The 72,089-nt window shown below is 46.5% G+C and overlaps 1 non-coding gene and 1 pseudogene across 1 annotated transcript; both read right to left on the reverse strand.

The window, feature by feature from the left end:
- Positions 1–28,815: 28,815 nt before the first annotated feature.
- On the reverse strand, positions 28,816–28,940 carry LOC113602402 (uncharacterized; annotated as a pseudogene).
- Positions 28,941–67,365: 38,425 nt separating this feature from the next.
- Positions 67,366–67,450, reverse strand: TRNAR-UCG (transfer RNA arginine (anticodon UCG)). The gene has a single exon. It is a non-coding gene; the product is annotated as a tRNA-Arg (tRNA).
- Positions 67,451–72,089: the final 4,639 nt, after the last annotated feature.

Below are 72,089 nucleotides of genomic sequence, written 5' to 3' on the forward strand. Positions count from 1 at the left end.
CCGGTGAGATCGTGACCTGAGCCGAAGTCAGATGCTTAACTGACTGAGCCACCCAGATGCCCCGCAAGCACGCCTTTTAAGGATAGGTCCGCACAGGTCTGCTATGTTCTTTGTTGCATACGTATTGAGAATTTTTCCAGCACAATTGCCTTTTATTTTTAGCCCTTTTATTGTGGAATATTTCAATTTGGGGAGAAATAATTGATAGCCTATCAAATACAGCATAAAAGCTCCATCACTGCGGGCATTATTGCAGGAAAAAAGACATTTATTACTGTTACTTAGAAACATTTTGGGTGAAAAAACATGCATTGCAACGTATTTTTATAACTTGTCTTGAGATCGCCAAATATCTTAGAAAAAGACCATTAGCCTTAGAGAAGAATGTACCATAATGATGAGCAACTAGGAAGTCCATTTCAAAATGTTCCTTTGCACTGTTTCTGAATTGGTTCGTGAGACTCCTTCTTAACGTCAGAATGTCTATGTATCATTTTAAAGCAAAGGCTTGGATCCCACAGCATTTTATTCTTCTTCTTTATTTTTTTAGTTTTTATTTGTGAGAAAGGGGGGAGAGAGAGAGAGAGAGAGAGAGAGAGAGAGAGAGAGAATTCCAAGCAGGCTCCACGTTCAATGAAGTGCCAACATGGAGCTTGAGCCCATGACTCTGGGATCATGACCTGAGCGGAAATCGGATGCTCAACAGACTGAGCCACGCAGGTGCCTTCCTTCCCATGGCATTTGAACCTTTTACCAGGATTTCCGAGAACCGAGCAGGCATCCTTACGCATTTCATTTTTGCTTTTTACTGAAATATCACGTCGCCAAAAAGTACATCAGTGTACAGATGGATTTTCGGGAATGGACCCTCCCTGTGTAATCAGAACCCAGATGGCGGGAAAGAGGGTTGCTTACGACGGCGATGCCCTTGTCCCCACGCTCCCCACTCAGTTCCGGCCCCGGGAGGGCCCACTGTGCAAGCTGCGAGATGAACCTTTGCTGTCTTGTCCTTCATGTAAACGCAACCACAGCCCATGGGCTTTTTCATGTCTGGCTTCTTTCGTTCAACATTATTTCTGTGAGTTTCGTCTGTGTTGTTGCATTTTTAGTGGCTGTGTAGAATTTCAAGCGGAATAACCACATTTATTTCTTCATTCTGTTGGGAGCAGGCATTTGGGCAATTATAGGTCCAGTGTTACCACAAACTGTGAACATTTCTGTACGTGACTCTGGTTACCACGTGCGGGCACCTCCACGGACACGTACCTAGGAGTGCAACGCCGGGCCATGGCATGTGCGTGAGCTCGATGCTGCACGCGGCTCACACAGGTTTGCAAAGTGGTCGCCTCCATGGAAGCTTTCAGCGGAGCGTGAGTCTCCCCGGTCTCCATATACTCACCTGTGCTCAGGGTTCCTTGGCTTTCTCATTTGGCCACTCTCAGGGGCTGATCGTGGCGTTGCTTTTTGGATTTAATGTATGTTTCCCTGTGACTAATGAAGCTGAATACCTTTCCATATTCTTGCCGACCACCTGTTGTAGTATTTTTTGAAGTCACTTCGGTATTTTTGTCATTTTCCTCCCTTCCTTCCTCCCTCCATCCCTCTTTCTTTCTTTCTTTCTTTCTTTCTTTCTTTCTTTCTTGTTCATTGTGTGTGTGTCTGAGAGACAGAGACAGAGACAGAGAGAGAGAGGGAGAGAGGGAGGGAGAGAGAAGGAGAGCATGAGCAGGGGAGGGGCAGAGAGAGAGGTGCTGTCAGCACAGAGTCCCAGGTGGGGCTCGAACTCACAAATGAACCGTGAGATCATGACCTGAGCCAATATCAAGAGTTGGATGCCCAACCAACTGAGCCACCCAGGAGCCCCCTTTTGCCATCTTTTAAAAAAGTTGTTTCTCCCCCTCCCCTCATTCAGTTAAGGGGTAATGTTGGGGATGCGAGTCCTTCCTGGGATGCACATATTACAGTTATACTCTGTCCACACTTGGTTGCTTCACTACTTACCTTTTTGTGTTTTTGTTACTGTTAACTGAATACAAGTTCTTAACGTTAAGGGTCCAACTTAGCAACCTTCTGAGAAAGTAGCACTTTTTCTACCTTGTTTAAGAAAACTTTACCTCCTTCACGAAGGGAAAGAAGGCATGTTCCCATTTTTTTCTTTTGAAAGAGTTTCTTCTTTACTTTTCACACTGAGATCTTTAATCTACCTGGAAGGAATGCTTGTGTATGGTGTGAGGTAGGGGTCAGCGTACAGTTTTGTTTTCACGCCGAGAGGCAATCATGCCATTTCCAGTCGCTGAACTGATGTGTTTCTTGCAGGTGGACGTTATCTCCTCGGTTATAAATCTGATGGCGTGTGTGCAGTACTATTTCTGACCTCTTTTTGTTTAGCTGGCAACATTGCCTGCGTTTTTACCAACATCCTACTCTGTCAATTACTCTAGCTTCCTGATAAGTCTTGAAATCCCATTTATGGAATTGAGCAAGATTTTTTCTGAGCTATATACACAAGAGTGGGAATGCTAGACATGAGGTGTATGCATGCATAATGTCGCTAAGAATGTCCTGCCGCATCTCAGAATAGCTCTGAGATGCCCGCATCCTCAATATATCCCTCCAGGAATGAGAATCTTCTTCTATTTTATGAACAGCTTCCCTACCAGGCAGTGGGTCCCGGAGGTCCACCAAAACTCAGAAGACGAAAGGAAGACAGACCAGCGTGGAAGGATTGTGCACCATGGGTGCAGATCGACGCATTCTCTGTCCCTCTTCTCTCTTCACCTCTCTCCCCTGAGTCGCTGACAATTTTACCCTTCCTGTTTCCCAAAAGACCAGAAGCATTATATCTGATGTCATTCCTGCTAGAGGGTGCTGGAGATGATGCCTTTTGGTTTGAAACAAGTAACAGCAGTGACCCACAGGAAGCCAACTATGCTTTCCCCCATTCGTTCATTCATTAATTCACCTGTTACTTCAGCAAATGTTTACTCAACACCCACAGCTGCAAATACATCAGGGAACAAAACAGACAACATCTCTGCCCTCCCTGAAGCTTGGAGCCAGGCAATAAAACATAAAATAATTGAATATGTTTTTTGAAGGGAAGCTTAACATAGCATTTGAGGAAAGAAAGGATACAGAACTTGAGGAAAAGAGGAATCGAGAGTGGGTGTGAGATTATTGGCCTGAAGATACAGTTGTCAGTTACTTATATGAGGGAAATCATAGGAAACATTTGGGTTTGCAGGTGTTCACAGAGATGTTCGTCTCACATATCAGATGAATATGTAGGGCTGAGCCCAGTGGAGAGGTCTGGGGAGGAGAGTCATGGGTGTGAGCCGTCAGTCTGCAGGGGTATTTAGACCCATGGGATGGGATGCTACTGACAAGGGGGTGAGGGCTTTGGGAGACGATAAGCCAAACATGTGTCCTGGGGAATCTGGAGAGCTAAAGAAAACCCAGCAACGATAATTGAGAACCGGGAGCCAGTGAGGTAAGAGAAGAACAAGGGGACTGTTCTGTTCAGGAAATGCGGTGAAGAGGTGTTTCCACCAGCTGCTGGGGGTGATCAGTTCCATCAAAGCCACTGACCGGCGAAGCGACCGGGCAACTGGTGAGTGCCGGATTCAGAAGGGTCGCTGTACGTGCTATGCAGGCAGTGCGAGGGGGCCCAGGAAACGCTGGCCTGACTGCTTCTGGGGACAAGTACGGAGCGGCACGTTGGCAGCCGCGGGGGGTGCAGGGTTCCCAAGGCCTGTGAAGGCTGCTGTGTTGGCACTGTTCCAGGGGTAGTTATTTGTCACGACTTGAAACACGCCTAGACCACCCAAAAGTATATGTGTAGTTTCCCAAGCCCCCCCACCTTTGGGGGAGACAGGACTGGACTAGGGATGCCTCCAGTGCCCTGACCCTGGAGCATCTGTACCTCAGCGCCACCCTGCCACACGGGATTTGGGGTGCAGGCAGGATCTCTGTGGCTGAGAGCCCCCATGGCCTCTGCCCTGTCGTGCGCCCTGGTGTCCTTGCTGTCGCTGCTGCTGCCCTGCCTCAGGTCGGCTCTCCAGCACATTCTGTGGGCTGCGCTGTCTCCCTCCTGGCCCCGAAGCAGAGTGGCCTGCGGAGGGGTGGCAGATAGCACCTGTTTCCCGTCTCGTCTTGAACATGACTTAGACGCGTCTCAAGCAGTAGCTTCTGCATCTCAGTTCTTAACTTTCTCAAAATCTATTTTCACGTTGACTTGCAAATCTGGACCCAGGAGTAAATTCACTGGACTGGATCAGAGTCCGGTTTGAGTGACAGCCTCACATTGTGCCCAGGGCCACGTCTTCCAGCTGGCAGCTCCCGAAAGGGCCAACAGGGCAGAGAGAAGCGTCCCTCTCTCCCCTATACACCGCCCACACTTTGTGGCCTCGTCAGGTGGACCTTGTGGGGCCAGCCTGCTGGGCCACCACCTACAGCCTCGAGCGCACGTCTAAGCCCCACCATGCAGACTGCTGCGATGATCTTGTGGGGTCCCCTGAGCTTCCGTGTCTGAGCCCCGGGGGTGATACGTGTGGGCACAGACTGATTTCCCCACCATCATTGTGTTCTTCCAGGAGGCTGGCCGTCAAAACCGGAGCGTGAATCTGAGTCTACGTTGCCCATTATATATGCCCTGAGTGTGGAGAATGTCAGTTACAGGATGAGTAGCAAAGGGTTGGGAAGCAGGGGCTCAGTGGGATTTGTCCTAAGTCACGGTGACTGAATTATACAAAGCGAGTGCGGGGTATGAAATGACTGACAAGTTTCAATAAAGCCCCAAATTCTGGTTCCTCAGTGTTTCCCCTATTGTCTTTAAGGTTACAATAGGAGTCTGGGATTTCACCTTTATGAATAAACGTAATCTTATATTCATGTTCATGCAGGGATTCTAGAACATTTGGTACATGGCACTCACTTTGAAAATTTTCTTAAGAAAAAATAGAAAATTTTCTTGAGAAAATGTTCAATAATAGTAATTACTTGGATTTGTAACGTTTAATCTCCAAATCATAGGGACTATAATACAGAAACAGAAGGTAACCAGAAACTAAATCAGAAAACCCGAGCACTGTATTGAATTCAGTTTGTGGGCAAGTATCTAGATGATCCATTTTCTCTATTATAATAATTTGTAATGATCTATAAATTTTGCCTTCACTAGACTTTTCTCTCTATTGGGTTTTTGATAATGGCCATTATTTAACTCATAAAACGTGCGACGTGACTGGCTTTTTAGAAGGCTGCATAATAGCTTATGTAACACCAGAATTAGTTTTTTTTTTTTTTAAACTTTAACATTTATTCATTTTTGAGAGAGAGAGAGAGAGAGGAGGAGGAGGAGGAGGAGGGGCGGAGAGAGAGGAAGACACAGAATCTGAAACAGGCACCAGGCTCTGAGCTATCACCCTACGCAGGGCTCGAACTCATGGACCCCGAGATCATGACCTGAGCTGAAGTGGGCCGCTTAACTGACTGAGCCACCCAGGAGTCCCGAGAATTAGTCTTTCTTAAAGTCATGATTGTATTCATGAATCAGCATATTGGATTCAGTCTTCTAACGCTTTTGGTAACTTTTTCATAACTTTGTCAATTTCTTCTTATGTTAATATTCTTTTCAACTGATTTATTTTTATATTTTATAACTTTAAGTGATTCAGTTCTTTTCAAGTTAATTTTATATTTTCTGGTTCTTAATGATTCGATTCTTTTCAAATAGTTTTTTAAAATTTTTAAAGTTTTTTAATTTTATTTTTGAGAGAGACAGAGACAGAGTGCGAGCTGGGGAGCAGCAGAGAGAGAGGGAGACACAGAATCTGAAGCAGGCTCCAGGTTCCCAGCTGTCAGCACAGAGCCCGACGCAGGGCTCGAACCCACGAACCATGAGATCATGATCTGAGCTGAAGTCTGCCTCTTAACCAACTGAGCTACACAGGCGCCCCATATGCATTAACCATTATTACACCTTTGCAACTGCTTATTCAAATCCTTAGATGTTTCAAAGCTTGATAACGGTTGAGCTTTCTTACGGAAGCTGTATTAAAAAGAAAATAATCACGGGGAAGCCTGGTTGGCTCAGTCAGTTAAGCAATCGACTCGATTTTGGCTCAGATCTTGGTCTCATGGTTCACGAGATGGAGACCTGCTTGGGTCTCTCTCTCTCCCCCCAGCTTGTGCACTCTCTATGTCTCTCTTTCTCGAAAATAAATGAATAAGCTTTTAAAAAAAGAAAAAAAATCACAAAACATAAGTTAATTGTAGAGTTTGAAGAATCTTTCTCAGGCATACACAAGAAAACTCAGGTTTGTGTACCTTTGCAAACATCACACTTACTTAACTAATTTTGATTAGAAAAAGTCTTCTGACTGTACATTTTACACGGCCCAGTTTTCTAAAGAATATTTTACTAAATATAACATTTTTTGTATAAGGTTTTCTTTCTGTGTCAATTGTGGGAGGTTTTATAAAGGTAATTTTTATGATCTGTTTATTTCGCTTTCTTTTTGTGATTTGAATATTTAACATTTTTAATTTTTATTTATCTATTTATCTGGACTATTCTCTCCCTGTAGTTTTGTTATATCTCTGATTATACTACGGACCCCTAAGGCTTTACACTGGACTCTGTTGATATTTCACCATTTCGTGTAGGACGTGGAACGTTTGTGGCCATGTGGGATTCATCATTATTCTCCCCGCTGTCCCCTGTGGCACGTCTGCATCCACTGAAGCTTCCACTCTCTCCAATGTTATATTTTCGATTCAACTTTTAAACATATTTTAGAGAACTTTTGAAGAGAAATGTCCCCTATACACATACCTGTGCGTTTATTATTTCTCCTGCTCATCCCCAATTTCCCTTTGGGGTCATTCCGCATCTGACTGAAGAGTCCCAGATAGCACGGACGTGGGAGCAGGTCTGCTGGTGACTGTCCTCTGCTCTCCTTCATCCCGGAATGCCTTTATCTAGCCGTAATCTGGAGACTGTGTTTTGTGGACGTGGAATTGTGGGTGGCTGTCCTGTTCTCCTCTGACCTTGCTGATGGGAAATCCGCAGGCCTCGGGACCCTTCCCCCCACACACAATGTGTGGTTCCCCTGTGCTGATTTCTACTTGCATTTTTAAACTTTTACCTCTCACAATTGTGTGCTTCTGTCCGGGCATGTTTCTCTCGGGGCTTATTTTGCTTGTGTTTTGCTTATCTTGCATCTGGAAAATTTATATTTTTCACCAAAATCATTGGCCACTGTTTTTCCACATAGATTTTTTCTGTCCCAATCTCTTTCTTCTCTCTCAGGGATTTCGGTGACATAACTGTTAGAACTTTGCACATTGTCCTACCTGAGGCTCTGCTCATTTTCCTCTTTGTCGTTCAGGTTGTATAATTTCTATTGTTCTCTTCTGGGTCACTCTGTTTTTCTATTCAGCCCATCTACTGAGTTATTCATTTTTGAGGTATTGTATTTCTCGGTTCTGAACTTTGCAGAAGTTTGTTTGTTCTTTCTTGAATTTCTATTTATCTGTTGGGATTTTCCACTTCCCTACTGAGAATTCCTATATTTCCATTCACTTCAAGTGTGTTCGCTTTTACATCGTGGAAGGTGGTTGCGGAAGCTTCTGGAAACCCTCCGTCACCCTGACATCCGTGCCATCTCAGCCTGGCGTGTTCTGAGATCTCTTCCTCTGAGAACTGCTCAGCGTGTCGTGGCCCTTGGCATGTCGAGTCATTTTGGATTGTGACTCAGGCATCTCACGTCTAACACCGTGAGGCTCGTGAGTTCTGTTAAAATCTGGAGAACGTTCACTTCAACCCACTGCTTAAGACGGCAGGTGGTGAATGGCTTTTCAACATCAGTTTTGTCTTCGAGCCTGGGCAAGTCACTTGGGTTTGCCCTTGACAGCAACACGGGGGGTTAGTATGGTAGGAAATGAGAGGATAAAATAGGCAGACAGGGAAAGATTAGTATCTGAGGTCCCTGGCTGGGGAAAAAAACACATATTTTGGAACCGTGCTGGGAGCATCTGACCAGAACAAACCCCCTCGTGTGTAAGGTTCCTCTCAAGAATGTGACAGACCGCACCTACTCCCCCTCAGGTTTCCCTCAGGAATTTGACAAAAGAACTAACTAAAAATAAATCGTAGACCATAAAATACCTGATCCACAAGGAATGATATGGCCATAGACCACCCCTCATGCAATGGAATCCAGCCAGTTGGGAATGGACAACTCAACACCTAGAGCTCTCCAGCCAATAAGGGTAGCACCTGAGAAGGGACAAGGGGGGAAGGCTAGAGGAGGGGCGACCAAAACCTTGTAAAACGAGGATCCTCGCCTGTAGTCCATGTGTATTCACTTTCGAATGTCCCCTCTCTGTAAAGAGAGCCTTCCTACCACCCTTACTTTCTGATCTGATACCCTAATAAACTTTTGCCTGCTGCTCGTTTTGTGTCCACCTCTTCATTCTTAGAAGCAGTGAGACAATGAATTCCAGTTACTGGAGTAACTTTTCCTGCAACGTTAGTTGTGATGCGGGAGGTGGTTTCCACGGAAGTTCAGTGGGTAGAAACTTCGCGGTGCTTCTTCGGTGCGTTCCAGACACGTGCAGCTTGGACGTCTAGACCCTTTATCACCTCCCACCTGGAATTAGGGGTCCCCTGACCCTTCTGGCTCCTTTGGGAGGTTTTCCCACGCTTTCTGAATTCCAGGGAACTCCCTCCTGGTCCCAGGGCTGGAAACATTTTCTAAGTTGTAGCCACGGTCATGTCACAAGGTTCTGGGTGACGCCTTCAGCGCGGAGCAGGGAGAGAAAGTAGCAGTTTTACCTCCATGGCCTTCACACAACTCGAGCTTCCTTCCAGGGCTCCCTTCTCTACGGGGTGGGTCTTGGCTCACTTTCTGGCGGCAGCTGTGCAACCATTGGTGGCCTCGTGGCGCATCTGGAGGGAGAGGAGAAGGACTGGCCCCACGTGCTGTGGCGGCTCAGGGAGGCCCACTCTCTCAATTTTCTGTCCAGAAAGACAGTCCGTTTTGTCATCCAGCCTGGCTGTGTGGCTCCGTGATGTCGCCAGCCCACACTTGGGTCAAAGCCGGACGGGGAAGGATAAAAGACGCCAAAGGCAAACCAAGCTGCTGTATGGGTGGTTCTGCAACCTCTACTCACCTTCCGAGTCTGCCCGCGGCCATAGGTTTGCTCGCCACCCAGGGTCTTGAGTTGCAGTTTGAGGTAGCGGCAGTCTACGCGGGCTTCCTCTGAGCCAGGTCCGCCAGGAGACTGAGACCTTTATTTTAAAGCTATTATTTAGTAATTTAGGATTATTTCACAAATCTGGATGGATAAACCCTTCAGTATGGTTTCTGACTCTTTAACGCTATTTCACCGCTAAGGACAACTCATCAAACGTATAAATCGTAGGTGGAGAGGAGTTTTGTTTTCAGTTTTTATAGCGACATAATGCAGTAATTTGCCAACCAACCAACCAACCAAGAACAACAGAATTTTTTTTTTTTTTTACATTTGGAGTTGTTTCTATGATTACAAAGAACAATGATACATAAACACTTATGAGCTAAGTAATTAATGCGCGTGGAGGGGTGAACAAGAAGGAGCCCACTGAGTGTGTGGCTACGATTCGCACAGGTACTTCAGGTTCCGTGTACATGGATCATGTGCTTTGTACTTTAACAAGTAGATCACAAAAGCAACATCAATGAGCGTAGCCCTCCAGAACGATGCAAAACATGTATCTTGTGGAAATGCAATGCCGAAAAGAGATATTGTGCGTTCCATAAAATAAAATAGAAATAGAAATAAACCGGTGATCATGATGATGCTTCCCTGTGAGTCCTGGAGGCTCACGAGCTAAGCTGCCCCATTGAAATAAACTGTGAAATGCTTTTATGTTCTCAAAAATGAAGTGTATAAAGGTCCCCAAAGCAAAGTTGCAGATAGGATATTTAATGCATTGAAAACCGAATTTTAAAAAGTTTGCAGATGTAACAAAATATTTTTATTTTTGAAATAGGGATAATTGTCAACGTCTGAGTAAGTGACGTAATAGTACATCACGTATTCGCGGAAGTTGTAATCTGATGCGAGATCAAACTCGGTCCATGGAACGGAAGGCATTCTTTATCTTTTAATCACCAAGGTATCTCCTATCAGATTCATTGCGGAGAATCTTAGAAACTTGAAAACTAGCAGAGCCAACCATACTACCACATTTTCTATAGATACGTAGCTTCCAGTATTAATGAGGACATGCCAGAAAAGCAATCTTCTGTATTCTCTGCACAATGGTTTAAATGTGCCCATTATGTTGAATCTTTATCGAGGGTGCTTATTGTTAGGGTATGCATGATTGCTGCTAATGTTGAGTTGTAATAATAAAATAATTGTGCTCTATTTTCTATCGCGAAGCTCCTCGTATGTTTGAACATAAAAAAGCATTATCGGAGATTTCCAGTGTAACCAAGGGAAGTCAGTTAGGTCATACCTTTTAATTTTTTAGGTCGTTAAAGTTGGTGTTATGAAAAGGTCATTCCGAGCCTTTGAAACGGACACACTCGTTTTAGCTCTTTCTGATTTCACGAAGCCCAGGCTCTGCTGGGTTCTCAAGAACGCTGCTTTGTGGTGTCCGGCAAGGTAAAAAGGCGAAACAAGTGAGAAAAAACACTGTGGATGTCACCCTTCTTCCCCAGGTACGACAGTAACGTTTCTGCACGCCAGCACTTACCAGATCGCTAAATCAGAGACCTGGCTGGTGTCTTTCCTCCAGCCATTGCTGGGACCGTCGTGGCCTCGGGGGTGCCCCGACCACACCTGATAACACTGTCGCTCCCACCAGCTGTTCTAGTCTCAGTGCCTCGGGGTCCCTCGCAGACCCTGTGCGGATGCATAAACCTGGAAGGGCTAGGAAAGCAGTCCTGGGGAGCAGCCCCGACCCAGTGGAGACCAGAAGACTGGGGGGGGGGGTGTGGGGGTCAGTCTGAGAGGCATGTTCATGACTCTGCAGAGGCTCCCACGTGATGGGGCCTGGGTCCTCACAGAGGGATCAGCTTAAGCACGCACACTTGGACTGTCTTTCTTCCCCAGAACCCACTCGTTCAGCTCTGGGCACCAATGTGGGGCCTGTGTCTTTGCACCTGCGGCTCGTCCCGCCTGAGGTCCTGTGCCCTACATCTTCTGGGACCAGCCACTCCTGTGCCCTCACCCCCGCACCGACCACACAACTGCACGACTCAGGTTAAACGTGATTTCTGCACAGGATGTTTTCCTGATGCTTTCCCATCAGCTGCCCTCTGTTTTATGGTCTTGTGACATCTTGCACGTCTTTGTAGAGTTGGTGACAATCTGTGGAAACAGGGCCCAAGGGAGTGAGTCTGTCCCGTCCCCTGCTCCGTCTGAAGCACCAAACACTCTGCTTGTCCTGTCACAGAGCAGACAGTCAACAACTGTGATGGGTGGATAAATCGCTTTCCATTTGATCCCGTCCTTCTGACCGCGCCCACACTAGAATCATCCTCTACATCACGGCCAGAGTGACAGCGTGAAAATGCAGATCTGTCCATGTCCTTTCCTTGCTTACATGCATTCCCTCGGCCTCTCTGCTGCCTAAGACGTAAAGACTTTCTCCACGACAGTCCCAGCACCTGTCAACATCCGCGGCCCCACCTAACTGTGTGTGCACCCCGCCTCCTTCATCCGCGGCCTGGCACATTCCATCTCATTCTCTGGGAGCCTGTCATTTCCAGGGTATCCACGGTCATTGGCCCTTTGCCCTTTTGTGTTGATATCGCACCCTTACTCTGTGATCCCTTAACATCTTCCTGCCTACCTCTCTTCTATTTTACTCACTTATCTGGAAATGATCAGTTCATCTGTTTTCTCTGTGAGACTGAGCTCTCAAGGGCCCGGCACCTGCCGCCAGCATCTAGAATGAGAGGGAGTGGCTCTAAATGAGGTCTAATGCAGCTTAAGATTGCATTAGGGGATTAGAGTGGACCTCACATGGTGATGTCCAGTCCCGGGCTATCAGGAGGCAGGACCTGGGTCTATGTCACTGGACTGGAGGAATTTGTCCAGCATTAAAAAAAAAAAAAAAAAAAAAAAGATAGTTTTTCATCAGAAGATAATTCGGTTGCTCATCGGAATTCTGTGTGCACATTTGCTATTCACATCTTCAGAAGAAATCACCACACACCTTTGGTGACATGCAGAAGTGTGACGCACGCTCAGTGGTGACCCCTGAGGTTGGTGTCGGGGGCCGCTGGGACACCGGGACGTTTGCGCCACTTTTAAAATGACACGGCTCTGTGTAATAGCATCGCGAGGTTCCAGGCCCTGTAGCTCTCACGTTGCCGCGTTGGGATCAAGCGGGGCATCACTAGTTATTCTCGATGAACAACCAGGAATAGGACCCAGACGTCCTGAGTCAGGCTGGACCCCAGAGGGACGATCGCTGTGCACAGAGAATGGTTACCCCGCAGGACCAAACCTCATGCTCAGTGGAGACCGGGAATCACAGGCAGCAGGGGGTCCAAAGGAAGGTGACCAGATGGAAGGGTTGTTAAGCTGAAGAGCTGGCCGGGAATCTCAAGTATGATTTGACTGACAACCTCAGGCAAGGCTCTGGAGCCCCCTAGCAAACTGGACGGGGCCCCCTGGCCACCGAGGGGTGTGGTGGTGGCCCGTCTCAGGGGCGTGCTGGCTGGGTTCCGCTGTGAAGGTTGGGGGCCTGGGAAGCCCCCGTTACCGGCTGAGGTTTCTGCCAGAGCACAGATCTGAACTTAACGTGGCCGACCATCTCCCCAGGGAAGGGCACAGGGACTCAGCCCCGTGAGGGACGACACACTGCTCTCCGCCGAGGTCTGCTGGGGCCACACACTTCGGGAAAGGGGCTTCATATCTGATCTCATACTCCCAACAGCTCCATGTGCTGCGTGCTTTACCCAAAACCGGTCTTACCGAGAAAAAACCGGGGCGTCGGGCAGTTTGGCAAGTTGAGGGAGGTCGCGGTGCTGGGACTAGTCCCGCCGGGATTTGAAATAGACGTGGGGTCACCGAGGACTCCAGCCGAGGAGAGACCCCATCCCCGCTGGGGTCAAGCTGAGGATGACACAGAGGACAAGGGCGTAAGGAGACAAAGGCACCTCTCAAGTCAAAGCCAGCAAGGAGACGATGTGTCTGCTTGTCCCCAGAAAGTCAGTTTGTGCTTCAGGAGACAGTTGTTAGAGGAACTATCCTGGGACCATCAGTTACCAGGATGACTCCCAGAGACAAGGTCACTTGTAACGTAGGCTTCCTGAGGGCAGAGGTGTCAGTCCTGACAACCTTGGGACATTCTTATCCGAATTTACCAGACAACCCGGGGCACCTGGGTGGCTCAGTTGGGTATGCCTCCGGCTCTTGATCTCGGCTCAGGTCATGCTCTCACAGTTCGTCAGTTAGATCCCACGTCGGGCTCTGCACTGTCAGCCTGCTCGGGATTCTCTCTCCCCCTAGCTCTTGGCTCCTCCCCCACTCATCCTCTCTCTCTCTCTCTCAAAGTAAATTAAAAAAATAAACATTAAAAACGTTTACCAGACACATACAAAGTCATTCCTTTTTCCATCCTAAAAGACAACGGCTAGCATATAGTCCTGTTTTTTTAGACTCTCTCCTCTAGACATCGGGCAGAGTGGGACAATCCACCAGGGTTATGCCGATGATAAGGTCCTTGGAGGGAAAGTGCACCTCCCACCTTGTTAATCGATAACCATGCAAAGCGATTGTTCTCAGAGGTAGAACTGAAAGGTGATGATGCCAGCAGTGGTCACCATGGCAATGGGAGGGGGCTGGGTCCTGGACCGCCCCTTGATTCTCTCTGAAAACTGTTGTGCGCGTGGGGTTTTCACTTAATTTTACTGTTGATGAAATATTAAGATTTAAGGGGCCCTCAATCTCCTTTCGGTGGGAAAGAGACCAGTGAGAGGTGGCCCATCGTCATCTGCGGGCCGTCCTTACTGGAGGTGCTGGGCAGGCGGTGTGGGGACTGCCGCTGGGGACGCGACACGTGATGATCTGTTTTTTTTTTTTTTTTCTCAAAGGTCTGAGTCCAGAGCATCTAATCCCAGGACCATCTTAGACATCATTCTTTCTCCCCCATGACTTATAGGTCACCACCCAACACCTACATGCTTAAAATGAGTCACCAACCAGTTTCCCATAAACATGGGAAAAATCATAATCCCCTTGATTCTCCTGTGTCCTCCTCCTCGGCTCCAGAGACCTGCTCTTCCAGAAGCTTCCCTACTCCTACGTCCTCATGTTTTTCCAGGATTTCTGAGGCCTCATCGCTCTTAGCGTGCCGCGGACACACTTCTGGGCTATTCTGCCGTCCACACTGCAGAGAGGCCACTCTATTGCGCCTCAGCCTTGTTCCTGGCTTTGCCTCCAGACTCCCCATGAGGAAGTTGGTTTGTGGGGCTCTGCTCTGCTCTCCCGGCTTGCTCTCTGCCCGAGGAGGCCACCCAGGAGCTCTGGGATCCGCTGGGGCGGGAAGGAGCCAGGTTGGGTTGGTGGAGACATGGAGAAAAGGGGGATTCTGAATTTCTTTGCTTCTGAACTTCTCAGGAGGTCCCCCCCACATCTTCATGCAGCTGCCTTGATTCAGGATGGCCAGCCATGGCCTCTGGACAGGGATGGGCCCTCGGCCTTCCTGCTCTAGCTGCTTCTGTCAGCAGCCGGGCCAGGGAGCCCGTCAGGTGCATGCATCCTGGGGGTGGGCCCAGCTCTGCTCCTTAAGTGATTTCCTTTGATTTCTGTGACAAGGTCCCAAGACTGACCTTGTGAACGTGGGTGAGGAGGTGGGACAGCAGCACGAGGCAGAGCAGGGGCCACGCCTGAATTAGTTTTGAAATGTGCTGACTTCGGAACCTGTTGTCGATTTATTGGAACAACACTCATACGTGTCGGCATATTTTAGAGCTAATCGTAGAGTTACTCATGCAGCATGCGTCCTGCTCAGGACACACATTCTTGAATTTTTAGCCATGTAAACACACGTTTAGTTTCCCGAGTGAGTTTAGATTATGTAAAATGTCCCAAACCATTGATGAGAAGTGTACTTTTTGGGCCTTCATACTTTAAAAGCAAAACACTTTCTGATACTATGGATGTATTTGAGCATAAAAGTGTCAGAGAGAAAAACCAGCCCGTTTCTCAGTAACCCAGAGGAGAAAGGTAAATTTTCAGATTATTTTTCTTCTGTCACTGGGGGCGTTGATAATAAAAGTATCTCTCAAACACAATCACTACAATTTCCAAAGGCCCAGAATATTTGGAAAGGATGATAAAATGGAACTTTTGGTGGAGACTTTGACACAAGAAACCTCAAAGGCCAGGGAGAACGTCTACAAGACCACCATGCAGGATTGCAAAGCCGAGTGGCTTAGAACCTGCTGGACAATTCCTAACACTTCAGGCTCAACCAGTGTGATCCTAGGAGTTCCAGAGAGGATGGAGAAAGTATGTTTTCAAAGTAATTGGTCAACTTAGCTCATTTTCTGCATAGCACCTCCTTCCATAGATGGGCCACGCTTGATGTACCTCTTGTCCTCACGTCATACTCTTATGGACATTACTGTGATCCCCTCTTGGTGCACGTGAGCAAGAGTGTCTGCGATTCATACCTGGGAGCAGAACATCCACGTCACTGGCTGCATCAACCTGCTAATGTCCACGCTGGCTTACAAATGGGTACGCACACCAGAAGTGAGTTCTGGTATCTTCATATTGCTCGCATTTTAATTGCTGCCAATCTTTTGGCAAAGTGAGTTTTTTTAAATTTTTTTTCAACGTTTATTTATTTTTGGGACAGAGAGAGACAGAGCATGAACGGGGGAGGAGCAGAGAGAGAGGGAGACACAGAATCGGAAACAGGCTCCAGGCTCTGAGCCATCAGCCCAGAGCCTGACGCGGCGCTTGAACTCACGGACCGCAAGATCGTGACCTGGCTGCAGTCGGACGCTTAACCGACTGCGCCACCCAGCCACCCCTGGCAAAGTGAGTTTTAAAGTATTCATTGAATTAAAAAAAATCATGGTATATTGACAATACATTTCTGTGGCTCTTAACTCAAAATGGCATTCTAAAATAGATATGAAAAATTACCCTTTTTTTTTCTGGAATTAAATTTAATTGGACACCTCGTGTTTTCTCAGGCAACAGAAGATGCAGCCTTCCTCATTGACTAAATTTCTGAATGTGTTTCTGATATCTGGTCTATTTCCAATCCTCCCGTCTGGTCCCCTGGTCAGCTGTCTGTGTACTTGACCACAGTGTTATCATCAACGAGGCTTCTTACAATACATGCTAATGTCCAGGAGGAGTAGCCCCGCCTTGGGGCTCTCTACCTGACTACTCCTAGTTTTGTTGGCTTGTTTTCTCACATAAATTCTGAATAGAAATTAAAATAAAAACCTTTAGGTACGTTTATTAGGCTCTTGCTAAAAGTAGCCGTTTACCCGGGAAGAATGAAGGCTTGATGATGCTGAGCCATCACATTTGAGAACAGGACTTGTCTTCTGGCTTTCAATCCACTTTTGCATCTTTTATTTATGTGTTTTTTTCCCCTCTCCTGTTTTTGAGGATTATCCCAAGGTGCTTTTCTCACGTTTTTTCTTTCTATTTTCGTTGGTAGCATCGTGTCTTCTATTGCACCTTGTAACTGGCCGTTATGGTTTTCACGGGTTATGTTGTCACTGGTAGTGCAGGCTGTTGATTTCTGAATACTCCTTCTGCCTGCTGCCTGGTTGATTCCCTCATTCCTTGTGGTGGTTTTTCAGTTGATTCTGTTGGATCATGTGTGTATGATTGTTATTCACAAAGAAGGACAGATTTACCTCTTATGTCTGATGCGTGTCCATCTATGTTGCTTCTCTACCTAATTGATTTAGTAACTTCTTGGAATAAATGTTAATGGTGATGGTGGCCATCCTTGTCTCTCCGGAGCAAAGTGGAAATCTTACCTTTGATCCTACCACTATGTATCTGGCTTCTATATTGTTGTACACGTAAAAGTGGAATTCGGTAGTGTCTTTGATGTTTAATTTTTTAAACCAGAATTGTGTTTTGTCAAAAGCCTTTTCAACCTCTTCAGAGATTGTCATACATTTTTCATTCTTAGATTTGGTACGGATGCTACCACAGGCTTCCTACTGCTCCCGTGCCTTGCTAGAACAGACTCTTCGATCATTACGTGCTTTTCTTTAGTGCACAGGGAACATCACAGCTTCACGTTCAAGGGTCCTGTCCATTGCCTCAAAAATGTGCAGCCGGTCTGCTCTGTCTTAGGACCCAACTGGCCTCCGGAGTCCCTGCCTCAGCAGAGGTGGTGTATCCAGGCAATAAATAGCAGCTCCCTCTTTGGATTTCTTATATTTCCCATAAAAATGTTAGTGGGCTCCCAGCTCAGAAAATCAAGAAAGGTAACACAGATCTCTTCTTACTACTTTGTATGATGACCCAAAACACAAAGTCACGTGAGTTTCACTCAGTGTCACTCTTTTTAAATCTGACTCGGTAAGCAAACACATATGTGGGTTACAAATGTATACAAACCTCTTTGCTTTTGTATTTGCTGGGTTTCTTTTCACGATGTTAGAAAAAGCGTGTAACAAAGCAGAAAGGAAAGTTTGGGTTCCAAGGACAATTCACATCTAGGCTGAGCGTTTCTGAGTATTTCTAGGTGGAAGACAGTGTCTCAGGTCACACATTCCTGTCATGGTGGTTTTGAACCTTTCCAGGGCCTCCGGGTCACTGAGGAGCTTTGACAAGACGACAATTCAGCCGTGAGGCTGGTGCATCAGCTTCTTTCTAAAGCTTCAGAAATGGTTTCAATGTGCAGACAGACTTGGCAATGGTGTGAAAACCGAAAACGAGGGGTGCCTGGGTGCCTCAGTCGGCCAACTCTTGATTTCGGCTCAGGCCATGATCCCGGAGTGTTGGGATCGAGCACCACGTTAGGCTCTATGCTGAGCACGGAACCTGCTTGAGATTCTCTCCCTCTCTCTCTGCCCCCTACCTACCTCCTCCTTACACTCTCTTTCTAAAAAAGTAAATAAATAAAATAAAAGTAAATAAATAAAATGGAGAGCCAGTTACCTTTCTATCTTGACTCTGAGGATCTAAATTATTAACATCTTTGGGTACAAAAGTGCCTTGTTGTTGTTTTGAGTATGACTTCTGTCCAGTGTTTTTCTACTGTATTTCCAGCACGAAGCTGATTCTTTTCTGGAAACAGAGATGTCAGGGGCAGGAGCGTCAGCTGAAGGGCGAGGGGAAGACAGGCTATGGGGACAAGAAGGCACGATGGGGGGGGTGGCTTTCACAGACACGGGGTCCCATGATTTGTCTGCCTGGGAGACAGGAACACGGCCGATCTTCCACACCCAGGAAACAACACACAGGGAACCGTGTGAGAGAGGAGGAGCTGGGGGTGACGGACCTGCTCTGGGGCAGCCGTGACCATGACCGGTAGCCCAGCCGGGCTGTTGCAGCTGCTGATATGGATGCATTTCTGTTTTCAGTTAATTCTAACTTAGTTTATAAACCCAAGAAGCGCAGTGGCTTCCGTGAGTCCATTTAAAGGTGGATTTCTCCTATTTCCCCGTTCACTCCTGCTGCTGCGAGTGAGCCTGTCTGCACGAACAGGTGGCCTCTGTGCCACATCTCGATCTGGAGACAAAGAGCCGGCCACAGACCTCAGCCCCTCTGACGCGCCTCAGAGAGAAGCAGAACCAGGAGCGATGCTCCCATTTTAGGGGGCAAGAGACAAATGCTGAGAGATAGACTGAGAGCTTCTCCATCTCACACGAAGAGATGAGATCAGAAGAGAAGGGAGTGCATACTTTTTTCGGCTTTCTAGATCCCCAGTTTACAGACTAGCACAACCTGGGCTGTTCTAAAGCAGCATCTTGTTCAGAAAATGTTTATTTATTTTTGAGAGGAAGAACGAGTGGGGGGAGGGGTGGAATGAAGGAGAGAGAGAGAATCCCAAGCAGGCTCCAGGCTGTCAGCACAGAGCCTGAGCCTGACACAGGGTTTGATCCCATGACCTGAGCTGAAGTCACACACTTACCTGACTGACCCACCCAGGCATCCCAAGCAGCATCCATTTTGAAATAAAGAGAGTTGCTTGGCTTAGTTTCTTCAGGAAAAAATCCTCAACTACACCGACGGCTGGAGAAGCACTCCCACATCCATCACTGAGCAGCAACTCAGACGCCGCTAATGATGGGGGATAAATTCCACAGGCGACTTCTGAAGGGTTAGCTCGACCACTAATTACATGACTCCAGCTGGTCCCTTCATTATTTCCATCTTCAGGATGATGGAGGCTCGGTCTTCACTGACTGTGGGTCCTGCCACACGCATCTTCTCCCATCCTTGCTTGGGAGTCAGACAGACCAGGCTCGAACCCCAGATCTGCGGGTCTACCTCCAGGCAATCCTTCTTACCTTGTATGTCAACTTCTGCGTCTGGACATGGGACGGATAAAACTTGACGGGCCAGGCGGTCCTGAGGATACAGTGGGGTTGTTGACTTGAGTGACGGTAACGGAGCCCGGCAGCAATTAGTTTCCCAGAAAATGTAGCTTCTGGTTGCTAGTCAGAGTGCATTTCTGATCTGATTTAATCCTTGGGGCAATCCAATTAGATGACTTACATCATCCTTCGATGGGAGAAGAGCTGGAAGGTCAGGGACGAAATGATTGCCCCACATTCTTGTGCTTTTCACTACTCTTCACTGTGTCCTTGCCGACCTTCTCCGTGCAGCCTGGTGTTTGCTACGTGTCTCCTTTTCACCTTGATTTGATGTGATTTGAACACCACAGCAGCAGGTATACAAGCGAGACATGCTAGCAGCCACTGTAGGTGGAGCTGGGACGGAGAACCCGGCACAGCTGGCCTCTGGCTCCCAGGTCAGCAGTGGGCCAGCTGCTTCTGGAACAGCCGTGGATGCCAGGTCTCTGGGATTTACAAGGATCAATATGGCCTGTGCAATTCAGAGAGCTGCAGGTAAGGGCTGTTTCCTGACAGAACGCCCATTTTGTTACTGCTACTGAAGTACTTTAGTAACAGCTGCATAAATAGGGTGCTTGAGAAAAACACAATACATTAATAATAGAAAAACCTGAGGGAACACTTGGCCATCAAGAGCATGAGCAGGGGAGGGGTAGAGAGAGAGAGAGACACAGAATCCGAAGCAGGCTCCAGGCTCTGAGCTGTCAGCACAGAGCCCGATGCCAGGCTTGAACCCACGAATCACGAGATCATGACCTGAGCCACAGTTGGTCGCCCAGCTGACTGAGCCACCCAGGCGCCCCCTAAACATAGTCTTAAACCATCTCCCATAAGATATTTCTAAATTACAGTGGGAAAAAATCGTAACCTTACCGTACGGAGGCCTTGAAGACACCATCTTAGGGAGATGGCCAACATTAACTGGCTGGCCCTCCTGACCATGTGCCCCCTGACAGGACACCGAGAAAAGTGTGACCCCAACGTGCGCCATTGGGACAGGCTCATGGGAGTCAGCAGGCAGTCTTCACAATGTTATGTCATGAAACAGGAAGCCGGAAGAACTTCTGGGGGGCCACGGGGGGGACACGTGACAACCACGCGCAACTCACGATCCTGGAGTTTATTTTGCCATAAAGTACATTTTGGGACAATTGGGAAAATCTGAAAAAAAAAAAACAGTAATAAAACAGTTTAACCATAAAGTTCTCAATTTTTTCATTGCACATTATGTCCGGTTGTTTGTTGGAAATACGCACACGCGGAGCTCGTCAGGATTCAGAGACAAAGAGCAAATAGTAAAGCTCGTGCGGTAAGACGATAGCAATGGGGGAATATGGGTGAAGGTCATGGGACTTATTTGGATTATTCTTGCAACTCTTTACAGGTCTGAAAATGTGCCAGAAGGATTCCCAAACCTCCATGGGCGGTAGAGGGCAGGGAAGAATCTGAACCTTTAATAGAAATGATCCCTGGCATTTGCATTCTCTTTTTTGAGGAAAAAATAGTAAACAGAGTGCATAAGCTCCAATATAAATTCAACAAGATTATTAATGAGAAGATCTTTAAAACTTTTGGATTGAAAGACTCCAAAATTAAAATGTTTTCAATCAAATTATTTTTAAAAATGAATAATTGTCGGACCCAGAAGGCTGTGTAGTTGTTTTAAAATTGTAGTGGCATTGGGGCACCTGGCTGACTCAGAAGAGTGAATGACTCTCGATCTCGGGGGCATGAGTTCAAGCCCTCCATTGGGCATAGAGAGTACTTTAAATAAAACTTAAAAAATGAAAAAAAATTGTGGCTTCGAGTAATCCAAACTTTGCAAACATCAAGAATTGAAGAAACACACTACAAAAGTTAAGATCCTCAAATCAGTGTTTTCGACGTGATCTTAAAACGATTAAGGAGGTGACTTTTATGACCCAATAGAGGTAATGTAAGTGTCAGGATGTACATTATAGTAATAGCATGAGCTGACTGAAGCATTTTGCGTCCTCCTGGAGAAATGCCTGGTGTGCCTACATACCCGAGTACTGGACGTCTATGCGTAAGTGCCTCAACACTGAATAACTTACTTTGTTGCTTATATTTACAAACTAACGTGTATGCCTTTTGCATGACATTATCATACTTAAGAACGATATTTATATTTTATTGTTTCAATCAAATTTTTACCTTGCTTACAGGATCCAAGGAAACTAGGGTTGATCCAAGGTTGGAAGCAAATGAAACATGTTTAGTAACGCCTACATTCCCTCAGGAGGGTCACATAAAGTAAATGTGTTTATGTTGCGCACAGTCGAACTTACAAATAATCGGTCTTTGTGCAGTTCGCTGCAGGCAGCAGTGGATGATGAGACAGCGTAGTGTTTGACCACTCATGTTTCCTGCGTTTCTTCCTTTCCTCCATGTTCTGGTGCTCTCACGCCCACACTGCGGAGGCCTCTGGGAGGCCTGTGACTAGTCTTACCCCTTCAACGGTTCATTCCTGGCTAAGAGGAGAACAGGTTTCATAACCCAAGTCCTAGAGTGTGTATCCCAGACACACGGGGGACTTTGGGGGGACAGAGAAATTCTCACTGTGGAATGTGGGCAGCACAGCAGCCTGGCCCTGTTGGCGAGGATTCTGGGACACTTAGGTCCTAGTGATAAGCTAATATAGAATGACTGACATGAATTTATTTCCTCCTTGGCTTTCTTATTGGATCTCCTAGTTAGGGTATCAGAGCACGAAAATATGCACGACTCAATTTTCAAATTGTCATCACTTGTACTCCTGCAATGGGGACAACAACAACAAAATGATGTTTGCTTTCTAGATTTCATTACTTTCCACATGTGTGCGTATGGTGTTTAAACACGAGATCCTGACAAGCCTTGGCAGAAGTTATGCAGTGAACACATGATGAAACCAGCAGGTACAGACACAGCCCTGGAAAAGACGGGCTCATCTGCCTGAAAACTGTCTCCTGCTCAGAGATTGCCAGCACTCCAGGAAATCACTTGTCCCCACGTACTTGAATAATAGCACCCATTGTAACATCTCTAATCAGTGTAAGAAGAGAAGAGTGTGCTTGCTTAACGCGTGTGTTTATCAGCTGTGGCTGATCTCCCCTCCCGACTGCATTAGAAAAATAATCTCCAAGCTCAACAGAGGTGTTAAGTGTCTCCGAATACGAATCTTCCTAACACATTCAGGTGATCATGTTGTGGACTGTGCAGATGTTCTGGGGTCACACGTTTAAATCCCCAGCTCTATTCAGCTGACCTACAAAATGAAGAAGATGAGGTTAAGTTCTTGAATATCCACTATGTTGAATATCCCGCGTTTGGGCCTGGGTTTAAGGTCCTGTCGTACAAGAACAGAAGGAGGGAGTCTTCTACTCAAGGGTCTTATTGAATAATTGGGGAAATAGGGCATAAACTCACGACACCTCAAAATGGAGAGCTCCTCTGGGAATGTGCAACGATGACAAAGACCGGGCACATGCAATCCAAGACAGAGACTGAAAATGTCCTGCCACTTGTCTTTCTGTCCTGCCAGATGGAACATTCTCTTCCGTCGTAGGCTGGCATAGGACCTAGGGGCTTGCAGGATGGTTAAGGGCTAGCACAGTCAGGTCAGAAGCCAGGCAATTCTGCTCACCTTGCTGTCTGGGCAAGAGGGGACATGTCTGAAACGCTTTGCAAATGAGTCTCCATCGATATGTGCATACCTGCTACAAAACACAGTCATGCCTGAGCGCGCTTCTGAGAGGAGGACGGTGTCACTCAACAGTGTGTGTTCTGTCGTTGTCAGCCGTTTCTAGCAAGATTGTAAATTCTGATCCACTGCAACGATTCTGTTTCTCTGCAGCAGATCGGGTAGGAGATGCCCTTCCTTCCAGCCCTGTGTGCAGATGGGGAGTCATGCCCCGACCCCTATGATCTGCATACGTCTGCCCGCGCCCTTTGTCTCTTCTCTCCGGTGTATTTATTTGTTCGATAATTTGGTTCTATCGCTATGGCCACACGGATGTTTGTGTTAGCCTTTGGGTTGTATTCCAATGTGGCTATGTTCCAGAACCACTTTATATATTTCTCTTGTTCAAATTGTTGCTGCTTTGGCCGCTGGGAGCTCTTTCCGGGTTTCTCCTGTGTTCCTTTGACAAAACTTCATCACATGTGAGTTTTTCAAGGTGTTTTGTTGGTTTGGTTTTGTTGTTTGCTTTCGGTTAGCATTCCCTTACTTTCTGGCGTTACTAGATTGTTCTGTTTCTTCTGGTGTATTTCCTGCCCCCGTCCTAGTAACTCCCAGAAACCCTGGGATTCCGATTACTGGAAAGTGGTATTAGAAACCAAGGTGTGCGTTCCAGGCGTGCTCACTGGTACAGAGGTGTCTTTGCGTTTAGTTCTCCTCAGCTGCCAGAGCAAGGGAATGCACATAAGCAAACTACCTGGCGTGTGTGCTTGCCTGTGACCGTTTCCATTTGCACAAATCTGCACCTGTATGGGGGCAAATGTGTTTCTCCCTCCCTTTGACTCAGAGCCATCACCACTGGGATCATGTCACTTCACCCCCTTGCTTCTCTATAACCTCCTCTCCAACAGTGAGGAGCCCGGCCCCCACCACCTGCTGCCCCTTTACGTAATTGTTTGATTCCAGTCTGCACGCGCGCTGGCTTGGGAATGGTTAACCTGCGCCCACGTGGGAAATCACTAACTAGAGTCAATGCCTGGGTGCGGACATTGGTCTGTGGCCTTACAGGTCTTGGCTGTTCTGCTCTGTGTTGTTCATTCTTTTTGTGTGTATGACTCGGTTTGGAAGTGTCTATTGACCTATCCACAATCTCAGGGACTCTGCCTCCGCTGAGTCGAGTCTATTCGTTAGCGCTGCCGACCCCCCCCCCCACCCCCCCCCCAAGCTTCTTCATCTCTCTCACCGAGTTTGGTTTCTCACATTTAATTCTCATTCTTTCTTGGACCTTCTACTCTCTGCGTTGACAGTATCCATCTGCTCTCACGTGTTTTCTCTCCTCTTATTAGAGCCCTTCACATATTAATCCCAGTTCTCGTAAATTCTTCATATGACGATTCCAGCCTCTGTCCCGTATCCAACTCTGGTTCTGGTGACTGCTCATCTCTTGCCTTCATCACGCCTTGTACACTTTGTGTTGAAAGCCAGACGTGTTGTACTGTGTGACGGGGAGGTACCCCAGCTTTGGTGTGAGGATTCATGTTAATCTGGCCAGGGGTTCTGCCTGTTCAGTGCTTGCTGTCCCTCTGGTGTCCCTACCTTTGCCTGTCCCTTGAACCCAGACTTCCCCGAATGCTCGTCAGAGAGAGAGAGGGTCTGTGTTCCCACACAGGAGCCCTGCTGGCATGCAGTGAGGTTGGAGGAGGGCAGGCTTCTGCGTTCTTTGAGCTACATCTCATGTCGGAGCTGGTCTGCATCCGGGGCTGTGGCTTTCACGTGCCTCTCCAGTGCTGCTCATTCTGTCCTGGGCCCTGCATGCTGGCTGGCTGCCTACTCTCCTTCACGAACCCCTCCCCATGTTGACTATGATGTAGGGAACATGTAACTTCTTCTTCTGGAGAGATGGGAGGATGGTTGGACTCCTCCCCAGCTACTCTGAGGGCCTGACAGCTTTCTCCCCCCAGAGGGAGCTTTTGTAGAGAGAAGGTTCTGGGCATGCCTCAGCCTGTTGCACCTCCCTTCCTGCGGCCAGGGCCAGGATAGGTCTTGACTGTGAAAACCCAGTGAACTTCTCAGTTTCCAGCAATTCATCAAAACAACCACCTCCCGTTCCTCCCAGTGGAGGCTCCAGCAGCTGCTGTTTGGGACCAGCTCATCCTGGCTGTGATTCTCTGGATAAACCTGTCTCTCCAGGTTTCTGGGTACACTGTGTCCTGACCTCCCTTCTCCTAGTTTCTGAGAAAAGCCATCAGCTTTTAGTCTGTCCAGTTTGATCTTATTGCAAGGACGGGAGCGATGGTTTACAGGTTCCTTACATGTCAGAGTGCCAGAATTCTATTTTAAGTGGTGTTGAGGTTTGCCTTCAGGATACATTACCTTCATAAAAGGAGCAGGAAATGTTCCCATTTTTTCCAAAACATAAAACCAACTCAACTTTTGAAGTCCATCTTTAAAGTTGAATGTATGAGGTTATGACCTTAGGAATAACAACGGAAGCCTTGGTTATTTGTTTTAATAAAATATTCTGATTTGATGATATGACCTCTAAAATCACCCCAAAGTAAATTTAATTAATGTTTTCCAGTCTCTCCTGGTTCTTACTTTATTGTTCCAAGTATACATTTTTTTTCCGATAAACTTTTAAATTTTAAAATATTTGGCTCTAAATTTTAAATTGGATTAACAAACAGTCTGTAGGAAAAACTCCAGGGTAATTTTGATAATTGTGCAGTGGAATGAAGTTTAACTTCCTGGAGGAACATGTTTCTGTCCATTCATTTCAATGCAATTCAATTCAAAAAAAGTACACTGATTCCTACCCTTGAATCATTACTTGGCTGAGTCATTTTTCCTCATATCCACTCTGTGCCCCCACTGGAGACACAAACATGATTAATATTGTTTCCTTGATCTAAAGGAAGGGTGAGCAGTGAGGAGAGAATGGTTTGCATGAGAGGAGTCTAGCTGATGCTAGAAGTCAAGGACGCCCTTCTGAAGAGAAGTGAAGACAGATTTGGGGATGGGCGGCTTCGTACTGAGGGCTGGGATGCGGTCCTTGTCGTGATGTGCTTGGTGTGACTAACGAAGGGATGAGTGAGGTTCTCACGTTTTACAGGATGGGGAGGGAACCATGAACGGAGGAAGCAATTTCTGCGAGTAGGCATGGAACAACACGATAAATCCAGGAGGGTGGATTTTGTTCATGCTTCTTCTGCTCCCTTTGATACGTGTATATGAGGTTTCATCTTTAGCCTGTAGTAGAATTACTGAACGTTGAACTAGCCGCACACACCTGGGAAAAACCCACGTGTTCGTAACGTGTAGTTTTTTGCACACTGCCGGACTTGATTTTCCAGGGCTTAAAATTCGAATTGTTGGATTTGACCTCTGCCAGACTATGTGAACTCTCACCAGAGGAGTTCCATTACAAAATGGAAAACTGGAAACTAACTGGTGGAAATTTTACAAAATAGGGTCCATATATCAGACAAATGAGCTAGATTAAATAGTTCCTTTCTAGCCCTAAAATATCTATCATACTGTTATATTACTGGTGAGGACATTTTGCACCCATTTGCTGGCCTCTTACAAATTTTTTTTAATGTTTTTATTTATTTTTGAAGGAGAGAGAGAGACAGAGCATGAGCAGGGGAGGAGCAGAGAGAGAGGGAGACACCAAATCCGAAGCAGGCTCCAGGCTCTAAGCTGTCAGCACAGAGCCCGACGCGGGGCTTGAACTCACGAACCTTGAGATCATGACCTGAGCCGAAGCCGACGTTCAACCGACTGAGCCACCCAGGCGCCCCTAGTCTCTTAGGAAAGTCTTTGAAATAGCTCAGACAAGAAATTATAAGTGGAACTAGGTGAGCGCCAGTGGGGTGGATGTTGGGGTGTGTGATCCCAACATGGAAACAATTCACATAACAGGACATGCCTCTGATTGCACGTGCTGGATTTCTCAGCAATAAGGAAAATAGGGCTAATGTCCAGCAAGATTCACAGCCATCCCAGAATATTAAATGGCACAAATAATAAATGTGAGGCTCATAATAAAATGTGCATCCATCATTGAATTGAGGCCCTGCATGATCCCTGGAAGGAAGCCCTTGGGAGTGTGGTGTTGTCTTCCTGTGACACCCTGGGAGATGTGAGTGAGTTAAATACAGGTAGAGTTTTGTGGCCAGTTAGAGTGGCAATCAGAATATCTGGCAACCACAAATGCAGATATAGAAGAATCTGGCAAAGAGAAACCCGTGGGCCAGTTGGAGGAGAGCAGGTGCGCGTAGTGGAAGTCAGCAGGTGGTGACAAGGGGGCTTCCTGTATTAGGTGTCCATGGAGGGAGCAGGCAATGGCGTGTGTCTTTTGACTTTAACAACTTCGTATTCGTATAAAGTACTTGATGAAGACACCTGGATTCGTTTACACAATATTGCAAAACTTGACCTTTATCAGACTGTTCAGGAGGCCCGTAGTATGATCTGTGGATCACATTTATGTTTCTATTGAGGATGGTTTTTGTTTTATTAAAATAGCACAAAAGATATTTGCCTCTCATTCAATTACTGATATAAGCATAACTGATATAAGCCTTTTCATTTTATACATTTTTTTCAGGAGAAACACCCCACTGTCACCTGTTTGAATGACTCCTTCTCCACATCAGCAGGCTTTCCAACCCGACTTGCTTGGGTTCCTAGAACGCTCTGGGAACACTCCCTCCCTGATTTCTATATGGGTCACTTTCAAGCTCCGTTCTGATCGTGGAATTTAAAACTATAACTCCTTAGCGTGAATTACCATCTGACATGCTGTGTGTTTTACTTAGCTATCTACTCATTCCCTACCTACATCGTCTCTTCCCAACTTAGAATTAAGATCCACGAAGGTAGGAATTTTTGTTTTGTCCAGTGATGAGCTCTCAGGATTGAGACCAGTGCTAGCAACAGGGGAAGCTGTCACTAAGCATATGTTGAATTAACTGATGAACAAAGAAACGAATTACCACCCATCCACCAAGCCAAAGTGTGAACATTTTTTTTTTTTGACAGGAAAGAGGATTTATTGGTGGGCATGAATAAGGAGGGGGAAACACCAAAGTTCTCATGAGTGTGGAGCCCGCCACCTGTCCCAGGGGCTGTGATGAGAGATATATTTGACCCCGCAGCCATCTGGGATGAGCTGCTCTCCAGCTACTTCGTCTTGAAATTTGTCCGCGTTGACTTAGCAATGCCCCACTTCTTGGAGCTGTGGATCTAGGGAGTGATGGAAGGAATAGGAACAGAAAGCCTGGACACCGGGGCAAGGAAAGGCAGGAAGGAACAAAGCCACAGCACAACTCATCTTCTGGTGGTCAGGGAGCTTGAACTTGGCCCTGTGTAGAGCCTCAGTCACATGCTCCTTGTTCTACAGGTTGGTGCGGATGGACGTGGTGATTTGGCCAATGTGAACCCTGGCCGCTGTGATCTGGGGTTTTCCCAGCAACACCCAGGTGTCTACATTAAACTTTATGTGGATCCAGGTGTCTTGGTTAAGGTCAGACATGACTGTCCACTGGAAAGGGCTATCTCCAGGGTCCCTCTTGGCAACCCATGCAATCAACAGGCTGCAGACGCCACCGAGGAGGCCGCTGTCTGCAGCCGTTGGTCACTGGGTCCCTGTGGGCAAAGAGCTTGCCTGGTTGCAGACAGAGCGTGAAAATTCTTAAATTTGCCAGTCTGTTTCTTGCTGCTTCTTCCTCACAAATTGAGGCCAAGAAACAGACGGCTTTTTTTTTTTTTCAGTTTTTTTAGGTTATTCCCTAGAAACTTTGAAAATACCCCAAATACCAGTGGTGCTTGGGATAGAATAAAGCCTCCAGGAATTTGAGCAGGTTTAAGACTTTAATGCTGACTTTCGGTGATGTGAAGCTTGCCATTACTCTCATGTTTAATATTTCCCTTTATCGAATACATGACATGGTAGTTTCAGTTCAGAAAAGCAACGTGTTCTTATGTCATCAAGATCTTTAAAAAGCACTGTAAAGAAACCAAAGCGTGGGTTTTCGGCAAAGGCACCCACACAACGTAATGAAACTTATTTTATTAGCTCTTCACTAGACGAGAAGTAATGGCCATTTTGCGGGAGCTCATTAAGATAAGTGGAGATTGTAGTCAGCCTCATGCTCGAGGGGGCCCCCAGGGGAACTTATAACGGCAATGTCTCCCCTTTATGGACCTCCCAGCACCAGACTCTAAGCAATAATGCATCTCGTGGTTGGCATTGAACTGGCTTCTTCCTGGTAACTGCCCCTAAATTCGCGTTGATGATTTTGCCCATTCTGTGCTGAAACAGGCACTTCATGGCACACTGAAGGCTCCTTTTATTGGCCTTACTGTACCACTTACTTGTTATTTTAGAAATTTTACTGAACTCTTTCGAACCCTCCAAACAGGGGCATTACTAACAGTGTGTCGCTCCAAAGTTCGGAGAGCAGAGTCCAAGATTCCCGGAGGTACAGCTCAGGACTGATTCCTCCCAGCCCTTTCTTCTCCCAGGCGGGCCTCCTTCCTTCCCTGCCATCTTCGTATCTGTCCCAGGACCCGAGGGAAAGACCGGTAAAAGTAAGGGGATGACTTCTCGTCCACGTAATTGGCTTTAGGGTTATTCGGCAGGGGGTAGAGACAAAGAAGGAGTCATCACTCAGGCAGTGACATTAGCAGCCAAGGGTGTTGTAGCCAAGACCAGTCATCGCGGAAACCAGCACAGGCTGGAGGTACCAGGAACTGATAACCAGCAAAGTCAAGAGAGCCTGAATAAGGGGCTAATAATCCCTGGGACCAGAGAAGCCAGCAACCGGACCCAAGGCTGGTGACACCCACTGACAAGGGGGGGAATCCTACAGCCACCTCTCCGACTCTCCACGACCCTCCCACATCTGACCACGTGTGAGAGCTGGCCCCCAAGGCTCTGCCCGACTGATCTCTGAACGTAACAGAGATCATCCACTGCTCGAACACAGGAAGCGGTAAGCGTGGAGAGAGGAAGCTCCACCTCAGCTATACGCCCAAGGACTGACTTCACGTTTGGTTGGTTAACTACCCACCCCCACCCCCGCCCCTTGTTGTATCTTGTTTGTTGGGTGACTTCGTCTTGTGCTTGGCTTTGTGTGACATGTATGAAGCCAAGTTAAATGCTTGGTGAAATGTCATTGACTTTGGAATCCTAAACCAGATTTATAATTATGTTAAATTTGCTTTATGACTGAATAATGTTGACATTGTTGAAAGACACAACTCATGTGTGTGACTGCATAGTATGTTCATGATCCGGGTAGAACTCTGGCTCACTTCCCTCCTACAGCACACAAGCCCTGGGCCAGCGGGGGCAGTCCTTCAGAACACCAAGCTCTTTGGGGCGCCTGGGTGGCTCAGTTGGTTAGACGTCTGACTCTTGATTTCTGCTCAGTTCATGAGTCCCGATGAGCTCTGAGCTGAGTGTGGAGCCTGCTTGGAGTTCTTCCTCCCCCTCTCTCTGCCCTACTCCTGCTCGTGCTCTCTCTCTTTCTTAAAATAAATAAACTTAAAAAAAAGAGTACGAAGCTCTTGGCATAGCGATCACTTGAAACCAATAATATTAAATACATTAAGTTTTACTGTGTAAATTATTTCATCATCTATATCTTGAAGCATAATATTGAGATTTATTTGTTGAAAGACTAAATGAGTGAATTCTAGGGTACGTAGTACAACATTCTTTTTAAAGTTGTGTTTTTAAGGAAATAATTTCTTTTATTTGGATGAAATATGGTATTAAATCCCATCTTTTCTGATCACTAATCATTATTTATTTACAGCTTGTTTTGCTTAAAATATGTGTCCCTAATTATTTTTCTTTCAAATATGAATTTCTGATAGTATAAAGTTTCCATTTTTGGGTGCCTGGGTGACTCAGTCTGTTAAGCGTCTGACTCCGACTCAGGTCATGATCTCGCGGTTTGTTGAGTCCAAGTCCTGAGACGGGCTCTGTGTTGACGGCTCGGAGCCTGGAGCCTGCTTCCGATTCTGTGTCTCCTTCTCTCTCTGCCCTTCCCCCACTTGTGCTCTGTCTCTCTGTCTCTAAAAAAACAACATTAAAAAAGGTTTATACAGGTTCCATTTTCTGTGAATATACCATATTGAATCAGTTGTTAGAGTATTGCTCTGAATGAAAGAAAATCCATATCAGTATTATCATGGGAAAAAGTGGTACATCCAGAAATTAATCAATACACTTTTTGCAAGTTTCTTTTTGATCTAACCCAAGAAACTTTTCTGTAGTAAATATTAACTTTCTGAAAAACCGATCCCCCAAAGAATTAAATGTGGAGAGATCACATGTGCCAGGACACCTAGTGCAGACTTTGGGGCTCACACAGATGCCAATCGAGAATGCGCTTCCTGTGTTGGGCTGTCAGCTTCCTGAGGCTGGGCTGGCCCCACACCACGGCCTCCCCCTGATATGCAGAGCTTCCCACCTTGCGGTTGTGACGAGGATTAAATAGGCTAATGTATGGAAAGCACTTGGAATAGTTCCTGGAGCACTGCAAGGACTCAGAAAATAGTAGTTAATTAGGGGCGCCTGGGTGGCTCAGTCGGTTGAGCCTCCGACTTCGGCTCAGGTCACGATCTCACAGTTCATGAGTTCGAGCCCCGCATCGGGCTCTGTACTGATGGCTCGGAGCCTGGAGCCTGCTTCGGATTCTGTGTCTCCCCCTCTCTGCCCCTCCCCTGCTCATGCTCTGTCTCAAAAATAAATAAACATTTAAAAAAATTAAAAAAAAAGAAAATAGTAGTGAATTAGATTATGAAGATGATGGTGATGGTGGTGATGGTGATGACGATAGTGACGTTCCAGGCCCCTGAGACAAGTCGTCAGAAATTATTGCTTGGAGTATTTTCTAAAGACCAATGATTTCCAGTCTGGGTGATGCCTGAAACTCATGAATCCACCGGGAAAACACACTTGTGACTTCCCACGTGGACAATAGTATGTACCGTCTGCTGTGCTCTAGATACTGTTTCATCGTTTACTTTTCATAATGACGTGAACGGCTGTGGCTCTTCGTACCGCGTCAGGGAGCTGCGCGCTCTGCCCTCACCCGTGAGGCTGCTTAACGCTGTGCCAGCGGCCTGCCCTCCTCCTGCCTTCCGAGGAAGACCGACTCCCCCGGGCTCAAGGCTCCTTCTCACCATCTTCTCTCCTCTCTGATCTCCTCTCGGGTCCATTTGTTGCCTTTTTCTCTTGTGTTTTCAAGTCACCCTGTACCGGAGTCCTTTCCCTCACCACAGACCCGCGGCATTTCACAACACGCTGGAGCACACAGATGTGTATCGACCTGGTGTTCATGCTCGTCACAACTTCCGAATGCTTGCACTGCTCGATCTTGCTGTTTAATTTGTGGATAAGGGAGCACACCTGTTACATCAATTCCGATTTGTTTCTGCCAAAATGCCATTGAGATTTTGATAAGGATTGCCTCGAATCTACAGGTTGCTTTGGGTAGCATGGACTTCTCACTGTGCTGTGTCTGGTTTAAAAACATTTTTTTAAAATCTTTATTTATTTTTGAAAGACACATGCACAGAGCACCCACGGGGGAGGGGCAGAGAGAGAGGGAGACACAGAATCCGAAGAGGACTCCAGGCTCTGAGCTGTCGGCACAGAGCCCGACGTGGGGCTTGGACTCACAAACCACAAGACCTTGACCCAAGCCGAAGACGGAGGCTTAACAGACTGAGCCGCCCAGGTGCCCCTGTGTTCTTTTGATCCAAGGGCACAAGATGTCTTTCCATGTATGTGTATATTGCATTTCTTCTTGCAATGTTTCCAGGTTTCCATTGTACCAGTCTTTCACCTTCTGTTACATTTATCCCTAATGATGTAATTCTTTTTGATATAATAGATGAACTTCCTTTTTTGATTTCTTCTTTGACTTGGTTATCCTTAGTGTATAGACACACAATTGATTTGTGTGTTGCTTTTGCTTCCTGCCACTGTTGAGTTGTTCAGTAGTTTTAATAGATGTGTGTGTGTGTGTGTGTGTGTGTGGTATTTAGGGTTTTATACATGTATAAATTTATTTATGCATTTGTACATGATCATGCCATCTGTGAACAGAAATAATTTTACTTCTTCCTTTTTGATTTGGCTGTCTTCCATTTCTTTTTCATGTGTCATTGAACTTCTAGCACTCTGTTGTTATTAAGACTGGAAGGCATGAGTTTGTAAATACCATGAGGGTCGTGTTCCTCAGGGGTGTGTCATTCAATCCCATGGATACCATGCTCCATGCCGTCTCATCTCTGATGAGATTCAGAGGAAGATAATGCGGATATTTTCATACACTTTTTTTTAATGGAAAACCACAATTTATTCACTTCAAACTTATGACCTCAGACCGAAAAAAGTCTTTTTTGCCTTGGTTGGTTTCATAAGAATAAGGCCACTAATGGTTCCATAAGACCCAGAGAGCTTCCTGGGGGTCTCCCTGGTGCAACCCTCAGAGCAGGTTGAGGGTAGAGGCCATTGAGGGTCACAGAGGGAGAGAGCCCATGGAGGATGACCGATACACACATTCTAGAGAGTTTGACCTTCACAACGCAGTCAATGGAAAGTCATGAGAGTTTTCAATCTAATGGAGCTGTGTTTTAGCAACATGTCTTGTTCAGCACTGAAAAGAATGGATTTGCGGAGACCAGATAAGATTAATCTGAATGTGATTTTCTGAACATTCTTCAATGCAGTTCCTACTTTTTTCCTTTCTTTCCCTCCTTCAATACAGACTTTCTTCTTCCTTTACTTTTGCAAACTATTTCATCCATGTTACTTTTTCCCTTCTCTCTTGCCTCTGCTTTAATCCACCAGAAAGCACCACCCACTGTCAATGGCAGTTGAAACCATGGAAGCCAAATCCGTTTTCCATCCCCGGAGGAGGACCACCACTTTTAAACAGACCCTGAGACCTTTCCAAAATAGTAAAGTAGGGAGGTATGGACGTGGCTAATAAAAGTAAAGCCCGATGACAAATGCGAGATGTAGAAATGTAATAGGTTTTTTTTTCTTGAAAAAGAATGTCTTCACCTTTAATGTGAATTTTAGAACATCATTGGAAAAATATGGTTGAATTACTTCATGAAAATTCTCAGCTAAACTGAAGTATAATAAATCTCATTGATTTTAATCTTAAACCTCACCCAATAAATATTTAAACAAACTAAATACATTCGAAATGCCAAATTGTCTTGAGGATAAGAAGTGTGTAGCCTGAGCCACATTGGGGTTGCTATCTACCATGTCTAGTTGTAAGTCAACAACTTGGGAGCAAAAACTTTTTATTCCTTTTCTGTCGTCTGGAGGTGAATGTTTTCCCTTACTGGCTCTATCCCTATTCAATGTGGAAAACGCACACCTATTGACCTGTACACCCAGCTTTCCCTCAGAATGGGGAATTAGCATGGATTTCTTGTTTACTCTTTTGCTGGTGACGAGTAGGGGATGAACTGACATCAAGCTGGTCATGCGGTCGCCGGTCACTGTGGACCGCAGAGAGAGACGACGCAGAGCACGTGCAGTGACTCCCCCGTTTTGACAATAATCCCCACTGTTTTAGATGAATTGGACCAGGAGCAATGATGCCCACTTGGGAAAAACAGTTCTGAACCGTCGATATGGAAAATATAACACAAAACTATGGTTTTGATTGCAACGAGCCTGGCCCTGCGGCCAGACGGTAATGGATTTGTGTATTTATTTCACCTCTCACTTCCTATGTAACCTTGAAGATATTAATTCACTTCTTTCCTGCCAGTGCACTCATCTATAAAACGTGCCTAGCAATACTGTCCCTGTCAGGCTGCTCTGTGGACCATCGATAACATGCGTAAAGAACGTGGCGCGTGGAGAGTGCCATATACACTCTTGTAAAAATACACAATGTCCTAAATATGCTTAAATATGTGGGCTTTTCGCTCTGTCCTGAAAGGGAAGCGAGGTGCTACCAGGACGTGTAAAGAAGCACTTGACTCCAACACAAGACGGATTTGCCGGATTTAGAAGTACAAGCATAGGATACTCTGAAATTTGAATTTCAGTAAACAACGAGTGTTATCTTTTTCAGTGTAAGCGTGTCCATGCTGTATCTGAGAGGTGCTTATACTAAAGATTGTTCATTGATTTTCTGAGATTGAAATTTATATGAGGGTTTTGTATCTTATCTGATAACCCTAGCACGGGATTATATTGAAAGATCGTTTCTATTGCTTTTTTGGACTATTCTGACGTCCTACTCTTTTCTCGATAATATCATGTTGCGTTTGGCAAGGGAGGGACAGTGCAGCCAAAAACCAACTGGAATGACGGCCTGGGCGTAACACGCGTCTCGTTGCTCAGACACCCCTCGTTCCTCATTTATAAAATAGGGACAATGAGCCCCCTGCTAAACAGCTTTGCATATTATCTGACTAAAAAGTTAATGAATATAACAGACTTGAATAAGGGCCTGGAATGTAATAAGTGCTCAAAATGCCAATTGTCACATATTTTACCTATGTTAGTATATTCATTTTTCCCCCACATTTTAAGATTCTTATGATTTGGAAGTTTTTTTCAACTGATGGCAATTTGCTGCTGCCCTTGGCTTGGTTGGCCTGTTGATCATAGCTGTTCATGGTGTCATGACTTCAACTGAGGTACGTGCATTATTTGAAAACAAAAACAAAAACAAAACTGCTTCCCTCCTTAGGAGAAGAGAATTCACAGGCATAGATGGGAATCTAAAAGAGACATGAGAAGAGAAGTTTCCTCTTAGGAAGAAATTCTTCCAGGCTCAAGGAAAGGTGAGGCTTTCACAGATAAAAGTCTCCTGAACACCTGAGTAAGATGTGTTAGTTCTTGGTGCATTTTCACGAACATGAACACAAACATGAACAGGACAAGAATATGATGTTCATTATTTATTTATTTATGTATTTTAATGTTTGTTTATTTTTGAGAGTGAGAGTGACATAGAGTGTGAGAGGGTGAGGGGAAGAGAGAGAGGGAGACACAGAATCCAAAGCAGGCTCCAGGCTCTGAGCTGTCAGCACAGACTCCGACGTGGGGCTCGAACTCATGGACTGTGAGATCGTGACCTGAGCCAAAGTCAGATGCTTAACTGACTGAGTCACCCAGGCGCACCAAGAATATATTGTTTAAAAGTGAAGTCCTTGAAAACAGGATTCTGACAAGATCTATGCACACCCGTGTTTATCTAGCAATATTCACAATAGCCAAGATATGGAAACAACCCCAATGTCTGTCAGTGGATGAATAGGTAAAACCGATGTGGTACCCATGCACAGCAGAATACTATTCAGCCATTTGAAAGGGGGATACCCTGCCACTCATAACAACAGGGATGGACTCTGAGCACATTGTGCCCAGAAAGAGAAGCCAGACAAAGACAAGTACTGCCTGATGTCACACTATGTGGAATCTAGAAAGCCAACCCTATAAAATGAGAAAGAGAAAGAATAAAATGGTGGTCACCAGGGGATGGGGGATGGGAGGGATACGACTGATGGTGTTAAGGGTACAAATTTGTAACAAATAGCAAATCAGCCATAGAGATCTACTGAATATAGACAATACTATTGGACTATGATGATGTGATGACATAGATATTGCCTCAGTGGCACTCACAACACAACACATAAACGTATGAAAGTAACACGCTGTGCACCTTAAATTTACAAAATGAAACATGTTGAATTTATCAAGTAAAATAAAAGTGGAGTCTTTTGCCATGACTAGACACAGCTATCTCTTGAGGCAATAAAGCATTTATATCTTATATGTTTATATTATATGAAATATAAATATGTATATAATATACATATTTAGATTGTACATGTAAGAGAGACTACAATATTTGTCTTTGACTTATTTCGCTTAGCATAATGCCTTCGTGATCCATTCGTGTTGTTGCAAGTGCAAGATTTCACTCTGTATATGTAGAGTATATGTATATGTATATATATGTATATGTGTATGTGTATGTGTTTGTGTATGTATATGTGTATGTATATGTATGTGTATATATATGTATATGTGTATGTGTATGTGTATGTGTTTGTGTATGTATATGTGTATGTATATGTATGTGTATATGTATATATGTGCATGTATATGTGTGTATGTGTTTGTGTATGTATATGTGCATGTGTATGTATATGTATGTGCATATGTATGTGTATATGTATATGTGTACATGTACGTGTATGTGTATGTATATGTGTATGTGTATATGTATATATGTATATGTGTATGTGTATGTGTTTGTGTTTGTGTATGTATATGTGTATGTGTATGTATATGTATGTGTATATGTATATATGTGTATGTGTATGTGTTTGTGTATGTATATGTGCATGTGTATGTGTATGTATATGTATGTGTATATGTATATATATATATGTGTATGTGTATGTATATGTGTATGTGTTTGTGTATGTATATGTGTATATGTATGTATGTGTATGTGTATATGTATATGTGTATGTGTACGTGTACATATGTGTATGTGTATATGTATATGTGTATGTGTATGTGTATGTATGTGTATGTGTATATATATGTGTATGTGTATGTATATGTGTATGTGTATGTGTTTGTGTATGTATATGTGTATATGTATGTATGTGTATGTGTATATGTATATGTGTATGTGTACGTGTACATATATGTGTATGTGTATGTATATGTATGTGTATATATATATGTGCATGTGTATGTATATGTGTATGTGTTTGTGTATGTATATGTGTATGTGTATGTATATGTATGTGTATATGTATATGTACGTGTACGCATATGTGTGTATATGTGTACATATATGTATGTGTACGTGTACGTGTATGTGTATGTATATGTGTATGTGTATATGTGTATGTATGTATATGTATGTGTATATATATGTGTATGTATATGTGTATGTATCTGTGTGTGTAATATGCATATGTGTACATGTATGCCTACGTGTATGTATATGTGTATGTGTATGTGTTTGTGTGTGTATGTGTATGTGTGTATATGTATATGTGTACATGTATGTGTACACACATGTATGTGTATATGTGTGTTTGTTTATGTATGTGTGCATGTGTATGTATGTGTGTGTATATGTATATATATATGTGTATGTGTATGTATATGTGTATGTGTATGTGTATGTGTATGTGTTTGTGTATGTATATGTTACCACAATTTATTTATCTGTTCATCCACTGATGAGCACTTAGGTTGTTTCCATATCCTGGCTGTTGTAAATAATGCTGCATGAACATGAAGGTGCATGTATCTTTTTGAATTAATGACTTTTTGAATTAATAACTTTCTTTGGATAAAAACCCAGAGTGGAATTACTGGATCGCATGGTAGTTTTATTTTTAGTTTTTTAAGGAAACTCCCTACTTGTACCATAGTGGCTGCACAGAACTCAGGGCTGAAACGTGCCGGGGGTGTTGGAGCAGCTCAGGAAGTCCAGGGTGAGGGACCCGATGCTGTAGAGGATCAGAGGAGCCAGCTGAGCCGAGGGAGGGAGTCGCAGGTGCCGGGCGGAGGGGCTGCTGGCAGCGGGTCACGTCTTCTGCAGGTGGGGGTCCCCTGCGTCGTCTTCAGCTGTGTGACTCCACACATCTGCGTTTGCCAAGAGACCCTCACCAGGGTTACCAAGAGATGAACACAGCGAGCACGTGCATGTGCGCGGGGACAGAGATGATCCCTCAGCGTCTGTTGTGGGCCAGGAGGGCACTTTCCAAGTCACCGCAGATGAGGGCTTAGAGGCAGGAATTAGACCCTTATTCACTGAGCGACCGGCTGCAGTTTATGTAGCTCCAAATGCCAAATCATCTGATTATAAAACCTGTGTTGTTTCCTATTTGCCAGAGAAATGAAAACAGGTATAATTGTCTATATTTATATAGTGATAATAGTGACAATATCTTCTACTGTTTATGAGAAAGAATAAGAACAAAGGGGTAGATTAATTATGAGCTACTTTTATGTCTGTATTCTTAAAACGTCTTCTTTTATTTCTGCTTTCAACTCTGAAATGACGCACAAGAGAACGATCTTTTGAAGACCTTTGTGTACTCACGCGCTATTTATTCCTTATTCTTCCAGAAAGTGATGGAACTCCTTCTTGTTTAATCACCCTAGATGCATCCCTGCAATTTCAAATACTTTCAAACAAAAGATCGACCTCACTTTTTCCTGATTGTTGTCATTTCATCTACTTGTCTTTATCTAACAGATTTCCAACGTTGTCCTGAACTCAGATTTCAGCAAAGGAACTCATGGTGTTGGTGAAGATCTATTTTTTTCTCAGATCTGGTTCCAGGTACAGTCTGTAATTTGTGTCACTTCTAGAAATATAGGACCCTTTTTGCTGCCAGCCGTTCCACAACAGCCAGATGTTTTGAGCTTGGGAAAAGTACATATTAACTTATTTATTCAAACGGTATTGAGTGGACAGTCAGGAGCCTGCAGCAACCAGAAGATGGGTGTTCGAGAGTAAGGAGCTACATGAACCCTACTTTCTGCTGTCACGCTTCGCCCATTGCCATCAAAAGTTGTATTAAGCAGAGTTCCGAGAAGATTTTGGCCCGTGTCAGATTTGTGCAAATACCTCTTTGTTACACAGATACTGACGAAGATCATTTAAAGAACACTCGGTCAACAGGACACACATAAATTGCCAAGATGATGTGGTGATTTGGAAAAATGCAATAGTCCTCATTTGTGGATTCCATATCTGAGAATTTGGCTACTCACTAAACTTTATTCGTAACCTGAAAATCAACGCTCGGTATGCGTGCACAGCCGTTCACAGACGCCCACGGAGCTGCTGGGCCCTCGCCCACCTGGAGCTGCTCAGAGCGGCACTCTGCTTTCTCCTTTCAGATCTTGGACTGGAGACAAGTGTCCTTTCCGCCATCTATTCAGTGACATGTTACTTCGTTTTGCATTTTTGCACGTTTTTGTCGGGGACGTCACTTTTACAATGTCCCCTGGGTGGGGGGGGGGTGGGGAGGGACTCAAGCACCATCCAATGCTCCCAAGTGCGAGAAGGTTGATAGGCACCTCAAGGAGGAAATACATGTGTTTAGACGAGTCTCCTTCGGGCCTGAGTCCCGGAGCTGCTGGCCATGATTTCAGTGTTAATGAATCAACAATTTAAACAGAAACACACAACAAACGAAGTTATGTATTCATTGGCTTGCTAAAATGTTGTGGTCAGAAGCTCACAGGAACCTAACCCCCGTTTCCCCGGGGAATAAGTTTTAGGTATTTGCAATTTCAGTGCTCATGGTGATTTTCCGGAACGGAACTACCATGGATGATGCGGACTGACTGCTAGTGGCACATGATCTTGGACACAAAGGGAGGGCTCGGCGTGCTCTCCCCCGATGCTCTGTGACTCCTGAGCCAGCTTCTGCCTGTGCCTTCGCGGAGACTCCTTCCAGAGGAAGCCAGCCACCAGGCAAGAATTTGTTACCCCAACACTGCTGTGCGCGGAGGTCATGTGCAGACTCCCCGACGTGGGGCACCCGCTGAGCCGCGCCTTCCTGGCCAGAGCACAGGTGCATGGGTGAGGGAACCATCTCGAAAGCGGGTCCCCGACTCAGCTGTTGTAGCTCGGCCACTCACGTCACCCCGGCTTGTCCTGTCCCAAGGAGTCACGGAGCGTCAGGGCTCCCTCTTTTGGGCCCTGTTCAGACTCCTGATCTACCGAAGCCGTGGTTGTTGGTTTAGGTCACCGAGTGTGGGTGGTTTGTCACCCAGCAAGGGATCAGAAGAACAGATGGTAACAGTCCTAATTGAAACGCATCAAAACACGTAACAGTCTAATGATACAAGTAGGGCAATTCTAGCAAGAAATGTCAGTTGAATTTGACTAAAAATGCAAGACAAACACTGGAGTGAGTTTTAAGTCTCTTGTGGAACCAAAGGGCAGATAAATTCAGTAAATAAACAGTGGAGGGGGAATGGGAGGGAAGGCCAGCTCTGCCGTGGGTGTGTAGCCAGCTGCCACGTCTAGACGGCAGCGTTCCTGGACGCGTGCGCCCCTGGTGTGTTCATGAAGATTCTTACCTCCCGGTCCGCCTTCACTTCCAGGCGAAGCACTTGCCATTCGGAGAGGTTAGGCACTTGGCACGACACGACACAGGCACTTGGTGGGTCTGGAGGGTTTTCGTGGGGTCAGGATTGTCAGTGTGAATCGAGCTCCTAACTTTCTGTTCGGTCTGTCGAGCCAGTGGTTGTCACACGGAGGTGACCGCACATGCGGTACGTGAGGTTTGCATGTCACAAAGTGTGCTTTGATGGCACCTTCTCCGTGTCAGGTGTCAGACCTCCCTTCCCCCTCCCAGAGCTATCGGCAGAAAGAGCATATGTAGCTTTGAGAGCCGGACGCACATGAATCACTTTTACCACAGAACGAACGACACGGGCTTTCTTGGTGTTGCACACAGGACTGCTGTGCGACCACTTGGGCATCTTGGGCAGGGCCTTCCGGAGCCTAACTTGGGTGCGGTGAGCACGAGGGATTCTGAGGTTCTGCTTGTCCTTGCTTCTCTCCTCTCTTCCCTTCTTCCCCAGAACGTCGTCAGCTGACACCCCCAGCCCAGGCTTCTCGGCCCTTGCCCCTCTCCGGTGTCAACCTAAGTCCCGGGACAGCCCTTTAAAATGGCCAAAACCCCCGTCCCCCAATCCGCAGCCGTCTTCAAGGCCTTCACCTGTCGTCAGCCTGTACCACTCTCATCACAAACCCGACGACAGGAAAAAGGACAATTCCAAGCCGGAGCCCCCCCAACCTGCTGGGAACGCCCCCGGGCCTGTGCCCACCGCCCTCGCGCGCTCACGGTGGCTGGGCACTCCCTTCTCACCCAAAAGGAAAGGACCTAGTCGACAAACCAAACGTTATTAGGGACTTTTGGCAGGAAATTTCTTTAAATTGCTATGCAAATTGAACTTCACCAGGAGTCCTTTCTGCTCAACAGGGATCCACTGAACCTCAAATGTGATTATGATGCGCAATGATGTGCCTTAAGAACACACAAGGAAGCACACAACACAGGTGTGCTCTTGAATTCAAGACATTAAAATACCGCCTGATGCTCGGTCCGCCCCCCCCCCCCCCAGCCTGACTGACACCAAGGTGTCGCGAGAGAGACAGGAGGTTAAGTGGGATGAGCGAGTGGTGTTTTAAAACTCTCAAGCGACTGTGCAAAAACCATCAAGGGAAAACCCATGGGGAAATCCATTATGGCATGAATAGCTGACTCCAATGGAAGGTTTATTTCATAATTTTTCTTATTGAAAGATAAGCAGTAATCTCTCCAAGGCTCTCTATTGTCTCCCATATAAAAAAAATCAACTTTATTGATTAAAAGCCTCAAAAAATTAAAAGAAAATATTATAGTTTATTTTTCCTTATTAATTTTGAGATAACACCCTCTTGAGAAAAAGCGTATGCTGAGCCTTTTTGATGAAAACTCCTAGTGATTTGGCAAGTAGAGAAATCTAAATTAAATCTATGGGTTACACTTTAGATGAGACAGTTCTTTCTGCCAGTTATTTCATAAAATGTTTATATTACCTATTTTCCTGCTGTCTTTGTCTTTAAATGGAAATAAAAGACATTGCAGAGTTGGTGTTGCCTTCACGGGCCCTCCAGGACTGTGCTTTGTTGATATCAATGAGATCAAATCAGACGAGGTGCCTGTGGCTCTGTCCCTAATCTGCACCGTTAGTCTGGCTTCGGGGTGACGGTGTATGTGGCTCTCTGTTTGCAAATAGCGGGTTTTACAGAGAGCTGTCCCTGGGACAAAGAGCAGAGTGGGCAAAATGGATACAGAAAATGATTTAACGCTCGGGCAAAGTTCAGGTCCTAACAACAAGCTTTCTGGAAACGTGCCACAGCAAATCCACCGGCTGGGGCAGATGGCTCCTGTGCCACATCCCGCCAGCCAACTTTTATTTCGTGTCCTCTGTGGGAAAGAGGTACTGGACATACAAAATCAGTATGGGGCGCCTGGGGGGCTCGGTCGGTTGAGCGTCCGACTTGGGCTCAGGTCACGGTCTCACGGTCCGTGAGTTCGAGCCCCGCGTCGGGCTCTGTGCTGACAGCTCGGAGCCTGGAGCTGCTTCGGAGTCTGTGTCTCCGTCTCCCTCTGCCCTTAACCCACTCACATTCTGTCTCTGTCTCTCTCAAAAATAAATAAGCGTTAAAAAAATTTTTTTAAAAGCAATCAGTACAACAGGGCCCTCTGAAAGTTATAGTTTACTGAGGCGGTGGTTTCCAGGGAAATAAACGTCCAATTACAGCACAGGGTACATACTGCATAGGAGGGAGTCCCTGGGCCATGGGAACACGGAATAGAGCATCCCTGGGGAAAAGAATTCTGGGCGATAATGAAGCCAGACACAGAGATTAGCTGGCGAGAAAAAGGGGAGAAGAAGCATTCTAGGCCACGGAGTGATGTGCCGAAAGGAACAGTTTTGACTGAGCACAGGGCACTGATCGCTGATGGTGAGCCAAGGACTCACGTGAAGAAGTGTCTGGAGACGGGTTTTTGGAGCGGTCAGCCTATGGAGGTTCAGGACACTCTGGTGTGTGAAGTGAGGATTCATAATGTATCCAGAACTACGTGAGAACTTGTTGAATGATTTTATGCTGAAGAAGACCATATTCATGTTTCCACTGAGAAAATTGCTCAGAAAACAATGTGGAAGGTCAGGACTTTCAGGAGGACGCAGCAGGCTGGTTTGCCTCTGCTCCACAATATCGGAGGCCTCAGCTGAAAAACTTGTAGGCTTGGGGGGGACAGGAGCCCCAGGCCTAGAATCACCTGAAGGCTTGTTCCCTCCCATTTCTGGTGGCCAATCCTGATTCTCCCTTGGGACCTTTGCTGTGGCCAAAGCCCTGCATGTCACTGTCTCTCCATGTGGTCCTTGCGTCTTCACAACACGGCAGCCGGGTTCTAAACACGAGTGCCCCACAGGCAGCCCAAGAGAAGACGCACGGCCACTCCGGCCTAAGCTTGGGCGCGATGTCACTTAGCTGCACTCTGCCCACGGAGACCGTCACAAACCCACCCAGTCTCGAGGACAGGGAACACACTCCTGGAGGAGTCCTCCACCTCCTCACGAGAAAATGGCAGGTCCCGGGGAGCTGAAAACACGGTTGCATCTTCGGAGAATACATTTTTTAGAAATCGGTACTGACTATCTATAGACCAGCAGTTTGCAGGGCAAACCCTACAGTTGTGATACGTCATCAGCACATTGGGCAAGAGGGCGGGAAGTACGAGACCAGGACGGGAAGGGGGTGACGGGGCGATCGCGATGAGAAACCTGGATTTCACGCTGCGCAGTGGAGGCCGTTGGAAAGCTTTCGTCATGCAGGAGATCAACCTTTGCTTCTCCCCCCAGCTCACGTGGCTCTTGTAAGGACACCGACTTCCCAGAGGGAGGGAATGAGCTGCAGCCACATGAGGAAGAGGTGACAGTGATTTGCATCGAGATGAACACAAAACAGGCCAATTCTGGCCCTACAGCAATGGCGGAGAAGGCTGTCCGCAGGACTGGACGTCCGTGGGCGGGAGGGATCCGGGAGGACTCCCAATGACTGAGCACCCGAGCGGGTCAAGGGAGAAATCCCCGAGTGCAACGGGCAGGGGGTCTGAACTCTAGGGACCCAAGTGTGGTTAACAGATGTGTCGCGGGATATATGTGTGTTTGAAGGTCAGGAGAGAGGTCAGGGCCGGGTGTAAAAATTCGGCGATGTGACGTAGATGATGTCAGGGTGAATGTTAGAAGTGGAATTAGCCGCCTGAATGAAGAGGGATGACGGGACAGCATTCGCCAGAGGAGCAGCTTGAGGAGAAGCAGAGGCCGGCGACAGGAGGTCTGTGCTCTCAGTGGAGTCCGTGTGGTAAGATTTCCAAGCGAGTTAAGCTGGGGCCAAGGGGTCGAGTATCTCTGACAGCACGGATTTTCTTTCTTTCTTTTTTTTCAAAGTTTATTCGTTTATTTTGAGACAGAGAGAAAGAGAGAGAGAGAGAGGAAGAGAGAGAGAGAGAGAGAAAATCCCAAGCAGGCTCCACACTCAACACAGAGTCCAACACAGGGTTCAAACTCACGAAGCCTGAGATCATGACCCGAGACCAAATCAAGAGTTGGACGCTTAACCAGCTGAGCCACCCAGGCACCCTCCGCACAGATTTCTAGCGTGTAATACAAGACTGTGATCTTTTTTTTTTGTTTTGTTACCGTTTCTACTTTTTATTTTTAAATGTTTATTTGTTTGTTTTTTAGAGAGAGAGAGAAAGAGACAGAGTGTGAGTGGGGAAGGGGCAGAGAGAGAAGGAGACACAGAATCAGAAACAGACTCCAGGCTCCGAGCTGTCAGCACAGAGCCCGACGCGGGGCCCGAACCCACGGACCGCGAGGCTCGAACCCACGGACTGCGAGATCACGACCTGAGCCAAAGTCGGACGCTTAACCAACTGAGCCACCCAGACGCCCCTGCACAGATTTCTAGTGTGCAGTGTGAGATTCTGCTCTTTCAATCCATACCCTTGTTGATGTCCTATAGCTTTCCTGTGTTTGGGCTTAACATGATCAGTTCCACTGAGCCCACCAAGTGCAACGGCAGGGAGCTTTGGAAGGACCACGACAGCAGGCTTCTGAGTTAGACGCGGAAACACAAAAGTGAGAACATGGTGGGAGCACGGTGATCATTCGTAAACATTTCAGGAGTGGGAATAATTTTCGAAGATTAAGCATGAGCTCTGAGACGGAAGGGAAGGCCAGGCCTCCGCACGCGCAGGTAGCCGGTGAGAGACGAGGGCGTGTGATGGAAAGGACGTGGAAACCTTGGTGAGTGCGTGACCGGAATAGGGAGTCGTAACCAAGTTACCTGTTTGTCAGCTTAACACTAGACCAGTCTGCTGGGGACTCACAGACTAGCAGGAAAGCAGGACTGGGGCGCCTGGGCGGCTCAGTCGGTTGAGCATCCAACTCTTGATTTCCTCTCAGCTCTCGGGCTCCTTGCTGAGTGTGGAGCCTGCTTGGGATTCTGTCTCCCTCTCTCTGTGCCCCTCCCTCCTGCTCATGCTCTCTTTGTCTGTCTCTAAAATAAAAAGAAGAAGAAGAAGGTGGGTTGATGAGTTCTTGCACGCCTGGGCCAGGCTGGCCTGGGTCTCTGCAGCCTGACCAGGTGCAAGGGACTTCTCTGGGGGCTGGGGGCTGGGGCAGCACCCTTTGGCCGGGTGGGCAATCAGGTAATTCTGCCTCAAAAGATGGGCGAGGTAGGTTAAACGGGGAAAGCAATCCGAGAGAGCGCGTACCAACAGGAAGATTTTAAAGGACCAAGAGACACATTTTACAAAATGCACCCGGGGACCCTGCATATAAGCTGGGCCTGCTCTCTCAGAGCTGTAAACCCATGGCCTCCCCAGCGCACTTCGGGGATCCGTTTGTGGGTAAAAGTGCTCTGTGCCCTGACCCCCCTTGTTCTCAGGTCTCTGCAGTCACGTGAGGCCCCATTTCTGCAACCTGTCTGCACTCCGATGATTTGCAAAGCACTTCCTCCCCTCTGTCATTTAGAAGCTCTTCCTTCCAGAGAGGGAAAAAAATCAGCGTGTTCTTAGGAACCGAAGAAGATATGTATTAATATGTTTATGTACCTTACGTGCCGTGTTTTTGCTAGACGTTTGACATGGGTTTTCTCCTTCTATGTGGAAAAAAAAAAACCCTCTATGAAAAAATACAGGTATCATCCTGTTTTTATATCAGACAATGAGGGATTAAGAAAGCAATTGGCACTTCTCAAGCATTATGGAGACTGGGGCTGGAGTCTCCAAAACCCTGGTGTCTTCCCATCACCCCCCGCCGCTTTCTAGAGCGACCAGGCCTCTCCTCGCATGCCTGGTGAGCCCTAGGCCCTTCTCTCTGCGCCCTCGTTCAATCGGGGCAAGGAGAGAGAGTTGAAAACGGGCATCGTGTGGATTGGCTATACCACCCGCTGGGCCCCGCGCAGCACTCCTGCTCTCTCGGCCCAAGTGATGCGAAGCCCAGGGTCCCCGGGACGTCTCTCCCCTACTTCTGGGTTCATACTGGTGGCTACCGGTAACAGATGACCCTTCAGTCGGTCACGTTTATAGAACACCTGTTACATGAAATGCAGAAGCCGGAATAATGTGAGGAGACTTCTCCTGGCTTCAGAGAAATTTTCTTAAAGGGGTTTGGGGCTGAGACAGTGCCGGTCCACACCAGGAGCTGCCCGGAAAACATTACATTGTATACAGACACGCAAGGTGCTTTGTCCAGTGGGCTCAATGTTGCTACGTTATAATAGGCTCTTGTGTTTTAGGTACACTATTTTTTAAGTTTATTCATTTTTAAGTTGATTCGTTGTCAAAGAGAGAAAGAAAGAGAGACAGAAAATCCCAAGGAGGCCCCATGCTTCAGCACAGAGCCTGACTTGGGGCTCGAACCCATGAACCCTGAGATCATGACCTGAGCCGAACTTGTGGAGACTTATTCATTCACCCAAAGGCTTAATATGAAAACTTCTGTGTAAGCTACTTCCCTAGTTCCTTCCCTACTTTCCTGGAAATTACATTGCAGGCCTCTGCTCAGAGAATAATTACACAATGCCAACAATACAGACTAGGACCTCCAATTAAAATTGATATGTAGCCTCCTGAAAAAAGCTTATCATTAAAATGAGGGCCTGTCGTTTGCCCCGAATTACAGATTTTTATTAAGATAAATGCGCATTATTTCAATGAGAAGACCAGAGAACTTCAAGCTGTAAGGTAAGAGTCATTTCTCACCTGACGGTAAAACATCTCTGGGAATTCCAATGAAATCAAACTGATTTGGGGTTTAATGCTACTTGGAGAATGAAGTATACACGTTGCCCCGTTTCTCCTCAATTATCATTATCATTCCTCATAAATGACCAGCAACGAGCCTGCCTTGAGTGCCTTCTTAGGACCACTGACATCTGAGCTCCAGAGATGAGAAATAATTAACCAACAGGCATGAGACAGTACGACCCAGCCATCGACAGAAGCCGGCAGCTGAATTTTCCTACAATAATTTGTCTTTTTTTTTTCTTTTTTTGTCATTTTAGCTTTTTAAATAATCCTTCTGAGGGGTGCCTGGTGGCTCAGCCGGCTGAGCGTCTGTCTCTTGATTTCGGCTCAGATCCTGATCTCAGTGTTTGTGCCTAGGATTCTCTGTCTCTCTCTTTCTCTGTCTCTTTCTCTCTCTGTGTCTCTCTCTCTCTCTGCCCCTCTGCTGCTCTTCCTCTCTCTCAAAATACACATTTCAAAGAATTTAAACCAATAAATATTCCTTCGGAAAATGTAGACATTTCAAAGATACTTTTGTCATTCTAATTCCTTAAGGACCAAAGAATTATACAGAACACTGTTCCCTGTTTCTCGTCGGTCTCTTTGTGTCCAACAGAAGATACACTGTGACACATTCTCTATCTTCGCCAGAGAGGAGCCATTTAATAAAGGATTGCCGAGTGGCTGAGTTAACAAACCGATGAGCAAAGGACCAACATTTCTTTCACTAAGAAATAGAACTTGGAAAAATATCTGAGTCGAATTCAAAGAATAGTTTAGCTTTGGATTGTTTTTTCTAGTTTTTTGGTATAAAGGATAATGGATATGTATTTATAGTCTTGTGCGGGTAAGAGTTACAACTAAAAGCCATTTTTTAGATGCAATCATTTTTTCTTATGTAGTGCTCTTAGGGCAAAGTGGTATCATTATTGTTTCCATAGGAACAGTAATTTTTTGAAAGCCAGAACGAATGCTAAGAGAGAAAAGCACGTAAGGGAAAAACAGCCATTCGAAACCTTAGTCCGTGCCCCCCGTAACACTGGGTGGAGTATTCGTTGCATTATCCATCTGTAGAAGAAATAATAAACGACATGAGAACATGCAAAACAAGATTGCTCAAAGGTTTTGCAACTAAATGGGTTTTGTGTTTTCGCAGCTTCTATAGATTCCCCAAATGTCTGTGTCAGGGTTGTGCGATTAGAGAGCAGTGGGTCTGAACTTGGGGCGAAATTGAAACTGAACAATCACCAGAAGAGTGCGGCCTGTAACTTAAGGACGAAGGTCCCTCCGCCTTTCATTCTCACCTGCCTTCCTTCCCCATGGCCTCCGGAGACGCCCACTGTGGTCCCTGCGTGCGGTCCCCCTTGCTCCCCGGGAAGGGTCTCCTGGCTGTTTACACGGCAGCTGGACATTACTGATGCATTACTTCTTTTTTTAAATTTTTTTTTCAACGTTTATTTATTTTTTGGGACAGAGAGAGACAGAGCATGAACGGGGGAGGGGCAGAGAGAGAGGGAGACACAGAATCGGAAACAGGCTCCAGGCGCTGAGCCATCAGCCCAGAGCCCGACGCGGGCCTCGAACTCACGGACCGCGAGATCGCGACCTGGCTGAAGTCGGACGCTTAACCGACTGCGCCACCCAGGCGCCCCTGATGCATTACTTCTTAAAGGGCCGTCCCTGTCATGCCTTCGCTGGTTATGGAATGAGTGGCACTGCCCCCTGCTTCTATTCACACACGTTTCAGGCTCGAGCACATGAGAGGACAGGTGTGCACGGAAATCTCAGTTATGCCCCGAAATAGGGACTTTGTAGGGGCGCCTGGGTGGCTGAGTCGGTTAAGCGTCCGACTTCAGCTCGGGTCATGATGTCGCGGTTCGTGGGTTCGAGCCCCGCATCGGGCTCTGTGCTGACAGCTCAGAGCCTGGATCCTGCTTCGGATTCTGTGTTTCCCTCTCTCTTTCTGCCCCTTCTCCTCTCACATTCTCTCTCTCTCTCTCTCTCTCTCTCTCAAAAATAAACATTAAAAAAATAGGGACTTTGTTGGGTTTGTTTATAGTTTTCTCAGTTGTTAAAGTAAGAACAGGGGTGGGCATCTTATGGAACCTCCAAGAAGAGAGGTAGCTCTTTAGAAGACAGGTAGCTCTGGGGGCTATGGTTTGGGACAGAAAGGGCCGTCAGTGGCTGCATGTGTCCCTGTGGCTGCCGTTGACCAGTCACCACGCTCCAGGAGCCTGGCAACAAGCCGCCTTCATTGTCTCACAGCTCTGGAGGCCAGAAACCTGATCCAGGGGTCAGTAAGACCATGTCCCCTCTACGGAGTGGGGGGAAAAATCCTTTCCTGCCTCTGCCAACATCTGGCCGCTCCTGGAAATCCTTGACTCATCTTGTGCATTCATTTCTCCAAGTTCTGCTCCCCGTCCCGTGGATTTCTTCCCTGGCTATGTCTCGCTGTGCTTCCTTCTCCTTATAAGGACACTAACCGTATCTGGTGGGACCTCATTTTAATGTGACCAAAACTGCCAAGACCCTCTTTCCAAATAAGGTCACATTCACAGATATCAGGGTTCAGACTTGAACATATCTCTTTGGGGACACTCTTCAAGCCACACCGTGGGGATTTCAGATGCTGGTGGGAGCGTGGCTGGAGACCCCGACTGTGGAAAGGTTTGGAGAAGGAGGATACAAGGGTGGCCCGAGCCCTGCGCTACCCGCCTTGTGAGGAAGTTTTACAAGGGCTGGAAGCGAGCAGTGATTGCGTAACACCCGTGCTGGTCCCCAAAGTCCTGCCTGATCTTCATTCCAAGCCGCCACGCAAGGAAGAGAAGAAATCACTTGGTCACTATGAGGGATGGAGGCACAAAATAAGTCAGCAGTTACACGGCCCTGCAAACTCTTGTGATCGATATCGAGCACGGTGGAAGACAGGCGAGAGTGTATCCCGAACATAGTCTTGTGTTGATCGCTGTCTCTAAGGTACCTGGATGACAACAGTTCCAGCCAGTGCGCAGCCCAGGCAGCCTGCCAGCCAGGGTCCTGCGGGACGCGGGGACCACACAAACTTTGGCTGCGACCTCTGACTCCCAGTGGCCCTCCTTCACGCCTGGAACCCTTTTCCTTGTGGGTGAGGCAGGGAGTGTCAAAAAATAGCGCTCCTCAGGGCTCGAAAAGCCAGAGCCTCCGTTGGGAGCGGGAGAGAGAACTCCCCTTTCCCCACATCCAGCCAACAGGTGGTTTGCACCGGTTAACAAATTTCAAATTAAACCTGATTTTTTCTGGTTACTTGGGAGACTAACCATGAGCCTATGTTAATCGCCTTAAGTCTCCTGAGTGGTAATCTGTATGGCTTTCTTTATACATTCTATGTATTTATTAAAATATGCCATCAGCATCTCCTATCCATAGCCTATTAATTATCCTTTATCTCATTTTCATTGTTGCATGAGTTTTAATTTTTAAAAATGAGACGAATTTGTTGAATTTTAGAGAGTGATTTAATTATTGTAACAAATATATACGTGTATATATTAACATGGAACTCCATCTAGATACAATCTATGTATCTATTTTCTATTGTATTATTTTTTTTAATTTATATTGAGAGACAGAGAGAGAGAGAGAGAGAGAGAGAGAGAAAGTGCCAGCAAGGGAGGGGCAGAGAGAAGGAGGGAGAGAGAGAGAATCCCAAGCAGGTTCTGCCCTGTCAGCACGGAGCCTAACTTGGGGCTCAAACTTATGACCCCGTGAGACCATGACCTGAGCTGAAATCGAGAGTCAGACGCTTACCTGACTGAGCCATCCGGGAAACCCTGTATTGTTGCATTATTTTAAACTTTCATATTAGGGAAGATTTGAGTCCCCACATGGGAACCTGCATGTAACCATGTTTTCCATCAGTTATCACACGATAATGAAATCGGGGGGACACGATAGCGATATGATGCATCACTGACAGCACTAACAAAATACCTCATTGAATTCACATTTCGCATGGTTTCCCCCTGCAAAGTCACCCTCCTTCCCCTTGTTTCCACTTTATATTCTTTGGAGGGACTGAATTAGGTGCAGTCCCCAGTTACAAAGTGGGGAATCACGCTTCACCTCCTCGAGGGAGCAAAGAGTGCATAATTTATCTGGAATTATTCTACATGAGAAAACCGACGTCTTCGTATTGATCTTCCAGCTCGTGAGCAGGGAATCGCTCCCCATTTATTTGCATGTTTGATTCTTTTATCAGAGTCTTACGGGTTTCCACCTGCAGGTCTAAGCACACATTCTTTTAGCCTTATATGTCAGCACTTCATTTCTCCGTGCTTCTGGAAACGGTATTTCTAAAATTTCGAATTCTAATTTTTCTTAGGCAAGTATTTGAATTTTTGTTATTAAATACATTAGGCATTTTCTTTTGGTTTAAAATTTTTTTTACTGTTACGAATTCAGGTGTCTCTTTCACTATATCTTCTAGCCTGTGTTCTGTTTGTGTATATTAAGGCTATTTCTTTATATCGATTTTGTGTATTTATTTATTTATCTAATTTTATTTTAGAGAGAGAGAGAGAGAAAAGGGTAGAGGGGCAGGGGCCCCTGGGTGGCTCAGTCGGTTGAGTAGCCGACTTCGGCTCGTGAGTTCGGGCCCCGCGCTGGGCTCTGTGCTGACAGCTCAGAGCCTGGACCCTGCTTGGGTTCTGTGTCTCCCTCTCTCTCTGCCCCTTCCCCACGCGTGCTCTTTCTCTCTCAGAAATAAAAAAAAATCACAAAAATTTAAAAAAAGGAAGGGGGGAGAGGGGCAGAGGGAGAGAGAGAGAATTTCAAGCAGGCTTCACCCTCAGCACAGAGCCCAACATGGCACTGGATCCCGTGACCCTGGGATCATGACCTGAGCCAAAATAAGAGTTAGACACCCAACGGACTGAGCCACCCTCTTTACGTTGATTTTAAAATCTGCTCATGTACTCATTTATTTTAGTTATGGTGTTTCCAGCAGGGAGTCAAGTGAGTCTATTTCTTCCTTCCTAATTGCTATGTCTCTGATCACTTTTCCTTCTTTAATGCCTTGTCCCTAACGTGCACAGAAGCCTCAAGTTGTTTCCTGTTAAGGCAGAGCCTGTCTTTGGGCTAATGCACATCAAGAAAGAATAGTCTCAATGTCTACTTACTGAGTATTTTTAATATGAGTGAATATTCATATTAATACTGAGTATTTTTAATATGAATATGAATTTTTAATACGAATTTTGTCAAATGTCTTTTATGTATCTGTGAATGTCACCTGACTTTTCTTTACCTTTACTAATACGACGAATTTTGTCAGTAGGCGTTCTCATACTGAGCCACTCCTCTTTCTGGAACAAACTTCCTTCCTCATGGGGTAATTCTTTTTCATTCATTACAACACTGTGGTTGTTAATATTTTATTTCAGATTTTGTGTTGATAGCTCCTGAGTAAGACTGGTCTGTGTTTTCCTTTTTGGTACAGCTGTTTTGTGGAAAAGTCTTTCTGGCATGCTTTTACTGTGTATGGAGACATTATGTTGTCCTTCATTATTTTTCTTATAATTTTGTATGACAATTGATTGGGATGTTTTTCTCTTATTTACTTGTGAGTGAAATGAGTTCCTTCCTTCCTTTCTTCTTTCCTTTCTTCCACCCTCCCTCCCTCCTTTCCTTCCTTCCTTCCTTCCTTTGATAGAGAATTGAACTAGGATATATTTGATTTCTGGCTTCACAGCTTTAGAGTACCTCCCTTTTTTTGCCTTTTTTATGTGGTTTCAAATTGTGATATAAGATATAGACTCAAAATCTCTGAGAACTTTTTCCCTGCTCTTTATCTTTCTTTTATCAACACCTTCCCTGATTATATCAATTGAGATTTTATTGTAGGTACAAAGTTTTGTTCTAGAAGGTCTGTCCGGTGGGGATGGGGCCGCGCGGGGGGTGTCTGATAATTTGAGGGGCACAATGGAAATTGAATCTGCTTTCATAACAATCTTAGATATTTTTATTTAACAACATGTTCGAGAGGACATGCCCTGCTAGAGGAATTATTTGAAATAAAGTATTAATAATGTATTCGGTCTTACCAAAGAAGCATGTGAAAATATACCGAAATATGAAGAGTTAACTCTTCACCCTGTCCTTGCAGGTGATGGATTTCCTCTTGGTGGTGGTGGTGACGGTCCGCCCTGGTCATGTTTAGCTCATTGTCCTTCCCTGGGAGACTTGCAGCCCCCAGCTCCGTGGCCTTGAGGTTCTCCTTCTCCAGTTATGTGCTCCCACGAGGTTCCAGCATCTCTTTCCTCGTCTGGCCTCTTCTTCTCTCTCCACGTGGGTCCCTCCCCTTTCCTCTCCCACTCACTAACCTGCCTGCTCAGCCTCCTTTTCTGGTGACGATATCAGCTCTTCTGCTCCCCACAATCCACACCTGGATCCTGGATCTACCTCCGCCCAGACTCTGCTCCCCGGACTCTCACTGTCCTGCCGAACATACCATTCTACCCTCACACTGAAAATCCAGATGGAGTTTTGTCATCAAACCTGTCATTGTCAAGGCTCTGTCTTGAAGCCTACGGACTCTGGAAGCCACCTGGGATTTCCCCTTCATTCCACAGTGGGTCACTGGGACGCCATCGTGGGGTTACTGGGAAGTTTATTCCACATTCGCTGTTATATATTTTCTAGTTGCCTTATCTAGTCTGACCCTCAGTCCCTTCAAACTTAGACTAATAAACCTATCATTTCTGTCTGTGGTGCTTTGATTCTGCTCCTACGGTTTACATGTTGTGATCCCATTCATTTTGCTAAGCTTTGCTCTCATGACCTGCACCAGTCGCCAATATTTGTTCCTTATAGGATAATTTCTGGAATCCTCATCCTGTCCTGCATGGTGCCCCACAATCTGGCCACGATCCATTCTAATCCATTCTAACTCTTCCCTTTCCCTCTTCCTTTCAAAAGGAAGACCTCTTGACCTCAACTCCCTTCCAGACATTCCCGGCCACGTGCCCATGGGATAGTTCATGCTGGCTGTTTGTCCCCCCTTCCTTCCCTGGGACAGTGGTCACCACAACCTTCAAGAAGAGGACCCTAGATGCTGGAGGGACCCGAGGAGTCAGTGACAGCCTGGTCTCCAGAGCCGACGCTCCTCCGTGTCCTAAAACCCCAGACGGGCCAGCAGCCCGTTGGACCCTCCTCGCCCCATCTTCAAGGTTGGCTTCTCACAGCCAGACAAAACTTCCGTGAGGCTTCAGGGATGCGGTTGCTATGGTGATGGACCAGTTTCAGGTCTGATTTATGATGAGGTCATAATGTCGGATGAGACATCTCGACACCAACAATCTCAAACTTTGCCCTTTTTAAACAACTCAAATCAAGTGCTAAGATTTAAATACACGTTAAGTCTGTTTGTTCTCTCACCAGCATCCAGGGCCGCGGTCTCCTTCACAGTCAGTGTGAGTGCCCACGTCACATCCTGCCTCCTGCTCCCCGTTGGGCTGTCCTGTGACACCGCCTCGTTCCTGTTGAGTTCCCAAACACCACTCGCTGATTCAATACCTTTGAGCCGAGCCGTGGTCGTCGTCCTCGCTGACCTCGCATCGCTGACCTAGTGGCGTAACGACCGTGTTACTTTAGTCTACGTGGGGCGTATCCTGTTCTCCGGTTTTTACCATAAATGTAAATGTACGGACTGAATCCCCTGGTTGAGGATTGAGTGATGCCTCCTCCCATTACAGCCCATGATTTTGTTCACCTGGAGCGTGAGCTTCTCTTGCCCTTCCGGAACTAAAAATTATAATCCTTAGCAGAAAAAAACATGAAGAAAATTAATTGTGACAAAAGGAAGCGTGGAAAGATTGGTAAGTCGCAAAGGACACGCCTTCCTGGCTGCCTGTGTTGCACATCAGAGTAGGGCCCCCGCTGGACTGTGTTCCTGGCCAAACTAATGACAACGCTTCCATCAAAATCCAAACGGAGACTTTATCACGCTTTAGACCCAATGTGCTTTCAACGTCTGCTCCAGCATTTCATCACTGCAGTCATCGCTGCATAAATACATGTGTTTTGTTATTTCAAAAGAGAAGATGCCTTTGGTCAGCTTTACTTCGCCGCAGCGTGCACTTGAGGCAAAAGGGGAAACGACAGACGGGAATAAGGCACACGAGGTATGTCTCACGACGAATCCACCTTGGAGACGAGTGCCCTGGGCCCAGTGACAAAACCCACGAGGCTCTGGGAAATGACAGTTTTGTAAATCTTTTACAGTCAAAAACCTGTCCTGAACTAATGTGAGGCTACATATCACCTGCATCCCACGTGTAGGGATGCTACCCCAGACCCTACGGGGATGTTAGGTAACGTGAAAAATATCCAATTTTGAAACCTATCCACCCCCCAGGCAGCTTAGCGAAGGGACTGTGGGCCTGTCATACATAAATGTGTCTTGAATAATTGCAGGATGATATTAATAGAAAATAAAATACTCTGGTCTTCAACCCAATCACCTCTCAGATGAAACTATCCCCATGCTTGTTTTTAGGTCGTCTGCTAAGTTACCACTGTGATTGAAACTGGGTATTTACGCACTTTATTTCTTGGCTTCAGATCTTATATAATGACTTACAAGGTGAGGAAGGGAGGGCATTTAGATCAGCATCCGCTTACAGCTTTAAGCATTTATCTGTATTTCTGACTCTTTCAAAAGCAGCCAGTGTCTCTCAACATCCAGGAAGTGACATGAAGACATTGGCCTCCCTTCTACCTTATTCTTCACCTGCTCTGCTCCCCCACCCCCGCTCTTACATAACTTCTGTCATTAGTATCCTTTGAAAAAGTTATCAGTATCTTAAGATGTTAAGTTTTTAGTAATTTTGTGCTTGATTATAAATTCTAAAGTATAAAATTGATAATAGCATAAACACTTATGAGTATGTAGAAGTGTTCTACTATTGAAACAAGTTATGTCATGAGAACCTCGGAGAAAAGTATGTAATTAAATCTCAGCAAATTAGTGTCATGCTGGGCTATTTAAAGCATCAAAACCAAGTAGATCTTTTTCTTCTCCGTCCCTAACCCTCCATCAGTTGTCCCAGATTATAACATTTTATGCTATTTTATTTATCTATGGACCATAGTGTTCTCATAAAAATTGTTGGGCATTTTCCCATCATTTTCCAGTTACTTTTCCCTATAATTGAGAAACTAAATGTGAATAAGATCACCTTTTAAAAAATATTATTTTATTGTTTGAAAGTTTTCGTTTGAAATAATCACTCCTCTGTAATCCAAATTTTTCTGTTTTGTTTGTTTTTCTTTCTTTTTCGGTTTGGTTGCTTTTCAAAGCATTTTTCTGTTTAAGATCTCTGTCTTGGATCTCATGTCTCCTTACTTGGGTTTTTGGAGGGATCTTGAGTATGTACTACATTTTTTTTTCCAAGCGGAAAAGGAAAATGATCTAGGATCACACTTGCCTGAAATTGACTTTATTTGTCCTGAGTAATCTGTTAGCTGAGCACGAGATTGTAGTTACCAAATCCCTTTTCCCCAAAACCTTAAAGAAAAGATGCCCACCTCATTTAAATGTCTACAGCATAGGTCCCCCCGCCCCCCCATCTTTGTCATTGTCTTTATAGGAAAAACAAAGGTGTCAGTGAACCTGTGCCTTGAAAACAAGTAATCAGGGACTGAAGGGCACGCTCCCGTGGGGAGCCCATCCAAGGACTCTCCCAGAATGTAATCGGCTTTCCCTACTTTCTAGTTTCCCCTCAGTGAATCCACACCCTTGTGTTCTAACAACTCACTTACATCACCAGGTCTACACTCAAAGTGAATTATTTGAATCTCTTTAAGGGAAAAATTATGTTTACAACTTTTCTCTATAGGCTTTATATTATTATATTTTAGTTACTTTGATTAAGGCAATGTTTTACGGAAGTAAACAAAACTATTTGTATTGTGAAACAGGAAAGGAATCTAATCAGAATAAGCACTCAAATCTCATATAGCTTATGTAACAACATGATTTTAAGCTATATACTAATTTTAAAGGTTGATAAGTTCTACATTTCTATGGCTTCTGATTTTGTGCCAATTAAGTACATTTAGATACAAATAGCTTCGTCCCGTGTTAAGTGAGTGAGCCTTGAAAAAATAAACTGTACCCCTCCCCCGCACTCCTGCTTCCTGGGTGTCACTTCCAGTGGGGCTGTGAGAGGCTTCTCTTCAGATTAGCAAGCCCTGACATGAGCGTAAACGTTAAATCACTAAAATTTTACAACATTTTGAGTCTTGAGAGAAGGCCACATCTAAAATGAGAATGGACAGGGACGCCTGGGTGACTCAATTGGTTGTGCGTCCAGCTTCGGCTCAGGTCATGATCTCGATCTCAAGGTTCCTGAGTTTGAGCCCCGCGTCGGGCTCTGTGCTGACGGCTCTGAGCCTGGAGCCTGCTTCAGATTCTGTGTCTCCCTCTCTCTCTGCTCGTCTTCTGCTAACGCTCTGTCTCTCTCAATAACAAATAAATGTTAAAAAAAAAATAAAAAAATAAATAAAATGAGAATGGACAGATCATTCAAATGAATGGTTAATTAGTGTTTTGGGGGCTGATCGCAATATTCGGGAAGAAATCGAAGGTTGTAAATTGTTACTTTAAAATCATAATTTTCTGAATACTTATTTGCTTTTAGAGGGCACTTAAAAATTTTTTTTATGTTTATTTTTGAGAGACAGAGACAGAGTGCAAGCAGGGGAGGGGCAGAGAGAGAGGGAGACACAGAACCTGAAGCAGGCTTCGGGCTCTGAGCTGTCAACAGAGAGCCCAACGTGGAGCTCGAACTCGTGAACTGCAAGATCATGACTTGAGCTGAAGTTGGACGCTCAACAAACTGAGCCACCCAGACGCCCCTAAATGCACTTTTTAAGAAGGAACGTCTATGTTTAAAATTACTCCTCTGCTAATGAAGTTTGAATTCACTTGGTTTATTATATGAAGCTACATGTAATCACATTGATCCTTCAGATTAGTACAGAATTTCAAGTGAATTGTACCCAGTTTTTACAGCGTCCCCAAGTTGTGGGGGCTGTTGTCACCCATCTTCCGGATGAAGGTACTGAAGCACAGACTGGTCAGGTGATTCAGGGCCAGCGGACAAAATGCGAGAGTGGCTGTCCCTGGCTGCTCTAAATCCTGTGCCTCCTTCCTTTGCTCGAAGAGTGAAGTTTGGGGACTTCCTCAATTACACAATGAAACTGGTCAGTTTCTAACAGCAATTCTAGATTTTCTTTTTTCTTAATGCAGGACAATCAGTCATAATCCCAGGTGGGCTAATTGACCTTAGCCGAAGTGTTTCTATTTCCGTTAAGGATGACATAACATCTCGGCGCACACACATTTGCGATATTTACAGAATCCATGCTGTGCTTCGACATTTCAGTTTTATTTTGTCACTATCCTGGAATCTCGTACAACAAGGGCCAGGTTCTTCTCAGAGAATCCACAAGGAGCAGTTGGGACGCTTCATTATTTCAACCCAAGTGACTTCTTGTTGAATCAATGGCATCAGCCCAAAGGGGACCGTGGAATTCTCTCGCGACGTTTGTACAGCTGTCTTTTTAATGCTCCTCCCTTCGCCACGTCAGCAACTGCGTTGACGTAGTCCTGGACTTGTAACACTGTGTGATTCTGTGGTTTTTTGAAGCACATTTTGTGCTTTTATTCTGTTTCCTGTTCTCACGCAGGTCGGAAGCCATTTTGTTACTTCTCATCCTATCCCCCCCGCAAATAATCATATAATTACATATTAAATATTCACACTGTGAATGAGAAACTGTTTTATTTCCTTTATGTGAACAAGCCCATTTAATCTCAAAAGAACTTGGTAAGCTCAATCTAACAGAGAAGCCCAAAGCACAGAGAAGTTAAGGAACACATCCAAGGGGGCACAGCTAGGAAGGGGGTGGCTCTGGGAGTCTGACCGCTGAGCAGAGTTCTGATCCCAGCGGCCACCTCCGAATGAGGCCGACCAAGGTGCTAACAAATCCCGGAGGAGCCTAATTTCCTTGTGTCTCCAGTTCCCCAACGACAAGGGTGCATGGGGCCCGGGGATCACGGAAGAGACATTTATTGCTGAGAACAAAGATGCAGAACTTAGTCCACAGTCGGCTAAGTTCAAGGCAAATTTAGCGTAGCCTCTCTCCACCTGTGGTGTTGATGAGGCAAAAGCGGCCGGGCTCCGTGGCTCCAGTGGGAAGGGAGAGTAGCTCCCAGTTTGGAGGGAGGAGAACAGGAAGTGGGTTTTTGAGCAGCCACGAGCCAGCTTCCTCCCCACCCTCCCCTGGGTCCGAGTGTGTGAGACAGCCGTGCAAAGGTCCTGCCAAGTGGAGGATGGGTCTCAGTGTAAGGTCTCTGCTCTGTCCAGACTACGCTTGCAAAGGGCACAACCGGGAGACCACGGCCCTGCTGAGGCCCAGCTGGCACGTACCGGAGTCGGGAGGGCGGAGCGGAGCAGCCCTGTGTCCGTGGGGACAGTGTGGGCCCGGACGTCCCGTTGCGGGCTGTCCAGGGTCAGGGCTGGGACAGAGTGCGCGTTGGGAGTGGAGGGGAGGGGAACACCCCCCGTGTCATCACCGGACACCCCAATCCTGCAGAAGAGAGAGCCAGCTGTGTGCAGGACCAGAGCCTAGGACAGCCCCTCCCATGTTTCCGCTCCCAGAAGTGGACTCTTAGGCTGGCCTTCAATGCTCTGTGGCTGCTGGGATTAAAACTCTGCTGGGGGGTCAGATTCCTGACCCAGAGCGGGGTAGGGCAGGCTGGGAGCCACAGAGCTCTGAACTGAATAGTGACCTCATGGTCACGTGCATGTGAGCCGACATTTACTGGAAAGAGACCATCGACCAGGATGCGTTGAAAAGACAAGATTACATTTCCTCCTGCAAAGTGGGAACGGGGACTCATCCAGGCAATCGAGTTCCATTAGCACCACAAAGATGGCATCTTGTTTTTGAACATACTTGATCGAAGATGGCCTGACTCACTCTTGTTACACAACACATGTTCCTATATCCCTTGACGTTATGTCGGGAGCGGGTCCGTTTTCTCCCTTCATCGTGTCTCCGTTATTATGAGGTCAGCACCACCGAAGGGCGTTTAGTCTGATGCTTAGAATCGAAGTGCGGCTCCTGTTGGGCACATGTCAGCGCACTTGCCCCATGGGGTGTCCGTGCATCCGGGAGAGGGCCCCGTGGTCTGTGTGTCCACCGAGGTCCTCCGGGAGGTCCGTGCTGCTGGTCTAGACGCCACGCCTTCATTCTGGGTATATCACTGGTAACCCAGGAAATGCAGTCAGACCTGAAAGGCTTCTAGCAATATCCGTGTTTTGTTTCCTGAGGACTCTGAATGCGGATTCCTGTAGTTTATCTGTGAAGCGGAGTTCTGTACATTTACGGTCTCTTGCTTCTCCCATATTGCGTGCATTTGTGCACATCTTCACTTGGGACCACATTCAGTTTAAAAATTTTTTTTAAATGTTTATTTATTTTTGAGAGAGAGAGAGAGAGAGAGAGAACAAGAGCACGAGTGCGAGTGTGGCAGAGGCAGAGAGAGAGAGGGAGACACAGAATCCGAAGCAGGTTCCAGGCTCTGAGCTGTCCCCACAGATCATGACCTGAGCTGAGGTTGGCCGCTTAACCGACCGAGCCATCCAGGCGCCCCCTACTTTGGACCATATTGATTGATTGATTGATTGATTGATTGATTTTATAGTGTTTTTATTTATTTTTGAGGGAGAGAGAGACAGAGGATGAGCAGGCAAGGGGCAGAGAGAGGGGAAGACGCAGAATCAGAAGCAGACTCCTGGCTCCGAGCTGTCAGCACCAAGAGATCATGACCTGAGCTGAAGCCAGACACTTAATCCACTGAGCCACCCAGGTGCCCCTATTGATTTATTTTAAATCTGCAGTATTAAGGCACCTGGCTGGCTCAGTTGGTTGAGCATCTGGCTCTTGATTTCGGTTCAGGTCACAATCCCAGGGTGGTGGGATTAACCCCCATGTTGGGCTCCATGATGAGTATGGAGCCTGCTTAAGACTCCTCTCTCTGTCTCTCTCTCTCTCTTTCTCTCTCTCTCTCTCTCTCTCTCTCTCTCTCTTTCTCTCTCCCTCCCTCCCCCTTTCCTCTGCTCCTCTCCCCAGTTCACGCACATGTTCTCTCTCTCAAAATAAATAAATGAACATTTTTTTTAAAGTAAGATAAATCTGCAGTGTTGAGACAGAGACGTCCACTCAGTAGTTTTCCACAAGGCTCTGGTTCAGTCCGTGACTGTGAATCCACTTGGTCCAGCAATGCCATATCTGTGAAGAAAAGGAAATTTCCCTCCCAAACAAACATTGAGCACACTGCTATTCCATGTGAGGACATTTTATGGTACAACATAGCTCTCTCTTCTATGCTACCAAACCGTTCTGATGGGCCTTTGTGTAGTCAAGTCAATTTGCTTTGGCAGATATTTGCTGAACATCCGCCATAGTCTAGTATCAATTTGACATTGAGAGAATGTGTAAGAAAAATGCTTCTCTCTACGTCGATCCTCACGATTTTGTAAAAATCTCATTGGAGAGGAAACAGCTTGTGCCCATGAATTACATCCTGAAATAAAGTAAATGCTTAATGTCCAAGTGAGCAGGAGGCCACCGACGGGAGGGACGCGTGGCCTCCTTATCCCCCTGTGTGTCCTGTGACCCAGGAGGCTACCCTATCAGTTCTCGCAGATGAATCCAAGGAGAGCCTTGTACTTTCTCGAAACTCTGGGCTCTCTAGTTGCCATGAAAGTGGAGAGTCAATACATGTAATGGGAGTTTGAGAAGGGAGTGGTCAGTGCAGGCTGGAGTGATGCCCAGTGATCTCTTAAGGAAGGAGCTTCCAGTGCATTGGCTGCTGAAGGAGCAGAGTGGATAGGCAGGTGGAGGGAGCTCACTAACCAGGAAACGAGACAATGGATGTGCGCCAAGCAGCTGCCTAAAGATGCCGTAGGGGGTGTGTGTGTGTGTGTGTGTGTGTGCACGTACGCGCTTTCAACATAGTTCTACCGTCCACACGTGCATTATGCAATACACTGTGTCCCAGAAGAGACTTGCAAACGACAGCCAGCACTTCCTCTTCCGTTTGTGGGAGCCCCCGGTGGCCTCTGCTGTTGGGACCCTTCACTGGCCTGCTGTGGGGACGTCAACGCCCAAATCTGCTTCCACCTCCACAATCCTGGCCTCCTTTTGCTGAGGAACACGCTGTGTGTTAAAGCCTCAGAAAGTGGTGGCTCAGGGGATTCGGCCATCGGACACAATTTCAATATCTTCAAGATGAGTCTGCTTGTTGTCCAGGATGGCGTGTGTGCAAGGTCCCAGATTTCCTCCCACCCCAATCGGCAGGGCCGAGAAGGCACACTCCTCCTCACACGCACCTGTTGCAGTTGGGTAAACCAAGCGACGAAATGTCACAGAGGTTAGCACTTAGAAGCACCTTCATCCAAAGGACTTGCTACTTTTATTTTCCACCGGGAGAGAAAATTCATAGATCACCCTAATCACGTTGCCTTCACTCTGTCCCTTTATTCTGCAGTTAGGGTACTGGTCATTTTCACTCGAAAATGTCTTCTTTTCTAGCAGCCTTTCATCTTCGGGAACTAATCACTTAGGTATAGGATGTTTGGACGAAGGTGGCTTCGTACGGTCGTGTTCATGAAAAACCGCTCTTTTGGAATGAGCGCTTAAGCGCCGCTGAAAGCTTCCCTTGTTGGCTGCGGCCACAGTGAATGGGGACATTTCAGAGGACCCTGCCCCGTTTCAGAAAGGAAACAAAGACAGGTACTCAGGAATAATGCCAATGCCTGCTTGTTAATAGTGTCTCATTAATCTTCATTCATTTAAGCTCCATTTCTAGTGGTAAATAGTAGCATGAATGCTTGTTGGCACCTCTATTTTTTTTTTTTTTTTGGTAAAATTGTATGGTCCAGTATTGGAGAACGTCACTGGTTTCAGCTCTACATCACGACACTCCAGACTTCACTCTAGCTACGTGTACAAGCTATGCCTCCATCGTCAGTGATGTTGTTTGAGGTGCTGGGGTTCGCAGCCAAGAAAGAAAACTTGAGATGTTTTCCGCGTAAAAAGGTATTTTTGTTTGTTTGTTTGTTTTTTACAGCACAGGGACAGGACCTGTGGGCAGAACGTGAGCCCAGGGGCATGAAGCCCACGTCTCTCTACAGCACTGACTTCCAGAGAAGGTTAGACCAGAGCCTTCTGTCCATTACGTTGCTCTCAAGCCTTTTGTTCTAGCCATGCTTTGTCCTAAAAAATCAACCAATCAACCACAACAAAATCGTTCAAGAAAACCTCACCCACTGTCTCTTCTCAGAGGTTTGGGAACTTAAACACCACAGCCACGTTGCTCACCTTCCTTCCTGGGGTCTGCGCGACAAACCCTTCACCTAATCAGCCCTTCCTAACGTACTAGGGGCTGTGTTTTCTGCAGACTCCTCCAGGACTACGCAGAGCATTGCAAACCACACGCAGGTCGTTTCCACGCCAGCAGAGAAGGGTTCTCTGTGTTTTGGAGTTGAGATGAATACCTTAGGGACACGGGGTGGCTTGTGCCTGCCCCTCTCCCTGGGCTCAGTCATGATCTTAACTGTTAAATTAAAAAGGGATAACGTCCCTTTTTAAAGACCCTCTGTTAGATGTCTATGTGGTTGAGAGAAGACTCTCAGTAAACTCAATGCTTCACGCCTGGGGATTTGCAGACATTAGAATTTAATAAGGGGCAGGGTCCCTTCCTTCCAGTCTCATCTTCCTGTCTTTCACACACCCAACTGCACACAGCTCTGTGCTCACACACTCCCACACTGGGGGCACACTCACACACACACACACACACACACACACACACACTCACATATGCACAGCACGTAGGCTCAATCTCCCATCGTCTTGTAAACAGTCCATCATCAGAATACGCCATGCATTGGGGCGCCTGGGTGGCTCAGTCGGCTAAGCGTCGGACTTCAGCTCAGGTCACGATCTCGCAGTTCGTGGGTTCGAGCCCCGCGTCGGGCTCTGTGCTGACAGCTCAGAGCCTGGAGCCTGTTTCAGATTCTGTGTCTCCCTCTCTCTCTGACCCACCCCGCTCATGCTCTATCTCTCTGTCTCAAAAGTAAATAAACGTTAAGAAAAAAATTAAAAAAAAAAGAATACGCCACGCGTGAATTTTCCAGAACCACGGTTGACTCGTTTTTTCCTGAACTAATTGTTTTGGCTCCAAACAGAAATAATAATGAGCTAGTCCAGTTATGTATGATCTGTAAGTTTCAACTAAACATTGTATTTTTACTTTTGTTTCCGTTGCCGTGACCGTTAGATTCGATTAAACAAAAATTCATCGTGCTTTCAGGCCATTGCCTTCTCTCCTTCCGTAGACTGTGACTTGAGTGATAACACGGTGATAGCCGAACGTATATTAGAAAATCTCTCAGAGCTTCAAAGTCAGACGGGCAGCAATGTGCTATGGCGGCTTCTCCTTTCTGCAGCCTTCTCCCCGCATCATGTGATACATCCCACAGGGCGGTTCTTAGAGTAAAATGACATTTTAGAATGTAGGAGCATTGAGAAAATCACCTGCCAAGAGCCGTTATAATGTCTGTGCAGTTTTCTGGTGAGGACTGAATGGGGTAAGACCATCTACTTCCGTCCTCAACACACAGAAGGTGCTTGAAAAACATTTGCTACTTTCGCGGCCGTGTCTGAAACGGATGCACATTTCGCACAGAGCCGTTACCACGATGATGCTGTGGGTTATAAGAAGCTTCCGTACCAAACAAATCGAGGCCCCTTTGGTAGAACAGATTTTAACGTTTCGAATAAAGTTTTGTTCCATTAATACGAGTCGATGAAAGAAAGTCTTAAGAAGCCTGATGATAGTGGCTGTGGCCTCTGCCAGGACCAGAATCAGATGCATCTTCTAGTGATTTGCTCAGCACGAGGAATCCGAGTCTGGCTTCCCGGGACGGGGTGGGGGCTGGGGAGGGGGGCTCCCCCTCCTCAGTGGTGCACAGTCCCCCAGGCCCGGCTCGCGGAGGGCTTCGCTCAACCTCCCTTTTGCTACCACTGCTGCTTCTGGGTCCTCTCCACTCATTTCCAACACTGGCGTGGGTACGAACACGCCCCTCTTCCCAGGAAGCCGCCCACTGTGAGCAGCCACCATAAAACACAGAGCCTCTTAGCACCTTCACATATCCTGGTCTCTTTCTGGCATTTCCTCTCGTTTCCTCGTGGGTTGCCTGCACTGACTCTGGGTTGCTGGAATGTGCTCATCCTTTCCCACCTGCTGGAGGCATCTCGGACTCAGGGCAGCCGAGGCTCAGGTCCAGCACTGCGGATGCCCCCGGCGGGCTGACTCCTCACGAAAACCGTCACCTTCGCCCAACCGGACATCGAGTTTCCCTCCGTTTATACGGCTACTTGCAGAGTAAAGCGTGTGTGCCCCCTGAAATTATTCTTCAAGAGGGCAGGGCTTCCATTGCTTGTCGAACGAAAACCAGGAGAAGTCTGCCTTGAGGGAGCTGGGGCGTCCTCACTTCTCACGGTTCTGCATCGGAGGACAGTACCTTCCCGTCCGCCACCTGCAGAAGCAGCGACAGCATCCCCCGTGCACGCGCTGCCCTCGTGGACAGATTTAAGAAAACGTGTGCTTGACTCACAGTGGCTTCACACACCTTTACGTCCGGTTGTTTATCCAGCCGGACTGGGTCCCCTTCAGTGTGTACTTTATGGTGTCATCGAGGAAGTCAAATTGCCGAGAATGAATTACACGCATCGTGAGGACCCTACGGCAAGTGACCTCTGCAGCTACGGACGGGATCCCACACCTCGGGGACTCCGAGCCCCCCTTTCCGCTACACAATGTGCCCTTGCACGGAGAAGACAGATCTGCTCCGTGTTAAAACCAGCATGGGTCCCTTGTGGGCCGTCTAAACTTGTTTTTCAAAGGTGTCAACACACTTCAGAATTATTTATTAAAAAAATTTTTTTTATTACGTTTCTTTATTTTTGAGAGGCAGAGAGAGACAGAGCATGAGCGGAGGTGGGGCCGAGAGAGAGAGGGAGACACAGAATCCGAAGCAGGCTCCGGGCTCCGAGCTGTCAGCCCAGAGCCCGAGGCGGGGCTCGAACCCACAAACCGTGAGATCACGACCTGAGCCGAAGTCGGACGCTCAACCGACTGAGCCACCCAGGCGCCCCATACTTCAGAATTATTTACAAGTTGATTCAAGATAACAGATCCCCAGAGGTTTCCCAATGAGGCATCGCTTGTCATATTGCATACATGTGCGGACCTCCCGACGTCTTCCATTTATCCTGTTACGAACCCTCCTCCAAGAAGCCGGCTGCTAACCACCACTAAGAGACGAGACGCAAGTGTGTTCATTTGCGCCTGGTTTCCCTGGCAACCGACAGCCATAGCTCTCTCAAGTGACCCACATGGTTAAGCCGGCTATGTCATCTAGAGGAAGAAGCTTATTGAGAGGAGCAGACACACATGGCCATTAAATCATTAATTCTGTTTCAGCCCCTGGCAGCTGAGAGTCTGCTGCCCACTTCGTTGTGAGAGAAAAGCAAACCAAGTTTCTGAGTCGGAAACTGTGACCCCCCAGAAGCCATCCCTAACGACTGCCCTTGCAGTGAACTTAGTAGGATATCACTGCATCTTTCATTTCGAAGATTGGCCACATCATGACATTAGTATGGAAAAAAAGATCTGAGTAAGCTGGAAATGATGGCTCTCTTCCTCTTTGTGAAGAAATTAAGCACCTGGGGGCTTACAGGGGTCACGGGAACATCCCACATGCTTTTTTATGGAGCATTTTTTTCTGAAAGAACTCTCAGTTCTGTTAACCAAGCTGCGTCATAGCAACCCGTGAAGTCAGTGCCTCTTTTGAATTTTCTAAAAGGTTAATGTTAGCTGCCTTAAACCTTTGGACCCTAGTTATTTTCCATCACAAAAGAGGAAAGTAGGGATAATTGTATTAGACGCTATTTTCTCAGCCATTAACCCTGACAGCGGTGGACCGTCCACCGTCCTAATTAAAAGTATTTATCAAGTGTTTAAATGCGCATTCTGTCACCCTGCCAGGTTCCAGACAGACCTAACTAAAGATGGGGCTCCACAGAAGGCACTGATACTACGCATGGAAACCTCTCACAGAGAGCGGAATGACACCTGGTCAAACAGAAGCCATCGCTGGTCCCCGTTTGTCACATAGCACAAGCTTTCCAACCAACCAACAGTCTTGTGTTTGGCCCTACTCTGTGCCAGACAAAATCCCCCATATTGTAGGATAAAGAAAAAAAATGTGTGGTGATCTCTGCTCTCAAGATGCGCGTAGGGGACCCTGCCGGGACGGATTTCAAGAAGGGAGGCTGCTGTGGAGAGCACGGTTCGGGTGGGTTCTTTCGGGTGAAAGAACCCATCGACACCTGAAGCCGTGGATGATTCTGAGACTTCCATCCACTGGGCTGTTGTCTCATTCAGCGGGTGCTTGAAGTTCGCCTACTGGGGTGTCAGCGCTTTTCGACCTATGCTTTTAAGACCACCCTTCAACTGATAAACTTATGAACAGCTTGATGTTTAAATGACTTGAACTTATCGAGACAGTGTGCGAGGAAAATCAAAAGCGGGGTCCAAATTCGGGAAGTAAAGATCCCTGGGTCTTGGGACAGTCGATGAATGGACAAAATGATCAGCATGCTTTTCAAGGAACGGGGCGGGGGGTGGGGGGTTGACCAGAGAGCATGGCGGAGGGTAAACCAGCTGTCAAAAGAGCTTCGGGAAGTTAATGCAGAGAGAAATGACCACTGCATCTCCAGAGGGCAAATGGCCCCACACGGCCCAACAGCATGAAGCATAAGGGTAAGATACGGGGAAGGAAAATGAGTCGGTGCCACATTGGGGAGGTCATTTGATAATCAGCTTGCTGCGACTCAATCTAGGGAACCACAGAAGCAGCAAAAATGGACAATACGATGTGTGGGCTTAAGTTGAAATCTGGCCGACCGGGAGGTGCTGGAGCGTGCCCAGGAGGTGGGGGCCCAGATGGAGAGACCCCGCATTACCATGCTCACCAAGAAAAATGCCTTAAAAAATAACAATCAGTTTGGGATTTGTCATGGGAAATTGGGAAGTATCTGGACAATGAAAAAAAAAAAAAGAAATCCTGGTAGATTGTCCTGTGGGTTTTGATAGTATACTGTACTATCCGTGGTTGTGTTCATGGACAGCCTGGGGTGTGCTAAACTGCAGATTCCCATTCCGTAGGTCGGCAGAAGGTTCGAGATTTGGCGTTTCTAGCAGTCCCCCGGATGCACCCTCCGAGTGGCCCTTTCCTGGAGTCCTGAAGCTGCACTCCAGACAGAGCGGACCGTCCCCAGCGTTGGAGCCCCGGTGAGAGAGTCCTGGCTCAGCGGAGATGCAGAAGGAAACCTTCGGTGAGTCCTGATCTCTGGAGTGGCAAGAAAAGATGGCAAGAAAGGAAACCTCGTTCAGAAGAGGGATGACAGAAGGAGCCAAGTCTCCTTTCTTTAGAAAGACAGCGGACACCCTGCTGGTGTGCCTGCCCTCGCGCACACTGTCTGGAACCTGGGGTCAGTCCCCACCCTTGGGAGGGAAAACTGAGGAAGCGAAAGGACAGCAGCAGGTGATCCAAACGCCCACAGATCCTCACCCTGCTCGTCCAAGGTCAGCCAGGACCTCCACACCCTTTACCGTCCTCTCCCTTCCCAGTGCTCTCCACGCGCCTGCGCTCCCGCTGCCGACGGCATGTCCCTGAGGATGTCCCTTGTTGGCTCCTTCCTGAGAGGAGGTCAAGGTCGTCCTTGGCCCCGTGATCTTCACCGTCCACCACAGCCCCCCCCAACCTTCCCGTCCATGTCCTCTGATGGGTGCCCACGCAGAGTTGCTGACTCTGTTTCAGAACTTCTACCGCCAGAGACCCGTGCTGCTGATAACCCTTTCCTGGGGCTCCCCTTCCTCCTGACTCCTCAGAACCCCCACATTTCTTTCCGGAGGGAAACCCCTCTCAAGAATGAAGACGTGGCTCACCCACCACCCTCTCGGGAGGCCCTGTCTGGTCACCCAGGTGGAAGCTGTCACATGGCTCGCCGCCCCTCCATACCGTTTCAACAAGATCATTAGCTGAACGACACATTCGGAAAAGGTTTATTAAATCTATTCGGGAAACGTGATAATAGTATTTGCCAGTTTTTACTGTTATTTATCTCTCTCCCTTCCAGACAATGTGAACCTCTTCTGGGAAGAAAAAAAAAACAAAACTCAACTTATCTATTATAAGAGTATTTATTACGGTCACTATTATCTTACTAGCAGGACGATACTATGGTTTAGGGCTTAGACACCTGACGGCTGCATTCAAAGCAAGGTTTGCACCACGGGGAAAATTAGCGAGCCACACTCAGCCTGTCCACGGAGTCCCCCCATCTGTGACGTGGGGTTAATAGCGGCAGCTGCCTTGTGAACCTTCCTGAGGCTTACGCAAGTCTGTCTGTAAATAACTTGCTACGGAGTAACGTTAATAAGCTATTACTGAAATAATGAACCACAACTATTACGATCCCCCAAGTCCGCTGTGGCGACCGACCCCCAGATGCCCATCCGATGTTTCCTCTGTAGAGTCACGGGAAACTGAACCACCGTCCGGCTGGAATCAGGTAACACGCAATTTGATGGTAGGTCATTGCGGGTGATGAAGCAAATGCTTACAGCATCTTTTATAAGGAGCTACATCTGGTTCTTTTCATTTCCTTATTTGAAATGGAAGGAACTTAAACATAGGAAGATATTAATGATGCAGGGAATATTCTGGTAAGCTAGTTTAGCTCTGAGGCTAAAAGGCAGAGCCTTCGTTCACTAGCCACGGGCCTGTGATACGGAAACAAGTAAACGCTGAGAAATTTGTTAAGCTGCTAAATGTTCAGGCACAATTAAGAGGATTCCAAGATGAGTATCGATACGTCGATAGAGCAATTTTATATTCCGGTACTTGAGGGGGGTAAACCTACCGCTTCAATGCCAGACGATGGATGTTTCAGGATGGGATTTGAATTGGTGTTAACACTGTGCCTCGCTCTTTCCGTCAGGAAGCCAAATGCAGTGAAATTATGTGATGCTCTAGACCAATCGTTCTCAAACATTTTGGTCTGAGGATCTCCTGACACCCTTAAAAACCCCTGAGGATCTCCAAGGAATTTTGCTCCTGTGACTTCTATCAAAAGCCCTCTAGGTAAGTATCCTACCCAGAAGAGATTAAATAAGACAACTTTTTGCTCCATAGAGAACAAATACGTACAAGTTTACATTAAGTAAAAGAAAACTTTGAACAAATTCTCAGGTGACCTTAGAGAAAAAAGAATGTATTCCATTAAGATAAAAAGTCTGCATCTAATCTATTTTTTCTTCTTATTTCTTCGCTTAGGTGTTAAGGCATTTGAACAATTTAAGTAGGCGTTTAAAATATGTTTTCACTCTTTTGTGGATCCTGAGAAACTTAACAGAAGACCATGGGGGAGGGGAAGGAAAAAAAAAAGTTAGAGAGGGAAGGAGCCAAACCGTAAGAGACTCTTAAAAACTGAGAATAAACTGACGGGGGTGGAGGGAGAGGAGGTGGGCAATGGGCATCGAGGAGGGCACCTGTTGGGATGAGCCCTGGGTGTTGTGTGGAAACCAATTTGACAATAAATTTCATATTAAAAAATAAATTATTTTATCCTAAAATAAAAAACAATAGGCTTCAAAGAACGAGGAATACGAATGGGGTGACCTTCCCACAGGTACCAGTGATGGACATGTTCTGGCCAGCACA

The sequence above is a fragment of the Acinonyx jubatus genome, chromosome D3, assembly GCF_027475565.1.
Source record: "Acinonyx jubatus isolate Ajub_Pintada_27869175 chromosome D3, VMU_Ajub_asm_v1.0, whole genome shotgun sequence".
NCBI lineage: Eukaryota > Metazoa > Chordata > Mammalia > Carnivora > Felidae > Acinonyx > Acinonyx jubatus.